Source organism: Anarhichas minor, unplaced genomic scaffold (assembly GCF_050575085.1).
Source record: "Anarhichas minor isolate MPS153535 unplaced genomic scaffold, ASM5057508v1 ptg000011l, whole genome shotgun sequence".
Lineage (NCBI taxonomy): Eukaryota > Metazoa > Chordata > Actinopteri > Perciformes > Anarhichadidae > Anarhichas > Anarhichas minor.
In genome coordinates, this window is record NW_027466457.1 from 1,186,081 (window position 1) to 1,245,663 (window position 59,583).

The following is a 59,583-nucleotide window of genomic DNA, read 5'->3' on the forward strand; positions in this document are numbered from 1 at the left end:
TTGGAGCCAAGAGTGGGACAGTGGGTGCAGCTGCAGCTGGAAGGCAGGTCAGGAAGAAGACTGCAACCAAACACTTCTGCTGGATGAGGATGAGATGAGGGCAGAGCGCTTCATTTAGGGATAATGCTAGCAGTCTGAATACTTCCTTTGTTCTTCTGCTCTGGTCATGTGCAAAGCTCAGAGATCATTTCCCTTTGAGTCCACCAAACTGCTTTCTTCTGTATGTGTTGTTGATACATCTTCTCTGTGCATCCATCCATGCACACTTGACAAAACATCCAACATCTGAGGAGTGGTGTTCAGAGGGTATCAAAGAGAGCACAAAAGATGCAGCCTAACTGTAGGTTCTCTTTTTTTTTCAACCCCATCTTCTGCACAAAAAAAGTGCAGTTTAGTTACATCTAAACTGCACTCTCAATTATGTTTGAACGGGGAAAAGAATTATCCTGAATTGCTGCCGTGGTTTGAAAATTGAAATAAAACAAAAAAAAAGACTACTTCGTTTTATAGGCAACAGAAGTACTTGGTTCGGTTTATTAGAAACATCACTGTTTGGCTTGAAATGACATGAAACAAAAGTTCTTGGTTCACGCAGGCCAACAACAGCAGTTTCCATGGTGACTTCATTCTCCGTCTTTCGACAGGACCAAATGAGTTGACTTGACATTTGTCTTATGAACAGCCTGCTGCTGACCCCCCCTTACTTTCTTTAAATTCACAGTATATCATTTCATGAGTATATTAACGGTTAATTGCTGTACTTGTCTCCAACATTACGTTGGTATTCTGAAGGTATACATTCATTTGACACCGTAGGCATCAATTTTCATTGGAAACTGTAAGCAGAGAGTCCGCTGTGCAGTTCCATTTCCCTGGCCGTGTTTCAGAAAGCACAGAAATGAGTCTGACACAATTGGACTCCTTGTTACAGTGAGGCAATTCTCAACCCCCACACAGCAGCCTCAGTATGAATGGTGTCTTGTTCACAAGTCAGTAAAGCAAAACCCCCAAAATTACAGAGCCAGGAGAGATTTCAGTATGTGGTTTGTCTGCTGTGGAGGACTGAAGGATCAGGACTCACTGCTGCCCGTTCACTCCCTCCGAAAGATCAAAACCACTCATACATTTTATCATCCAAAAAAACGTTACGGACTTTGTGTTGACAGTGACCTTGTCCTCATGAACTTGTTTTCTCACTGTTCCCATGAAGATTGAAACAAAACACAGCTGTAAGTGTTGCTGGACGAGGTGACGGGATAAGAAAGCACCGGTCTTTCAGCACTTGGTGGAAAACTTGGGTTGCTTGGACGGGGTGTCGCCATCCTCCTCCAGAAACTTCAGAGCACTCGGCCATTATCTCCCACAATGCATTACAAGGGTCTCTCAGAGGAGCGCGCATGCTTTCTCTATCTGCAAGACAGAATGCCAGACATTCTGGTTGTCTTGGCCTGATGCTGGGCAGACCGTAAGCAAATTCCTCCGGCCTGGATACGACAACTCTGCTACGTCACCGTGTTGTTTAAGGAAGAGACGGGTCGGTGCCTGCGCTCTAAGCCCAGCACGTTGAGGCTGTGACTGCATGCTTTGACTAAACTCCTGCTAATAATTTGCAAGCCATCACCTGACGCCTAATAGCGAAGTCACTGAGTGTGGCTATTCAGTGCCCAGTCACATTATGCTGTCAGCAGCATGTGCATTCACCCGGGGAAACTTACCTGAGCACACAATCTACCAGCAAGAGAGCTGCAGTGAGCTGGCCAGTAAGGCTGTGACGAGGGGTTGCAAGGGGTCAAAAGAAGTTTGGGAACAACTGCTCTAGACTACTGCTAAAGCAACAAATGGTGCACGCACACACACACACACACACAGGACACAAAAATCCATTTCCATGTCGCACAACTTTAATAGAATATTTTAACTAACTCTGTACAAATTGAAAAGAAATATTGCGCAAGTAACAAATTGTGAATAAGAACCAGTTAAGGCCATTGCTAGCACACGGTCCAATGTGGTAGATTTGAAGATGTCAACCGTGGCTCTGAAAGATCTGTTCAACAAGATCTACAATCGTTCTTTTTAAAAAAAAAGGAGAGAAGGGGTGGGTCGTATTTTCACTGAAACTGCTTTCGCTGACCAGGCAAAGGTGTCCCAATCAAACTGCCAAAATCCAAGTGCAGTATATAAAATACATTGGCAAACCTCTTCCATTTGTTTTCCAGACATTCTACTGACTCATTAGACAATAACGGAAATATTTATATATTCTTAAACAACTTTAAATGCTGAATTAGATTACACTTTGTTAATGACAATTGGCAAACAATTGAATAAGAGAGGACGGTGTGTTTTGTCTTTCATTTTGGCTTCTTGGCAACGGAAATTACATTTGATTCAAACATCCTGCACCCTGTCCCATCACCGACTGTCAGTTACATTTGTTAAGACCTAGATACATCCCAGGAGTGATGACAACCAAAAAAAGGTTGCAGGTCAACCAATGCGTCTGCTTAAATGTGTCATATTTTAAGGAGATATTCACCAGAATGAATGTAATGCATACTTTTCAAAGGTCTTGTTTTCTTAAAATGTTCTTATTATCCTTGATGACACAAACTCAAAAGAGCATTCCAGGGGTGATGGCGCAAACAGGGAAGAGCTATACATGACCGTTTTGAGGTAAACCACATGCTTGTCACATGATGTTAATTAATGTTTCTTGTCTACTCAAGTGCTCGGTTTAAATGCTTGTTAAGCCAAACAACAAAAAATAACTTGGCAGTACTCAAGTTGTTGACCTGCTATGCCCAAATAAAATTTGAGCCAATGAGAATGAGCCTTAAGAGCTCCCGAAATGCACCACTGACACCAGAATAAATAGTCCAATGACAATATGACAAAGAACATTTAAAAAAAGAAAAGTAAATTAAATTCAAACGATACATTGAATGTCTCTTAAAAAAACACCATAACAAAAGAAAAACACCACCCCAGTGAAAGATTAAGTCAGACTCGAACTTCTCTTGTTGGCATTATAAAACCCTGAGTAACCAATTTATTTCCATGAAAACTTGAGTTGGGATCCATTTCTTTCCTATCTTTTTTTTCTCCATATGATTATGTTCTGAGGTTCTTGGCAGTAGGAACCTCCCCCACCGTACCAAAGAAGACTGCCCCTATGTGACGCTGTGGTCGTTCAATTAAATAGGGGGTGAGATGGGCGCAAGACAAAAGAAACAGAAGTCATGCACATAGTAAAAACACAGTTTGGTTTGCATTCTATTGCGTTCATAATGGGGCGAGGCCTGCAAGAGTAGGAGGACTTGCTGATTGGCTAAGAACTGATTTTGATTTGACGGACAGCAGGTGACCACCTCCCCCTGATCATCACGGTGTTACTGCTGTTTGCATTCGGCGGGCTGGGGCTGTTCTTTCTGTTGGGAGCAGACGGAGAGAGAGAGCAGGTTAGAAAACAAGACGGCAGAGAGCTAACGAGGCCACCGGGCATTAACCAGCAGCTAGAAGAGGCTAACGAGAAAGCAGACGCTAGAGAAGACAAGCGCCTGCTCGCTACAGCAAAGGGCACAATGTTAGAAACCTGGGATGGGACGACAGGAGGAAAAACAAAAAGGAGGTACAGAGCAAAGACAGGACAGGGAGAAGAGAAACTAAATCTACCCAAGATGTGAGTTGAGGGTCCTAAACACTTCGGACTACTGGAAGTATCCAGGATGTAGTGAAAGAGAGAGAGAGGCAGCCAGAATAATAGACCAGAGCCAACGGACTAGACAGAGCATAATGTGGGACGCCATCCTGATTTCTCCCTTACCTAGAAATTGCATTGGGTGAGAATGATTGATTATGCCTGTAATGGAGGGGAATCCAGGGGAGGGAGAGACAACAATATGCACAAGTTTAATCGTCACAGCCAGAAATGACATCGTGAAACATTGCTGAATGAGCACATGCTGAGCTGACAGGAGGTACCACGACAGAAAAGCTCTACTCATTCACAGACAAAGCAGCCGTGTTGGTGACTCCTGATGAAACTGCTTACAGGCCACGTTATGCACTTACTTAGTATCAGACTGGATTAGATTATAATGGATTATAGTCATCTCGTTATAATGTTACTCGCATGCAGAGTTGAACTATTCTACACATTCGCAGCTGTGTTGTAATCTTGATTTAACATCAGGCTCTCTTAATCACATTCACTCTCCTTCTAAACTGCTGTGTGGACATTTGTCTCCGACCTAATTTCAGCTAGTTAGCATTAACTAAATCTGGCATCTCTGTCTCGTGTCCATTACGACAAATATATAACGGACAGAAATACCGTCTGTCTGTGTTCTCTCCGTCTCCTCGGCGTTGGCTTTAAAATGGATTTTTCGGGGGCGTGGCTATATTGATTCCTCACAAAACGCTGTATCGTTAGCCTCTCTCTCCGCTACTTTTCAAACGTTTACTCCAGAGACGAAGGACATGGTGTCACTTCCTGTCATTGATCATGTGATCTACCCTAACCCCCACAAGCCTTCTCTGACCACATACTTGCTGCCCAGCAGTGCGGTGTTCTCAGGGGGGGTTTAGGATAAACACTCAGCTCAAGGAGCTACATGATTAGCACCACTATCACTGACACAAAAGTAATAACAAGAGTAACAAAAACACTTGTATTAAAAAAGTAAATTATTCATACTGACCTTGGTGTCAAAGTCTCCCTCATCATCATCATCATCCTCATCATCTTGCTCCTGAGACACAAAGACAAGATTTAAAGGAACCCCTGGTTAACAAAAAATATACCAGGACTGCTGCTATTATTATTATTATTATTATATACTGTGTAAACAGTGATGCCCAGCTGTCTGGTACAGCCGATCAAACTCAGTGTCTTTACTCACCTCTTCGTCTCCCTCCTCCAGCTCCTCCTCTTCAAACTGCATGAAGAACACACACGAGGTTAAACAGTGATGACCGGTTTAGCTTATATGTCCTCAAAACATACCATGTTGTGGCTTTTTCAGTGCTCAAGAGTAACGTCGGCGTGTTAGAGGAAAAACACTCACGCTCTCGTCATCTTCCAGGGCCTCTCCAGTGAAATACAGCACTGCTCTGGGAACTATTCTCTCACGGAAGAAATGCCCAATCTCAAAGTCTGTGGCTAGGGTGAACTCAGAGTCCTCGTCCTATAAAACATGAACACATAAAGGACCCGTTTAACACCGCTACAATTCCCATGGATTTATGGTAACAGAAGAAGACATAAAATGGGGTGGGGATTTTATGAAGGACAAGCTACATTTACTCACCATTTCTCCATCTGGTGAAGCTGTAAGGGAAAGGACATTTCAGTTAAGCAATACGCACCTCAACACACTGCTCTACAATGACTATACAGGGCAATTTAAGGTATATAATTCAACCAACATCTGGAAGCCCATTTAAGGCAACAACCATGCTTATTATCAATGACATCACAACACATCATCCACATAAAGTGACGGTTAGCAAACAGCCGTGCTCCACCACCCTGGCAATAAGGTGACGTCATCCTTCCTCTTCTTTCAACAATACTGTCATGGAGGAAATGGCTTTGCTACTCTTCAAAGAATCAGTGTTTTAAAATGTACTCCAACATTGGGGTTCACTACTTTACAAATATCAACATTAATCTGAACGGCACAAAAAGACTACATTTTAAACCAATCAAATAAAAAAACAATGAATCTTGTTCACACAGCCTTGAAGCATGCACTCTTTGTTCCACATGACCGGTGAGTGACGGCTTCTTCACTAATGGACATCCAAACCCCAGAAGTGCACACCTGAACACACTTGAAGAGCCATTTATATCCACCAGTCATACACCGAGGCCGTGACAGAACCGGTAAGACAAACATCTGCTGAGACAACGAGTGATCAGGTTGACTTCTCTAAGTCAGAAAAGGTCCAGGCATGTCTGACGGGGTAGGTTGACTACACATGGAGGATACTGTAATTAAATAAAGGTGTATTCTGCCTAAATTACTGATCCTTTGAGCGAGAGAATGACTCATTTCAAGATATTTGAAACCTGAAGTCAAACTGAGAAGATAAAGGATTATCTTATCGTCTAGACTGACCTCCCTTGTCTTTTAACCAGTAAGGTTACCTAATGAATCAAATGTTTGCTTTTATCATTTAAATAAACTAAAATCAGGTAAAATTATTCTAAAATGTAACAATACAAAGGCTATTTTTGTAGCCAAACCTTTGTATTCCATCCGCTGCTGTAAATGCGTTTACAAAACTCATTTATTAACATTTATTTATTCGTTTGAAGCTCTTTGAGATGCTAACTCTTGAGCTTGCACTATATATAAACTCAACACGTACAGATGTTCTTAATCGCTCATCAGATATTTTGAGAACATATTTAGGTAGTTAGACTGTTGTCTTATTTGTGCTCTTGCCATTTTGCCTCAAAAGTTTGAGTCAGTCTGACTGTTTAACAACAAAAGCTCCTTAACTCTCCAAGCTAGAGAATATGATGTAAAACGTTCCAGTGAGTGCAACTTCCTGGACACAACCCAACATCTGCCAGCATACTGGCTGCCTACACGCAGCAGAGGAACTGCTGAATCTGACACAGTTTTGGAGTCTGCCGCCACCTGCTGTTGAATTCAGGTTAATTCAGTGACCGTTGGTAAAACCACATGACACGCACGCCAACTTGTTGCCACAGCGTCTGCAGATGAACTCAGCCATGTTGACTGTTAAGCAATTATATTTGTGTGAGTTTCAGTGATTCGGGGTTTGCTCAAGGAGTTTATTTAGAGAGTTACTGCTATAAGAGACGAGTTTAAGTATGACTAAAAGCTTTGATTATTAAATTTAGAGCCCAAAGAAATTCGGTAGATTTTGTGTGCATCTATTTCTGTGTGTGTTCTCACCTTTGACCGGGTTAAAGAAGTTGAAGAAAGAGTCGTTGGGGACCTGTTTGGTAACCGTGCGGACAGTGCCACGGCCTTTATGCTTCTGCTTCTTCTTAATAGTTTTCACTGTCACATCCTTCCCCTTGTGCCAGTCTATCTGACAGCTAAAGAGAGAGAGAGAGAGATGTACAAAACAGTGAGAGGCGGCAGAAAGCAAAGACCCAAAAAAGGTAAAAGTTGGTAGAAGTGCCAAGAGGAGGCTGATATGTGGGATGCCAAGTCAAGAGATGAATATAGAAAGAGTGAAAAGAAATGTCTTACGAAGCACACGATCTCTACTTTATCCTAAACCTCAACATCATTTGTGTAGAAGCCAGTTCAACCATCATCACTGTGTTTCTCTCACCCTTCACAGTCAATGATCTCTGGCCCCTCGAATGAGAACGGCTCCGCGTCATCAGGCTCTGACTTCATCCTGTAGACTTTAGTGAGGACTGCATTGTTGAAGTAGCCATTGGACTCAAAGTGGAACTCTAATGTGAAACTCTGAGGGGGGAGACCAAGATAGAGAGACAAATTTAACTCCATCGAGTTTTTCAACTTGGAATGATATCAAGTCATTATTATAACATTATGAAACTGACCATTGGTTGTCCTGGCTCAGAAAACTTGACTTGAATATCTTTCAGGTGCTTTAGGATGGGCTCGTCGTGTTCCTGGTGGAAGATAAACAGTCAGATCAGAGACGCATGAAACACATTCAGAACAGTGACATGTGTATCAATCATTTAAATGTACCTGCAGCATGTCACTGAGCATGTCCACACTCTTGAAAATGGTGAGCCAGAACTCGGGGATGCCTTTTGGATCTTCCCTTGGTGTGGCTTCCTCTTTCTTTGCATCCTCAATAGCAGCTTTTTCCTTTACCTCCTCCTACAGGAAGTGGGCAGAGCACTTATCAAAATTCAATGTTCACCAAAATCTAAACAACTTAGCTAGTTAAGCTTTCGAGGTTCCTACAGCTTGAGGCAAGTTAGATTTAAGACTTTTTAAAGCCACTTGGAATGAAACTGAAGACCAACTCTCCAGCCCAAATTGAAGGGAAAAAAACACAGCAATTACTTTGTGTGTTGTTTGACTCGACATTTTTGTGTTTCTTAGGATTAGTGTCCATTACATTACATTACAGTCATTTAGCAGACTCTTTTATCCAAAGCGACTTACAATTCAGATTCTATCACATTTCTACACCGTAGGCACAGCTACGGGAGCAATTTTGGGGTTAAGTGTCTTGCATGCGACTAGCAGAGCCGGAGCCGGGGATCGAACCGCCGACCCTCTGATTGAAGGACGGCCCTGCTATCCACTTAGCCACAGTCCATATACCATTTTGCACTGGGGACACCAACGCTCAGGAAAAACAAACCTACGTACACTCGGCCTCACTGTGGGATTCCCCTGCATTCATTCTCATCTTGCGGAGTTTGAAACACGTACTGCAGAAAATACAACGTGCCTCTTATTCATTGACTGGTACCAGTTGCAGCCATGCTGTGTGACTGTGGTTGAATGGCCGATTGTCATTGAATTTGAACTTCTCCATGTCGTCGCGAGCTTGCAGACCGTGTGTCTGCTCTGAGCATCCCGGCCCCTAACAAAATACGAGTGTTGTTGTTTCCGCTATCCTGATCTGTGTGACTCTAATGAAAGAGACATTCGTCAATTATCTAAAAGAATTGTCGCAATTATTTTGAAATTTTCAATTGCAATGTGAGAAGAATCTCCAACTTCCTATGTCTGAGCATTTTAAAGATTGTTTTCACCGATTAAGGCCTTTTTTTAGATGAATGAATTCAATACCTTTTAGGACTTTTTAAGGATCAGCAGACACCCTGATAGACGTCTCATTGAGACCAAAGTCTTTTACAATTCAGCTATCACAGTTTGTTAGCCCTAGTGATTCTCATTAAAACCACATTTCCCACAATCCTGTTGTTTCCTGTTGGACAATTTCAGCAGACTTTTGGTAACATTGATGAGATGAAGTGACCTGTCTGATTGTAAGAAAACTATTTTCCTTTAGTGGGAAACTGTGTGGAGAACCTGAAGAATTAGGATTTGGCAAAGTGATCAGGCTTTTAAGAGAAACAAAATCAAATCTGTACTTACAGCTAGCTCCTCCTCTTCCTCTCTGTCACTGTGCCACACACACTCTTCATCTGTGGGTTCCACTGTTCCTGTGACAAAATCTCTTCTCTGTGACACACATTCATTACAGCAAAGTTAATCATTTTAGAGAGGCATTTGGGAATATTAGCATGAAATGTATGTATGTATATATATATATATATATATATATATATATATATACACACACACACAAGCATTCATTCGATAAGGCTGAATTATTTCAGCAAGTAGCTATCTATCTATATATCTATATATAGATATATATACAGATATAGATAGACACACACGCGTGCGCGCACAGACAGGTGCAGCAGCATTACAGCTGACAGTCTTCAGTGCGACTAGGAATGGCTGAGTTCTTGTCACTAGCTCTGGAAATAGCCTTGACTGACAAAAGTACAGACGACTACTCGTTATAGCAGTTTTCAATTTAGCACCAAGGATGCATCCTCACTGACATCATATCAGACCAGAGAGGCACACTTAACCACCCATTAGTGCAGGGAACAATTCAAGTGATTATTAGATATTTGGTCTCTAAACAAATAACAGACATTGTAAGTTGTCTTTTTTCCACTAGCTTTTGCTCTGTTTTCATGAACATAAAATTAGCAAAGGAAATGTGAGACATCTGGTGTTACAGTCAAATGAAGTAAAGAAAAAAGCGAGTGTACCTTGTCAAACAGTGGCTGATAGAGGGCAGCGTACTTTCGCTCTAACTCGTGGACCTCCTCGTAGAATTTGGCCTCTATGTTGGCACACTGCACCTGTAGCCTTTTCAAGGCATGCACTCGCCTCTTCACTACTTTGGGAAGCATGCTACGAGAGAACAGAAACATGAGAATGATTTTAGAAATTATTCTATTATCAATTATTTAAATTGACAATCATTAATCCGGTAGTGGCGAGTCCTCCACCTAGGTGGTTGGGAACCACCAGATGATCTCAAGATGTTTTATGAGATTGAAAGATGATTTTGTTGGTGTTTGGTATAAGGGTTACAGCGATACTGTATCTTTTAGCAATAATATTTCTATAGTCTCAGTCAACAACTTTATAAGAAAGTAATAGTTAATAATCTAACAAACATTTGTTTTACAAGTGTGAAAAGTTTTGTTTAATGACAGAAGAATAGTTTAATGTATTGAACCTCGATTGGATAATTGTGTGTGCGGTTTGGCATCCATTTGATTTTCAGGTATTAAATTTAGCATTTAGTATCTGATGACATCAAGGTCACAAACCTGAACTATAACATTCACCATCAGATCCCAAGTGAACCTCACTACAATACCACATTGGGTAATACAACATGTTTAAGTCACGAGGAAGTTACTGTTACTGGCATCTTTTGACTGGTGTGTGCCAATCACATCAACATGCAACTGGCAATTGTGACCAAAACTTTTGCTTTAAAAAAAAAAAAAGCTGCACAGGGAGTAAATAATGTCAAAGAGTCCAAGGAACATACAAACATGAATGTTTTATGTTAATAATCGCTGTTTAGATCAGTTTTATATAGGGTACATTTTGGGTTACTAAATACAGTTACACTGTTTGCTGAATTGTATCAGAAGCAGTTACCATTTTGCACTATTGCTGTCCTAATTAGGGCAACTGCTGTGCTGTGGCAATAGCATGTTACGTTATGAGAACCTTTCAATTTTTTCCTTTTAGCTCACATCACATAAATCTAGCATAAAACATCTGCACTGACCTTTCCATGAAGTGGCTGCCGACAGGTTTTTCAATCTGCCCACCTGTATTTTGCATCCCTTGATCCCCTTTACCTGCCAAGACGAACAATGAACATTGTTGCAGGTTAATCATCACACAAATTGCTTTTTTTATTGACAATAATTTATTAATAATGTTTGACTGTGGTTTTACAGTATTACACACTTCAATTCATTGGTACTCAAAGAAATACTTTGTGGAAATTGTTACGTTGTGTTTTTGTCTAGACTTTTAGATGTTGATTCAACTTTTTTTGGGGGTAAAAACAATAATTTCAAGTTTCACTTGGTTTGTCTTTGTTGCATGCAAATACGCACAAATATCAGCTTATGTTAAACCCTGAGTCAAAACAAAATTAACTAACGTTCCCTACACCGAATATCTACTTTAGTGTGGTAAGTTAACTTAAAATGCGTTTGTCTTTACCTTTATTGGCTTCCATTACCAAGTGGCAGCTCCTTCCTCTAATAAAGACGGATCAATTGTGTTAGAGAAATACTCATCATGAGTCACAGACAGACTAACTACAGAGTCAGAAACAGTGTGAAGGGAGGGTCAGTTTTTCACTCGCGAGCACATTCTTTTAAGTGCGAGACGTATTTCACTATAACATAACCACAATATTACGACAAGTCTCCGATTATTTTACGAGTGACAGAAGCTGAGACGAGCTCCAGCTGGTTAGACCAGCTGAGCTAACCGATCAACAGTAACACGGGTGTTGAGCAAGCGCCGGCCGATGACGCATTGACATGCTAATGGCAGCTGGGCTAGGATATGACAACCAAAGTTAGCATCTCTCCTTTTACGATGAACAAAATGCTTATCGTGGACTCTGACAGTTACAGAAGAACAATGATAAAGCAATATCAAATGAGTCTACGCACTTACATGGGAAGACTAACAACCACATACTAATAACTACCTAGTATGGGCGGTGAAAAAAATCTGACAGCAGCTAACCGGGCTACCTAGCTAGCAAGAAGCTACTAGCCAACGTGCTGTGAACAATGCTTTAGCTAACACAACAAGTGCGAAGGTTACCACGTTTAGGTTCCAATGACCTTTTATCCGCTATTCGCACACAACAATCAGGATAGTGTGTGCTAATGACTTGCTGTGGCAACAATGCTATGGCTTCCCTTTATGTAGAGAAAACTGCCCGTCAATACCAGTTAGTTACGGCTACTAGTATACTGCTAGCTGCATTGACAAGCTAATATCAGCTAACGTTAGCTCGCGGGTTAATAAAAGCACAAGTGTCAGAGCAAAGTGTCTTTTGGACAGTTCACCGGCGGCCTGTCACACTAGTAAGATAACTCGATACGTTACTGATTAATATCCTAACGTAGTCGCAAATGCTTGTATTAAGGAAACGTCTGTGTTTACTATCTGTTTTAGCAATCTTACCTCTAGCTGAGCAGAATTCTAGCTGGTCGCCTCGCTCACGCGTCTTCGCTTCAACCCCCACGCACGAGGAACACACACGTGCCCCAGCATCCTGGATTCTCATTGGACAGCTGGTGAAGGAGGGCATGGTGCTGCATTCAAGTGCTTCTTTGCGAAAATCTCAATCCTGTATGCCATAAAAGTATTACTCAATCATCAGTGTTCTCTCAAATAAACAGACAAATAAAGGTTAAACAATAAGTGTTTACAAAAATATAATTCTCATCTCAAACCCTTTCCAGCAATCATATAAAATAACAGACAGACAAATTACATTGAATACATCTCAATAATATGACTCTTTTACAATTTCTTTATGTCTCTGTTTTCAACAATAACATGTTTTATGGTTTCTGTTCTGTTCATTTTGCTCTGATTGTCAAAGTTCCCTTCATAAGAGATCACACAGAAAACACAAAGTGCTTTGATTAAATATGTGAACTACAAAAGTACAAATGAGGTGCGTCTGTATGCAAATCAGAGATGAATGTAATGCTCATTAGTGTGAGTATGTGTATGTGAAATTAAAGTGCAGTAAAAAAGCAAACGGTGTAAATTGGCATGCAGGCCAGGGGGAAAGGGTGAGATGATTGATGTAGTCTACACTCCTGAGCCATGCCTGTAGCCTATCACTGACAAGCTCCCCGCTTTACCCTCTGACTTTATTTCAAAGCTGCAGATCAACAAACTCTATGAATTCAGAGGAAGTAAAATGATAAGGATAACAATTCCATCTTACATCATCTTTAAAGCTTTGTGAGATGTAAGATGACTCTTCAAATAACACACAGACATGCAGCATTTTATATGAGATTCAAACTGCAAACATCTTAACCTTCTGTGAGTGTTTATCCAGATTAATTACACTTACATTTATACATTTGGCATGTACGCTTTTATCCAAAGCCTTGAGAATCACATGTTTAGACCACAAGAGGGCTTTGTATTACCATGCTTCATAGGAGATGTCTCTCTGTGTCAAACATAGAAATGTATGTGAGTGTGGTGAGTGTGTGTACTTTTGTGTCTTTTGTGAATTGTATTCCCACCAGCACCTGTGCTTGTTTTCACTCTGACAGACACATTTGACAAACCCTGAGATTTTTTGTTTTTTTCAAAGTCTGCAAGATTTTGCACACAAAAACATACTATTGAACAGGAGACAAATAAAATGTATACATTTAGGTGAGCTGTGTATTGACTCGGTTGTAAGACATGGTCAGAGGGGCTGGTTGATGATTGGAATGAGTGAAATTAAAATCTTGGAACAATGGAAATGCATGTTTTCCTTTCTTTTCTCGTCATTAGAAATTACATCTCAAATTAGAAAATCCATCTATTTGGAAATATGGTGTTTATTTGAAAATGGTGAAACATGTGCTCATCTGTCCGTATTCCAGCATATTCTTTTGGAAATATGCTTTTTTTTGCTGAAAAGCCTACTGGGTTACAGACATAAACCACTAAAATCCAGCCTTCTTTCTGTTTGCTATCAACTACTGGGTAGTCTACACACTTGAGAAGAAGTGACAGCACCAAGGCCCCTCAGGGTATGATTGTGGTGACCAGGCTTTGAGCCTGTCACACTGTGACATTTACCAGCAGGGTCTGTACTCACAGAAAAAACTCAAATGTGATTGAGTAGCATTTGGGCCGAGCCTGGGATCTAGAAACAAGTGTACAGTAATCGCTATTTTTGGAAATGTGGGGTGATTGTAGTGTTTTTTTTAAATGGAAAGTGGTTAAATGTACAGGGGAGCTCAGTGTGCCTCACTGTAAGGTGGATATTTGAGTTGCCGCTAATAAATCAAAGAACAAGAATTACTTTAAAAGTAATTTGAAAGCCTTTGATAGTTTTGCTACCCTCTGCAGATGTTAAAATGACTGTGATATTAAGACAATAGTGACACCTGCAGCTCTCGCACAAAACTGTAATTAATCCTGACTTTACAGCTTCAGCCCATCAGTAAATCCCCAACTCTCAGATTACACCCCCTCTCAGTCTTTTGTACTTTTCCCGACAGAGTGGGCAGAAGCACACACCTGGCTGTTTAGATCATATGTATGCCGATGCATCTTCTCATCTCAGCTTTGCATAGCTGTGTGTACACACTTTTCATTGTGTAATAGTGCAAGTGTTTGCACTGCACATATAGAGGATGCTCAATAAACTCTCATCACTTGTGTGCATTCTGTCAGATTGTCTATATCAAGCACTGTATATATAATTGATTTTATGTCAGTAGAGAGAAAAACTACAGAATGGATGTTAAAACGTGAAATGCACATATCCATGCTCTCATCATACACCACTCTTTGTCTTGAATAGCCGAGTCTATGAGGCTGGATCGCAGAAAACATCAAGGCAGAAGTTGCAACTTACAAGATCCACTTACTTGATGATGTAATACTAAGCGTAGCCCAAAGGTAAATGTGACTTCTCCCTCCCCTGTGTGGGTCAAATGCATGTTATCTGTCAATAAGTGTAGCATAGACTCTCTTAGTCTTTCTTTCTTGTTGTCTCTTACCCATTCAATGCTAAAACAACATGTGTAAAAGTTGTCTCTACTAGCTTAGATTTTGCTGCTCTTTAATATTTTCTCAATGTTATATGTTTTGTATGTCTGTCTCATCTGTACATGTGCCACCTGCACATCCTGGAAAAGTCCTTGATGTTTCTCACTGTTTTTCCTTTGACAGGGTTTCTTGTGAAGTTTGATAGATTTTGTTGAATTGGTAATAATCATCTGGGACGAATTTGTAATTTTGGGCTATACAGACCGAACTGACTTGACTTGAATAGGTGGCCTGTGTTATCCTGCAGGTTTTGAATCCTTTCTTGATTTGTTCTTGGTAATCCGTTTAAACTCTGACTTCTTTCTCTCAGTCTCCATTGCAGGCTGTATCCAAAAACAACCATACACATAGTACATTTGATCAATGTTTAGCCCGTACAGTCTTGAATCCTGATTATTTCTGAGTTTGCCTGTTCTTCCCATCATTTATTTGGTTGCTCTGGTTTGTTTCCAAAACATGTATTGACTGAACAGATTCTCAAAATGATCAACAGGTGTAAATGTGTTTGTCAGTGTTCATATAACCAACCAACATGATGACATAATCTCCTTGACCTCTGCCACATGCATGCTTAGATTGGCTCCAGGTCTTGTGACCATGAATAGAAATGAGTGAGTACAAACAGCAAATTAATGATTGATCCTTTCTATGTAATTGTCTTCACATTTTCAGACATTGATTAGGCAATTTCTCAGCATTGATCGGCTGAATGTGGAAATGTATGGCGCAGACAGACCTAGAGAATGATCTGTTCATCATTTAGAAGCTTTCTAAACAATATTTTTACATTTGAAAAGAAGGTACACATTTTGTTGCCTATATTGGCCATTGTCTGGAATAAGAGTGGTCTGGATGTGAAGGTGGTCCAGTCAATGCACCCATTGTAATCTATTGTTCTCTGTCTTTCTTTTGTGTCCTTGTTTCTCACTTGTCTTGCTTGCCCACACAAAAAAGAGAAGAACAGAATGGACATCTTCCTGTAAGTGGATGTCATGATAGCCCTCGTCTTTTCCCTTTGATTGAACACGTAGCAACAGCGTCTATGTCCATCTCATCCCACTGGGGTATTGGTTTTGTGAATGAAGTGGACAAACTCCCAGATGGCAGTATTGATATGGCCGGGAGGACAGGGCAGCATTTACGAGCCATCCTGCCCCTGCATCCTCTGTCGTCCATTAAGCCCCTCTCCTTCTAACGCATGGGTAATGGCCTATCTGTGCACCATAATCAGACAGACACACACATACACACTGACTGTAAAAAAACATCAAAATAAGACACACACAAACAAGCGCACACACAGCGGTCAGCCACATTGACACAGCTGCAGTCATTATTCACAGGAGGTGTTCTTTGGGTGAGGGGGGTAAGGGATGAAAAATGGCAAGCGGAACTACTACATCTCCTCTGAGGTGGCTGCGTCAGAAGGCCCTGCATGTGTTACAAATTCATCGGAGCCATCGATCCAACTTATGGCAGGCTGAGTTCTCTGCTCACGCTTTACGCGATTTGAGTGCAATTTACTTTCATCTGCACCGATAAGCAATTTCAATCATGACATCTTGTTGTTTGTTTTTTTCTGTTCGTTGTCCTCTGCGCTCTCCATCTTTCTGATTCTGCAACGACAACTAAACCTTTTAGCCACTGAAAATACAACAACCCATAACACCTATCACACGAGCAGACACACACAGAGACAGTTTGTGTGTTGATAAAATGTAATTGACTAGTTTTTTCCCCTATTATTTCAGCATCAACCTTTTGGACAACAAAACAGGGTTTATTCAAATTCTGACAGTTAAGGATTTTCTGTCAAGGGCACACATGCTTTCATTGCTTTCATTATTGATTAAATTAGTCTACAATTGTCTTTTTTTATAGAATTAGTTTAATTGGGTTTTGTGTACAAACTTCAAGCCGAATTAGTGGGATTTAAATTTTTTTTAAATAGAATTGTGTAGATTCATACAAAAGTAGTTCCTCTAAATTTTCACTTATGACCTGAAAATGTGTGGCAGTGTCTGTATCTGCAGAGATTCTGCCGTCTAGCCTGTATTCTCTTATTTTGCTGTATTCGAGTAGTTTAGGGGCGTCAACCTCTATAAAAAAAACGCAGAGACCAGGTGCCAGATCATCTCCTGCTCATTTTTAAATATCTTGTTCTCAAAAGATTAAAAACATACAATTCAGCATTATGGGGACTTCATACTCTTGTAATGAATAACATGAAATGCTAAAATATTTTATCAAATGCCAGATAAAATGACATTAGATTACATTACATTGTACAGGTAATTTTTTATGTAGTATATATTTCTACTGACTTAGTATATATTTCTACTCAGTATATTGTATTCATGCGTAAGTAATTTTGCTCTGAACTTTGCTGAACTTCACCGTGTCTCTGTTGTGCAGAAGAAGAATTCTCCCTCGCCTGTTCACAAAGATAACTAACTGTGTTGTATGAGAATGCTCCACCACCAATGCCTTTGGGCCACTTGTTTCGGTTGCTGACCGTTTGTTTTTGAATGTTGTTCCTATCAGTCTCAGACCAAAAGTCTGAGACTGAAATGTTTGTAACCTTGGCCATCGGCCCCCACCGTTGCTCATTCTGTATAAAGAAAGCTTGTTCACTTTTTTCTTGGTTCTTCCTCACTGAGACTGTACGCATTCTGTTGTGATGATTGAACCTTCTCTGCGCAGAGAATAAATACTTAAAAGACAACCTGGTTTTTGGTATTTTGTATTTCAGCATGAAAAGACTCACGCAAAGCGGGTATAGGAATTTTTTCCATTACAACATTTAATAGGCCTCATTTACCATTGTATAGCCTATGTTAACTAACTGTTCTGCATCATGACTGACACATGCTTTCAGGTTACGTCCATATGGACAGTACCAAACATTTTGTCCAGTGGGCAGGTCGAGATCTGCTTCATTCTTCTGTGGCATTGTTGTCTGTGACAGAAAACAATGCAATCAATGAAAACAATTGCTACCCCCTTATACGGTCTCTAATTTAGTGACAGCATGAAGACAATCTTTTGCAACGCTAGGACATATGATGCACTTTGACTGTTTGGTATGTTGTGTCCTGTGCAGCTCACATGATGCAAAGAAGACATCCAAGCTGTGAGCTACTTATTCGGTATTGTGGTGAAATTGGGTCTGTTGGAGCAGGTAAAATACATATCTACAAATTATTAGCAGCCAACCCTACACATCTAGCTCTGTATAATCATGTCAACATCATTATTAGGATCAATTGTCAGTTTTTGCACACATGTAAGTGCTTTTAATAAAGCACAATACAGTTATATGGCAGAACAAGCAGCAGCAACACTACAGGTGGGGTTTATCTGTGACTCCAGCTGCTTGATTTTCATCATGAGCTGCAGTAGCTTGGCCCTCCAGGCTGCTGGATGACAGGGGCCCATTAAGGAAAGGTTAACCTAATTACCAGTCTCTTCAGCGACAGAGCTCTGTGCCACTGCTTGAGGGGGAATGGCCGATGTTACAACGTCATAATGCTGCTTCTGTGACCCCGGCACTGGGCAAATGGTTGAATAGACTACCTAAATACAAGCAGGTTTATGTTTCTGGACACTCAGGCAGGTCAGATATGAGAAGTGCTGAGTCGTAAGAGTGGGCCGTGTAACAAATCGTGTGTGCATACATGTATATGTATGTGTATGGTGATGGACAATGTTCTCAAAGAAAACATACAAATAATTTCCGAATCTGAAATTAAATCAGATTCTTCTCCATCATTCCTTCCAGCCTGTAAGGCAGAAATAAACGTATTTGTGCTATTTGTGACCAGTAACTTCTCAGACCACTTATGGTGATTGATGGAAATTGTTGAATGACTTATAACTCCTGAAGTGAATTTCTATCCTGCAGGGCATATCCGACATGACACACACAGTAGATATGTGGATGCATCCGGACCACAATCAGACTTATCAGATATGACATTTAGAAAAGCACAGGCTGCTCGAGAAACAAAGAGCAAGAGGGACGCGCAACACATGTAGCCTTAAGCACTTGATACGGTAGGGAAGCATCAAATCGCATAAAAAGTTAAAGCTGCTTCCCTTTAAATGCGCTTGTAACAAACTGCTGTTTCTAAATAGGCCAAAGTGCAGCAATTGACTGGAATAATTTATATTTCTCAAGAGGAAAAAAATAATCAGTTTTGTCATAGCCATCAATTTAGAAATCTTCAATCAACCTGAATTCTGAAGTCATAATGTGAAATTGCGTTTGCACACGGTGTGACTGTTTTATACCTCTGTGTGTGAGGCTATACTCACATCCAAGCCCAGATGATTGAAAACCAGGTTGATTTAAAGTATGAATTGAAAGACTCTATTTTGGGTCCTAGCATTGACAGTCTGAACAGTGATGGGGTCACAGCAGCCTGCTGGTAATGTTGGTAATGTGTTGCTTGCTGTCGAGTTACGGCCACAGCTGTTGTTACCGGCCACCGTGCACCAGCGTGATGACGGCAGTCAACACGGACCATTGAGCATCAGTTCCTCAACCACTCGCCCACCCCAGGAGCACTTTACACGAAAGCTGTCAAATTGCACATAGAGCCAGAGGCATTGGAGGAGCACTCTGTGTGATTAGTCATTCCACTTGGCAGCTGTATTTTGACACATGCAAAAACAATCACTGTCGCCAGTTGCAGATGCTCAGATGCTCTGTCAAAAAGAGAGAGAGAGAGGGCGGGAGGAAGATTTATATGGAATAAAAATACCTGAAACAATCTTACTGTGTTTGAGCACTTTAAGATTCAAATCATCACAGAATAATATTGCTTTGGCCAGGACTTCTTATACTTTCCCATCCTCAAAATGACATCCCATTTAATTATGCTCTCCCATTCATAAGTACAGCACCGACCAGCTACAGATGGGTGATAAAATCAAATGAAAACAACATTAATGGTCTTAATAAGGTGTGGGTTCATCCGCTTCAGTGCTTATTGTTCGCCAAGTTTTAAAACTACTGGAGGGATGAACACCATTCTTCCAAAGGATATTCTCTCTTTTGTGAGTGCATGTGCTGATGATGCTGTTGGAGAACATTGTCTGACTTGTCAGTCCGAAATCCCCCAATGATGTTGACCTGGGTTGGGTTCTGTTGACGTAGAGCATGTTTATTGTTATGCTCCAAAATACCTAGACAAATTCCTTGTATATGAAAACCTACTTGGAAAAAAACCCTGTTTCTGATTCTGATTGATGTTCAGTGACCCTTATTGATGGAGGCATGTGCATCAATTCTGTCACCCGTTTATATTGCACGTAGCATATACAGCATTTAACTTTCTGGTGACGAGCGGCCCCCATTTGGGGGCTCTCGGGCTCAGAACCCCTCAAACTCACATGCGGAAAATAGCATGATTGTTAGCCAGTAGTGTGGACACGGCCACTTTTTTTTTTCGATGAACCAGCAACGTCTGGACAACAACATCATATAAGTCACTTATTATAAACTCCAAACACAACTATAGGCTACTCATATAAGTATAACAATATCGTGGCATAAAAGCACCAAATCCGGGCCAGAAATCGGCGCTATGAGTACAGTAAATCAATGTTTGTACCCTCATGCTAACAGCTACCCAGTCATACAAAGCATTTATTAGCATTAGCACACGTGGCGGAACACGTAACTAACTTCTGTTTTACGATCCGTAGAAGCACTAAACCGTTGTGGATGATCAAACGTACCTTCATGCTGAACTTCGCCGACAAAAATCGTGGTTATGCGCCCAAGTTTTCTCAAAATATGGATAATAACGTCGCGGAATTTCCGTTCCAAAGCTGTAGTCATTGCTGCCAACTGCATACTGTTGACTTCCGACTTGTTTCCAGAATAAGAGCGGTCAAGGGGGCTTGGGCGAGTGGTCAGACTGCCTGCGACCGGAAATTTCCGCCGGGGTACACGCCTCACTTCTGGCAACTTTATTCTATGAAATCTTTTGACGATCACCACCAAATTTGGCATGAGTCTTCCTAAGACGATGACGCGTCTAAAGAGGGGTTGTTTTTGGAAATCGACCGAGGATAGGCTGAGATCCAGCCACACACACACACATGAAATGAGAAAATCCTACAGATGACAGCCAAAACTGGCTCTGATGATGTTATGAATATGAATATGATTCCTATTATCTGTATTTGGATGTATTGAATCATATGAGTGATAAAGAAAGTGAAATATATAGTTATATAGTGTATAAAAAGTACAATGTAAGAGCAGCAACACTGGTTCGAAAATGATGACCTCGCCTGACTAAAACCTCTTATTATTCACTTTATTCCACTTTAACCTTTTTTTAATAACTACTGATCAGTTATGCTATGACTTGGTAAAGTTTTTAGGGAGCTAGCTGCATTATTTCAATAACCTTTTATCAATGAAAGTGCATTTTTCCAGGCGAAGCTGAATATTTTCAATTTCAGCTGTGGAATGTCTTATTTTCCTATATTAACCAGCAACATATACACAATATTACCTATCTAAACTATCTCACAGGTGTTGTGATCTGATTATATCAACAAAAATTATTAAAATCGACCTTGTAGTTACAGAACTATGGTCAGTTTTGTAGGGCTATGCATTTTCGCTCAGAGACCTCAAAAACGGCTCAGGGCTTAAATTAAAGGTAGCATTGAAAAGTTGGAGTGGTTGAAAGCACTATGGAACAAATCTTTGGATCCCCAGTCTGTTCATCCCGTCCACATAGAGTACATCCTTGTACATGTGCAGGCTACACAATACAAACCTGCCAATGGTTTAAACACCCCTCCACTGATCAACAAGCTGCTGAAATGCACTAAGAAATGCAGCAACGCGTCAGCAAAGGTAGGGAAGAAGAAGGCTGCTGGCATGTAAACATGGATGTAAACAATGCAGGTGTCATAATGTTAAAAATGTGTACATGTTTTATGAGAATGGAAATTAATTCAACAGATTAGAAAGGCCTCGCATTAAGTGTTTTGGCTTAGTGTCTTTGTTTTAATATTATTAAGCTGTAATCATAGATATTATTTTCAAACTGGGCAAATAAACCTGCAATCATATTTCTGACTTGCAAAGCAAACAAGAAATGTCTCAGTCTCACTCTACATGTGTGTAGATCCACATCTAAGAGCGCAGTACGGTTTGATCTTAATCACAAGTGACAATCAATCACAATTAATCAGACATCTTATGGATAGGTCAAGCATCACCAAAGTTCACTTTTCTTTAATATTTAAAATGTACAATTGTAACGGACATATACCCTACACACACACACACACACACACACACACACACACACACACACACACACACACACACACACACACACACAAGTTCATAAGGGTATACTAGTCATGTACAAATCACTACAAGCTGATATGCTCATTTTGAGGCTGTTTATCCAACATCATTGTGATTAATAGGACATTTATTTTCTGTTTCCTCTTCTCTTCATCAACTGGATGAGTCTAATGCCCCTCACAAAGGTGACCAGCATTGTTTAGCAGCGGGAGAGAGAAAAGAAATGTGGAGGATGATGAATAATAGCCCAGCTGGGCGCGTTAGCTACAATTAGCCCTTCTGAAGTCCCACAATTATCCAGGGAAATGCTGACACTCACAATGCCACAATGCTACCGCTGAATCAATACATAATTGTAATAATTATCATCCTGGTGTCATTTGTGGACACGTCCGACACGTGCAGAAAAGAAGATTGAATTGGAAAAACACAGAGGGATGAATGGCAGAGAGATATTGCCTCTTCAACTGCTTCATTGCTAACAAAAGGTAGCCTCGATACCTCGTATAAGCAATGATGGGGGTCAACTCAGTGACGATGAGTCAGCCTGACTATGTGGCCAGAAAATACTTCAAAACCCCTCTACAGCCCAGCTACTGAACACACCAAGAGTCGAGTAGAAGAGGGTGCATGTCACATTCTGCTAAACCTTGAAGTCAAAGCATTTATGAAGGTAAAAACTTTCAAGTCTCACTAAGAAGTAGGGTCTCCTGATTTTATGTATGTACATGGCCAATAGGATTTTCTATATGCCCTATATGTTGTATACAAAAATCATTAAACAGGACATTTATTCTTGCAAGAAGGAGACAGGATTGAAACGCAAACAGGTTATGCTTCAAGTTGCTGCTCAAGGGTTTGTCTCTGAGTCTCTGATATATATGCTGAGGATAACACACAAGTGCGTTGGAACAGAATGATTTGCATAAAGTCTGGACATCGTTTGGACCCGTTTCTTTGATAATTCATTCTGTCAAGGGTCATTTTATCCTACTCTCGGAAGACGTAACGTTTGCAAATCAGCCTACATATATACTGACGTGAACACAATAGATTTACTATCTTCCCTTGACGTCCGGTCACAAGTAAACAAACAGATGAGATAGCCATTAAGAAAGACAACTAAGACCCTGTCCACACTACTCCGTTTCTCCTTGGATGCAGATTTGTCAAATAGAAACGATCTCCGTCCACACGGGAGTTTCAGCATCATTCTCGAGTTGATCTGCGTCCACACGGCAGCCGTCGAAGGCGGACAGCACGTGACCATTAACTACACTGGGCATGCGCGTGACGGTGTAAACAGGAAGTGAATTGCTTGCTTAGTTAAAAAAAAAAAAATACTCGCTCTGTCTCTCTCTCTCCAAATTTACTTTAACATCAACACTTACACATAAACGTTTACTAGATTATGGGTCCATCAATGTGGTCTCTCACTCGTTTCCTCCGTGTTGTTGATGTCTGTTCTCACTAGTAGCTCTGAACGTCATGTCCGCCTAGCTAGCTTCTAAGCTAATTTTAACATTACCGCCAATGGAGAAATGCTAACCGCGATTAGCATTACAGCGGTGCGGGTCTATCTCTCTCACATCAAATTTACTTTAAAATCAACACTTACACGTAAACGTTTACTAGAATATGGGTCCATACATGTGGTCAACACACGTCTCTCACTCTATTCTGCTCTTCCTTTGTGCAGGAAAGCTTAGCAGATCGCTAACAGTAGATCCGTGAAATAAAGACCATGGAATCCATAGAAGAGTTTCAAGACTTCAGTTTGAATCTTTATTTGTAAAACTGTGGAAGCACAATATGAAATATGGCTTTACGAACTGTCCCTATACACATTACACGAATACAAAACAACAATCCATGATATAGCCAGCATGTAACATGTCCGCCTAGCTAGCTTCTAAGCTAATTTTAACATTACCGCCAATGGAGAAATGCTAACCGCGATTAGCATTTAATACAACACAAATGTTATACTAAACACGCGAATAGAATATATCTACGTACATATTTTCATGCTCCATAAATACATACTTACAGACTAAGGTCTCTCAAGGCTACCAAACGGAAGAAGTAAAACGTTAGAGCAGCATGTCTTCTCATTAGAATCTAAAAACAATGAGCTGCTCATTGTTCTGTCTCATTGAGCTGCTCAATGAGCCGGCGTGACCCGGTCACGCCGCTCGCTAATCACTCCAATAACAGCTGCTTCCTCCACAGAAATGCAGACTTTTACTGCATAGCTGCTGCAGCAAGCTTGCAATTAGTTATCCATGTTGAAATGAATCGCTGGTAGCCCAGTTTGTTTTCTTCCGGGTACGGGTCATGTGATCGTGAGTGTGACGAATCAGGGACGGAGACGTCATGGTTGCCAAGAACCAATCCAGTAGCGAACACGGGTGTGGGCGTAATTTTTTCTAAGCACATCCGTATCCGACCGTCCACACGCAAACGCAACCCCGGAGTTCTCAAACACCTCCAACCTCGCCGGAGTTTTCAGATCCCTCCGTTTAGGGTGCTCCAAAACTCCGGCGTAGTGTGGCCGCTCAGTGTAAACGTAGCAAATACGGAGTAAAAACGGAGTAGTGTGGACAAGACACAACACAGCTGAGAAAGCTTGTGTGACGATTGCTTCACACAAGGACACAGACTTTATGGAATCAACTGCCTAGATTACAGTGGCTAAACAAAAACATTATTTAAGTTCTTCCAACAATAATTCGCAAAAATATAACATTTCAATTTCAAATGTAGGGTAATAGTAGAAATTGCTCGTAGCAAGGCTGAGGCAGCTAAAAAGTTTCCTCATCAGTCCTTACTTCTGTACTTGGACAGTATCTTAAACATTGTCCTATTCAAAGCTCATGTCATCTGAGCTAGTTTTTGTCATTCTCATGTTCATCTCATTTGTCATCAAAACCCCAAATATCAAAGGAAGTTAATGGTAGCAACATTAACTGATAATCAAAAAACAAACCCACTCAAGTCAATTGTTGTGCATAAAGTTCAGGAATTGTTACACCGCTACTAATGAATCTTACTGTGGAGAGTAAGCTAATTCAAACAAACTTTTACATCATTGTGTTTTTATTTATTCAACAGTGAGACAGAGATCTTTAGCGATAACCTTGTAGAGGAAAACATTAGAAAACAATGATTTTTAGAATTTTGGACACCAGATCTTAGTTAGAAAGAAATAGTTTGAAGAGTAGCAGGGAGTTGAGAGTTTAATTGAATGAAATGAAATAATTAGAAAGTGAAATATCAAGTAGAATTTGGTTTGACTTTTAAGCATGGCTTATAGCTTTTACAATTTAAAGGTCCTTATTCCTTATGGAATAGTTATGATTCACCAGCATAATGTGGGACACAAGTCTGCTGATTACAGCCAGCTGGGTCGTCTGGGTGACGGTGTCTGATGTTAAGTACTGAAACACCTGATGACCCCCAATCCATCACTGACAATGAGTCCAGGTTGAACCACAAGATGTACCAAAGAACTAATATTTTGAATTGTCACCTGGACATGCACTGACTCACGACACTAGACTGCCCCTCTCCAGAAGATCAGGAAAGCTTTCTTTCTGAGCGATTTCCACTTACCAGTAATAAACTGGGCTGAAAGCAGACATTTGGAGGAAGGAGAATGAGTGGTATAAGTTTATCTTGATCGTGATTCAACGTGTAGTTGTGCATGTCCTCCCTCCGACAGACAAAAATCTGGTTGAAGTTGAATCAACCTGTGTTGTGTACAATCTTTAAGTCTCTTGTGTGATGTATTCTTTTTTCCTGGACTCACTTAGTAGATATTCAATTTTGTAACAAAGACGTTGTTTGTTTGTTTTAGTTACGAATGCATTTGAAATGGATAGTGTTTTCTGGCTGTTTTAACATGTCTTATTTCAATCATTTTTAAATTATTATGGCAGCAAATTCAACAACTTCATCAACCAGAGGAGTCATTTGTAAAAATATGAATTGCTTTAAAAAGATATTAAACCACTTGAAAGACATAGATGGAACAAACCATAAAATTGATAATTATTCCTCGAAATAAATGTAAATCTTCTGCCTGATGTTCTTTTATGTCACACCACTTTCATAAAAAGGGTAAGATAAAAAAAAAAACACAACCATGCTTCATTTCTAAAGGGTAAATATACCCATTTACTCTGTTTCCATGCAGAAAACAGGCTTAAACAAGGTGGAAAGGTGGTTTCTATCTCATTGCCTGTTTGGATTATCATTCTTTCTTCATACTCACTCTGTCGTCCCACAATGAAGAACGGAGCCATCCTTGTCTGTGCCTGGGGCTACGTCAGTGCTCTTTAGCATTTTCAGCCTCTGTGTTCCTGCTGGGGGAAGAGTCTGGGGCCCATTTGCCTTCTCTGAACCCATCAAGATTGGTGCTGTGGCAGCATGATCTCAATGTGGCAGCATGGGACCAGAAATCAACAGATAATTATTTTATCTCTGCTCGCCGGTGGGCACTGTAGATCAAGTCCTCAGACAAACAACAAATTCACTTGATGTGGTTGTTGCTGAAGAAGGACACAGAGTGGCCCAAACAACAAAACAATGTCGAGCTCTCTTGTCCCTTTCAAATCTAATTTGTGAAGTGCTGTGGAGATTGGATTGAGCTGATAAAGTGACTTAATTTTCCACAGCTGACTTTTCTCTGGTCTAACCTTTATGTAAAGCCCTGAGGTCAAAGCTGTAATTATTGTCTGAAGATGACGAGTGTATCCAACTTCACTTTATGTAAATGTTAATCATATACACATACAATATCAGAACATGAATTAAGAAAAATAACGTATTGTTATTTAATCTATACTAAACTGTATCAAGAACTTACGCAGGTTAACTTATTAATTTTATTTAAAAAATAATAAAATATATAAAAATCATAATGTAGCCTACTTGAGGTTGTTAATTACAAATATTGTAAATTCAACACCACTAACTGTGACTAACAAGAGGAAAATGCTTCAACTTAAATCCTGTGTGTGTGTGTGTGTGTGAAGGCTTTCCATAAGGTTTACTGTATATAGATGGCTCCAGGTTGAGATGTGTCTGATTGATTAGGCTACAGCGGGATTTGCGTGTTTGACGTCAGAAACTGCAAACAAATGACCCCATAAAAAGAGGGACCCTGCCTGAAAAAAAACGGAAAAGCTCTGAGCGCACAGCTGAGCCTGACAGGTCTAGGGATCGCCACAACTACACTGCCACTTCAGTCAGTCGCACTTCGACACCCGCACAAAGACGATATAGAAGACTTCTGCGCCTGAAGATGCCCCTTTCAAGCAGCTCCACATCCTCCACAAAGAGCATCCGCAGAGCAGCATCCGAGTTGGAGAGGTCTGACTCCATCACGGTAAGAAATAAAACTAAACTTGAAATGACAGGTATAAATCCGACGTATTTTTAGATTAAGTTATAATGAACAATCTGCAATTGTGTTTCGGGTGATATGTCTAAATTATATCCAGAGAACCACCAACAACTGTCATATTGCTGAGGTGACCATTACCATTGCTGAGGTGACCATTACGCAGCGGTGATGCCTGATGCACAAAATTCAAAAAGAAAAAAAACCATGTTACAATTAACAGCTTAAATCAGCTAAAATGTGTGATATGGCAGCTACTCAGTCTTAGCTGTGTCGTAGGTTTACCTTGACTGCATTGCTGTTCTAATGCGCATTTGGAGATGTAAGGCACTCCCATCAAATATCCAAAGAGATATCCAAAAGGTAAGAACATCTAAAAGCAGTTTTCCCGCTTTGCTGTTGTGTCTGCGTGCTCTGACAGTTAAATTAAAACACAAGCAGTACACGCAAGACTTTGGTTTCTCTTTTGGAACAGTCTCCAAGATTCCTCGGTCGACGGCAAAGCTTGATTGAGGACGCGCGCAAAGAGAGGGAAGCCGCCGCTGCAGCGGCAGATGCTGCAGAGGCCAGTGAGCAGATAGTGTTTGAGGAGGACAACGGAAAAGCGCTGCTCAACCTTTTCTTCACTTTGAGAAACTCCAAGACACCTGCACTGTCGCGGACACTCAAGGTTTTTGAGGTATTGTACTTGTTAGGTTACAATAATGTATTTGTTTATTCGAAAGCAACACTTTTGGCAAAAAGGGGTGTAGAGGGTATAACTCAAGCACGCTCTATTAAGAATTGATACGGTCTAACTCATAATTGAATAAATGGTTAAAAATAATTTACTAATAATTTACTAATGCTCTAAATGTCAGTTAATGAGATCATCCATTAGTCCTATTTTTTGAGTTGCTGTGAAACTAATCTAAATGGGTGGTGATTCTTGTCTTCTTGGAGAAAATGCAGTTTTCAAATTCACAAGTTAATCTGCATATGGGTTTCTTACTCTCTGAAAAGCCATCAAGTCTGTAATAAATGTTAATAAATCAAGATGTTCAGATGTTCTGTAGCCCTTTTTCCATGAGGTAAGTACTCAATTCGATTTAAGGCTAATGGTATTGTAGTCTGTTTATACAGAATATAAAAAAGTAACATAACCTCTTTTGGGGGCGGTGACTATTAGGAAGCATAACCAAATTGAAAAATGTTATTTTCAAATCCTCTCAATTTTATGTTAGATATTTCAGTACTAGTATTGTATGTGTTAAAACAATATTTTTTGATTTTGTTTAGCTTACCATTCTAGAAAATTGTGCGTATTTTTACTTTGTCACGCAGCTAATAACCATGTCAGAGGTGCCTCCATGCACATTTCCCAAAGACTGTTCAACATTTAATATGGACATGCTTGTCTGAAATACTGTGCCGCATAATTCTCATCCGGCACCGCAGCAGGAGTTACATTTAAGTGTGTTAACTGTCTTTCAGACATTTGAAGCTAAGATTCAACATTTGGAGACGCGACCATGTCTTAAGCTCAAGGACAGCCTGGAGTACTTTGTTCGCTGTGAGGTGCACCTCTCAGATGTTAGTACGCTCATCAGCTCCATCAAGAGGAATGCAGAGGATGTTAAAACCACCAGAGAAGTCAAATGTAACCGCCTTTTGCTGCTTTTAGAAAACAACATTTCAAACATATTCAATATTTTTTAGAAGCAATCAAGAAAAAAGAAACGGCACTGAACTGAACTTGGCCATCTGTTTCCTTTTCCCTGTAGTTCATTGGTTCCCAAAGAAAATAGCAGATTTGGACAAATGTCATCATCTGGTCACGAAATTTGATCCAGACTTGGACCAAGACCATCCTGTAAGTCATTACTTTTCCAGTAGCGTGTTTAAGGGGAATTGTCAATATTAGGCTGGTTATGTTGTTGGACCAATATTTAATGACACAGAAAATGTGATCAGTGTTTGATATATTTGATTTGAAAAGGGCTTCACAGACCCTGCTTACAGGCAGAGGAGGAAAATGATTGGAGACATCGCCTTCAGATACAGACAGTGAGATACAGTCTTTTACCCTAATGGAGCACAGGCCATCCATAATAAAAAAGAATAAACACTAACAGTTGATTATTCCTGATACATGTGTACATGTTTGTCCACAGTGGGCAGTTGATTCCCAGAGTGGAATACACAGAGGAGGAGATCGGCACATGGTAAGGGCATGCTCATTTAAAACTGTAGTTAGAATGTGAAACTTAGACCACCAAGCACAACATCTAATTTTACACTGGAAACAAATCGTCGATTGTTTTTTCAAACGAGCAGTTTACCTCCCTGCTGTTTCAATATCAGAGCATCGTTGTGTCCATTCACCCCCACTGAGTCAGTATCATCTTGTTTCTCAGACAGCTGCATATGATTTGTCTTTCATGGGTATTTTGGGTGAATAAGTTACAGATGGAGGGCGCTATCGAAGCAGTCTAGACACACAATGTATCAGGGAGCTGAGAACATGTGATTTGACACATCCAAAGATTTATGACTCCATAAAAAAACATCATCCATAAATAATAACACATTTATGATAAATATACAGTACATGTTCAACAAAAAGTCAAACCAAAGTGCTTTACGTAACTTAAAAAAGCATTACAAAATAATACAAATAAATATAAAATAAAAGAATGGCTACATTTAAATATCCAATTAAAGAGGACAATACAATTACTGTACTTTAAGATAGTTAAACTAGATTATTTTTAGGGTATTCCATACTGTTTTATGTTTGAGAAGCTTTTGCTTGAAGAAAATAAATCTGAATTATGTTATTATATCCCTAATTAGGAGGGAAGTCTACTCAACTCTGAGAGACCTGTATATCACCCATGCCTGCAGTGAATACCTCGAGTCCCTCCGTCTGCTGGAAAGGTATTGTGGGTATAGTCCAGACAACATTCCCCAGCTGGAAGACGTGTCATGCTTCATCAAAGGTAAAAATGGGATACCAAACGATGAAGAAATGTTTAGTCAATACACCCTCCCTTGATTCTCTCTTTGTGTCTCTTTATCTCCCACCTCCTGAACACACACACACACACACACACACACACACACACACACACACACACTCACACACACACACTCACACACACAGAGCGTACAGGGTTCCTGCTGCGTCCAGTGGCAGGTCTGCTCTCAGCCAGAGATTTTCTGGCCAGTTTGGCATTCCGGGTGTTCCAGTGCACCCAGTACATCCGTCACGCTTCCTCCCCCATGCACTCCCCAGAACCGTGAGTATGACTGCGGCTCCTCTCCTCCTGCTCATCGCATCACATCCCATCCCACATTTTGGCATTTTGCCATATATGTGCTATCAATGGACCTCCATAAGCCTCCTGCCCTTCGATCACTGTTGTTTCTTGGCTTTTTCCTCACTCTGTCTCTTAATTCAGCTGAATGGAACTATATTGGAATGGCATTTTGATCAAAAGCATGTTGCCAAAGTATGCGCACAAACAAACTGACAGCACAACATATACAAACAACTTGTGAATAAAAAAGCAAAACAACAAAGAGCATAGAATGAAACAAACAGAAATGTAGATCAAGTTAGAACTAACCTTTGATTTAGAAAAAGAATGACAGCAAAAATCAATTCATTTTAATATATATGAATTCAAATTAAAAAGCTATCCTATGTAGAAGTAGGTATATTTATCTTCTGGTTATCTGTTTTCAGTTTAAGCTCACATTTTGAGGGAAAAAAGTAAAGTCTGGATGTTTGATGCTATTCAGTTTCTGTTCAGTCCGAAGAAAACTCAATTCTGTCTTCCCTTTTCTTGTTTGCACATAATTGTGTTTCACTCTGTAACCATTGTTGTGTAATCTAACCAGATTCAATCGCCAGTCTGGGATCTCAAAGTATATATTTAATTAAATTTATCAGGGTAGAGTTTTTTTTTCCAATGTGGAACAAATATGGTCCCAGTTGAATCTGTCTTTCTCTTTCTCTTAGTGACTGTGTGCATGAACTGCTGGGCCACGTCCCCATGCTGGCCGACCGCACCTTTGCCCAGTTTTCACAGGTAAATGGGAGGAGGGCCTAGCAGACTTATTTCCCATGCTGTGTGTGTATGTTTTGGTAACAATGTATTGATTATTTGCTGCAGAACCTTGGTCTGGCATCACTTGGGGCTTCGGATGAAGATATTGAGAAACTATCCACAGTAAGACACTCGTCCTCCAACACTGACAGAACTTAGGAACTGTATTAAAATGGTTGAGGGGGAGAGAGAGAAAACAAAAAACACTTTTGTACAGTCCCTTATCCCTTATCTAAATAACATCCAAATATTATAAATAATGAATTGATTGTCCACCCTAATATCCTTCTTTTTCTCTGTCACTCTCTTTCTGTTTTTCCCATCAGTTGTACTGGTTCACTGTCGAGTATGGCTTATGTAAACAGAATGGGGAGGTGAGGGCTTACGGAGCTGGACTGCTCTCCTCTTATGGAGAGCTTGTGGTGCGTTCCTCCATGTTTTCTCTGCTTGAAAATTAAATCTTTCCCTGATTGAAAAACAAAAAAATGCAACAATCACAGCCAACTGAGCTGTCAGCTAAGTCTCCATCTTTTTCCTATAACTTTTAATCCAGCACTCACTGTCTGATGAACCAGAGACAAGGCAGTTCGAACCAGAGGCTGCAGCAGTGCAGCCTTATCAAGACCAGACGTACCAGCCCGTCTACTTTGTTTCTGAGAGTTTTTCAGATGCCAAGGAGAAATTCAGGTACTGAACCACACCATGTTTTCTTGTTTGGACCCGCATGTAAACACACAAGAACACACAGCGACAAAGAGAAGAAGAAAAACAGCAAAAAGAGAGAGGGGGTTATGTAAGGACAAGGTCAGAGAACAGCCAGTCAACCCTTGAGGGCACCGAGTGTTGTAGGTCAGCCATAGCAGCCAGGAGACAGCTGTTACTAATGTAGTGTTTCTTACCGAGGAAAAACGCTGGAGTTTTAGTTGGCAAACAGATCAAATGTTGCCTTGCAAAACAAGTAGTGTAAGTGAGTGTTTTGACAGCATTTGGTCTCTAGTAGAGTACAGCACATGACATCCCTGCCACGCTAGATGAGAAAATATCAACATGGGAATGATTATAAAAGCGTGGTAAATATGAAACAGAGCATATTATAAATCTGTGGGTAGTGAACGTCTTATGTTGTGCTGATACAAGCAGGATATGCTAGGATTACGCGTATACATAAACAACAGGACACACTACAACTGGGTGAATGTTTTCTGGTCAATAAAAAGGTTGGTTTCCACTAGACGAGTGATATATTTGGGTTTTAAATTCTCAGGCGGGCCAGCTGTAATGTATTCGCTCATGAAGAGCTTAAAGATGACTTTGACTTGTTTAGGTCTCACTTTGCTGTTTTTAAATCTTTGACAAGGGGGTACGTGGCCGGTATCAAGCGTCCCTTCTCTGTGAAGTTTGACCCGTACACCAGCAGCGTTGAGGTGCTGGACAACCCGCTGAAGATCCAAGGAGGCCTGGAGGGTGTGAAGGATGACCTTAAGATACTGACGGATGCCCTCAGTGTTTTGTCATGATGACGCCTCTGTCTGCGACCGCCCTGCTGTTGTCTGCTTCCTCTCCGCTGAGACGTCTGACGTGTGATCAAGACCAATGTGTTCATATTTCTGTGCTGTACCTCCAGTATGATGCTGTTTCTGATGAGTTGTTGTTTTGCCGTCGCTGGCTAGTTGCAACCATTAAAACCTCAATACGCAGTGCAGGCAAAGTTTCCAAAGATGTTAAACGTCTCGCTGGGTGAAATTATTGGGTTTTACAGGCTGGGCCATTCATGCTTTTAAAGCAACATGTGATATAATGAATGTATTTAAAGAAAACTAAATGAAAAAAAGAAAGAAACACAATAGTAAAATATAGATTCAAATGTATATTTAGATTATATTTATTTTATTTAGAAAGATCTGTTGTGTTAAAGGCTTTATTTTCCATATATGCGATATCAGTATTTGAGTATTGGTCTACTTCTAAATGTGTTGATTTGTCTGGTTTTATGCTGTTTTGTCTTGCACGTTATATGCATACTAAAATAAATATCAAAACATACTTTCCATTTAATGTACTGTTGATTACTGCTCGAGTAAAAATATTCTATCAAACAAATTAACATTTTGCTGTCATATTTACATATTTTATAAAGGTTATAGTCCTTCAACGTTGTATATACATAGTTTACACATATTCCTTGATAATCTGTTCATCTCTCATGCTTCAGACTAACATTTAATAGTGCTGGGCTACATCATAGTTGACGTTTGACTGCCACAAGAGGGGGCAGTCCAGCAGGGTGTACCTGCCTGCAGAGATGCCCTCCCAACTGCTGGAAGCTACAAGACAAACAAACAGATGTTCACTACGCGGACCACTAGGTGTCAGTCTAAGGCTGAAGACATGTCCAGCTCCTTACCTTCTGCAGAAGCCACACTTATATAAGGGAACCCTCAAACTGTTTTAAAAAGAAGGAAACTTTCTCATATGTAAAATTACAATTATGTAGCTCGATGAGGGCTATGCAGCCACTCTGTCTTGGAGCATCTGTGCAACATCTGGATGGACCTTTTTCTGCTGGACATTTAACATGCGAGTGACGCATTGATTGACATTTGTTTTGTTAATACCATGTTTTTGTTTGTGAAGCATCATATGTTTCCTTCAGAATTCACAGTGACCAAAGACTTTGACACTACTGCACCAGTCAGTGACACAGCTGCTGCATCCTCCTCCTGCCTTCAGCTAGGATAAACTGACTAATCAACCTTCACTCAAACACATTCGACCCCGGTGAATGAAGTCTACATTTACACCTGAGTCAGAGGAAAGCCGCAGACCCTGGCCACAAGGCTTCAACTCTGAATGTTAATCTTAATTACAGCAGGGTGGAGGCATTGACATTTTCCTTGGAGTCTGAGGAATTACGTCTATTCTTGTTCAGTCTGCGTCCTGTGTGTAAACATTGTGATTGTAGGTTACAGTGCGTAAACGTGGAAAATGCCTATGGAATTGTTCCATATTTTGTAACTCTCACTCTCTCCCTCTCTTTCTGCTTTTGATTTTTCTCCCTTTAAGCACTTTTCCATAAAACGTCTCTGGACCATTTTTTTTTTTTTTACCAGTGGTGAAGAGGAGGAGCAAGGGGTGGGGTGGGTGTAAGGGGCGTGTTTTGGTATATAATACTTCTCCCTGAGAAGTTTTGCCTGTCGCCTGGTCTTTGGGACAGCCTCTCACACATCATCTCTATTGCCGCAGCAAATGGGAAACTAACTCACCTGCAATCTCATCAACCAAATAACCCACAACATTTTGACTACTGCCAACTGACATGGAGACCCAGAAAAGACACGGACACCACTCACTTTGCCACACCTGCCGGAGAACGGAGATCAGCCGAATGAAGGTAACCATAGGGAACAACTAGTTTTATACTCTCCGGTTGTTCTGCCCGGGTATTGAAAAACATCAGCCAAGGTTATAACCGTGTTTTGTTGGCTTAATTAAGAAAAGCGCCTCGGGTTGACCAGATGCATTGATCACATCATTTTTGTGTGCAATATGAGCAACCGGACATCTCTTAATTTGCATGCAACAAAGAAAGTTCAAAAATGCAAGAATGACATGGAGTGCGCCTAAAGCTTTGAAGCATTTGTGCAACAGGTTGCCTGCCAGGATAGAAGAAAAAATGAGTTGAGAGATATTTTATTCTTCTCTCGTCTGGATGGTACGCCGTTTGCTGGACTCGGAGCAAACAGCTGGTATATTTGTCGGTAGATAGGGGGCGGTAGTTCTGAGGGTCAGTGAGCTCACCAAAGGGTGAGCAAGGGGAAAATATATGCTGAGTCTGGCTTTTCAGATAGTTAACTATTGAGCAGCCGGTCTTGCAACTTCTGGGGACTTGTGTAAGAGTGTGAACGAGAGAGATACTGTCTACTTTTTCCTCCAGAATAAGCAATTCTCTCAGGTGCAACACAGTAACATTGGCTGGTAATAGTTCCAGGGGGAGGGCGATACACATTTTTCATAATTTGTCGCACGCAATGGGCTTTTTCTGAGTTAGTAGGTCAATCAATACATAGGGGGGGGAAGCATTCAACACTGGAAGTCTTACATCTTTTACACGCATCCAAATGTGAACGTGTGAAGAGTGGATCCTCTTAAATCACGCTGAAAGGCAACATCTGGCTGTCAGCTGAGATTTTTTTGGTATGTCATCACTTCTTAAATGTGTGGTCGCATTTGTTGGTCCAGTGATTTATTCTTCAATGCGTCTGTGTGTGTGTTTTTTCTGCAGGTCAAGAAGATGTCTTCGTCCAGTCGCGCGCTGCTGTTTGCACTGGCCCTCGCGCTCTACGTTGTGGAAATAGCCTCGGCAGAGACGCTGTGTGGGGGAGAGCTGGTGGACGCGCTGCAGTTTGTCTGTGAAGACAGAGGCTTCTATTTCAGTAGGTTTCAAACCGGCACAAGTTTGCACAACGGGCTGCACAGACGCAGTTTCGCTTTTTTATGTCCCTCTGTTGAGTCTCCCTGTTGTTCGTTCGCACACATCTGTTTGGATAGCTGAGGCTATCGCTCTGTCTGTGGCTATGTGGTGCATGTTTGGTATTTTTCCTTCTCATGCACTCGGCACACGCACACACACACTCACTGACTGAGAGCCAGAAGAGAGAGAGAGAGAGAGAGAGAGAGAGAGAAACAGTGTGTGTGTGTGTGTGTGTGTGTGTGTGTGTGTGTGTGTGTGTGTGTGTGTGTGTGTGTGTGTGTGTGTGTGTGTGTGTGTGTGTGTGTGTGTGTGTGTGTGTGTGTGTGTGTGTGTGTGTGTGTGTTTATGGCCAGCTGAGTGTCTCAAGACCTCGTCCGGGCTGCTCTGCTGAGTGTGTGCATTCTGCCGACAGCGCTTACCTCTCATTGCATATAAAAGGAACGGCACGGCGAGCTGTGAAGGCACACACGACGCAGCGCGACACAATGGGCCGCTTGTTTACCAGTAAAGTAATAGCACCCCAAGAGGCATACCAGTCACCTCAGCACCAGTGTTCCCAGGCCAGGCAAACACACTGATGATTGGGGTGGGTGGGGGGGTGTTTTCGATGTCAGGTTAAGATTATTGCTTCCACTGTAGTGATGGTGAGGATAGATGAAGGTTAAGAGGACAGATCATTAACGTAAATTCTGATTATTGCTTCCATTGTAGTGATGGTGGGGATAGATGAAAAGCCTTTTGCGAATGCATTGTGGTGGTTGTTAATCCTCAAATGGATAAGCTTCTGACTGCACAGTGTTTGTGACATACATGAGTTCACCTTCCTCTGGTATGTCTCCAGCAGAGAACCCCCCCATCCACCCCCCATGATGATATTGTCCCACCCCCTGCTTTTCACCTTTGACAGACAGGCAGCTTCTTTGTGTGCTGTCTGCCACAGAAGCTTCTCCCCAATCAGAAAGATCATTATCCAGTTTAGGCCAACATAGATGTGCTCCCTCCTCCTCCTCTTCTCCTTCTCCTCCCCCTGGATCACCCTCTCTTTCTCTCTTGTGTTCCTCTTCCTGCAATCAACTCTAGCCTTCCCTCTCATGAGATTTGGGCACAGGGCTTCAAACAAGGCCTTTATTGGTCGCGGATAGTGTTCCCCTGTGCAACATGCTAACCCTCCACCCCCTCACCTTATTCTTCCATACCTTTTTCTCCCACGTCTTCACTCTCTCCCTCTTTTGTTTTCCATTCTTTCCCTCTGTTTTGACCCTCACACACCCTCTCACTCTCTGCACTGATCTCCTTTCTCCTATTTTCTCCCCTCCTCTGCCCCTCCTCTCTCCCTTCTCATCCTCTTTATCTACGCTGACTTGACAAAGGACAAGGTCACACAAGAGTTTCCATTTTATGTATTTGCTCACCCAAAGGTCTGTCTGAGAGCTTAGTTGTCTGTCTCCATCACTCTCTTTTGGTGTCTACTTGTGTATTCACTCATTAAAGGACTTCCAGATAGCCCTAATCAGATTATCCTACAAACAACAAGATTTGTTGCAGTTGGTCATAGATTACCTTTTATCCTCTTTGCTTAATGGACCGCTATGATTGTCCAAGTAATCTTGCGAAAACAACCCACATTCATTACTGATGCCAGGCCTGAACCCCACCCTCCTCACGGCCTTTCCTCATCCCTTGTTGTGTCTTTCCTCAGGTAGGCCAACCAGCAGGGGTAACAACCGGCGCAACCAGAACCGTGGGATCGTAGAGGAGTGTTGTTTCCGTAGCTGTGACCTCAACCTGCTGGAGCAGTACTGTGCCAAACCCGCCAAGTCCGAAAGGGACGTGTCGGCCACCTCTCTGCAGGTCATACCCATGATGCCCGCACTAAAACAGGTACGTTTCGAAAGCAACAACAACAGGCCAGTATGGGAAACAATTCCAATCCTGGTCTCTGTCTTTTCTCCATTCACCTCTGAGCCTCACCCCTATGCCCCTGACAGACAGAAACCCACACAGAGACAGGTTTATCTTGTTAAAATGGTCATTGGTAAGCAGTTAACCTCCATGCAAAGTGCTGCGCTTTGCGGAAAACGTCAAGACAGTCACAGCACATCATATTACGAAAAAAGGCAGTCATACTCACAGACTTGTGTGTTTGAGAAAGAAAGTGCGTGTTTGTGTTAGAGAGAGAGAGAGAGTCGATGAGACGTTAGAGACATCTGTCCTGTAACAAAACAGTGTGTGGTTATTAGTCACGGAACAGCAAGCTTTCCGAACCTGGCATGCATTTTGATCTAGTCAAAAACACCTGACCTGGCCGGCAGAGCCTCTCTGAAATATGTCACAGACATGCAGGGAATCATCAAAGAGTTTCAGGTCTTTTCACTGCGATCACAAGACTGAGCGATGGCTGCTTTCCAGGTCTCTTCAAATCCCTTCTGACGAGGCTGGAAAGATTTTTATAATGTTTCTGCTTTGACTTGTTAGAAAATCAGTATCAGTATCAGTAACATGGGATTGCTAGTGACGTAAACAAACAAAAAATAATAAATACTGCAAATATCCAGAGGAAAGAAATGTACCCTTCTGAATTGCAAAAAAAAGAGGCTGCAAGGGAATTGGTTAGGACATGTCCCTTGTTTGTGTGGGCAGGGAGAGTTGATGGGTACAGCCTGCTCTGAGGGCCAGCTGTTCTTTGGCTATTGAACAGGCCTGGAGTGAATGAAGGGGGATAAACACTCCTCAAGTGGCAGGACCAAAACAAGCCATTCATATGGAGCACTGGCTACTCACGCATAAATTCTAGCCTCCCTGCTACCACTCCCACTTTGTCTCAATCTGTGGTGCTCAGCACAACACTTAACTCTATTTAAAAGAGTTTGCTGTGTAAGAATAGAGGTTTTGATATGACAATGTGTTTATGTGGCGTTTCATTCGGTCTGTGGAGGTTAGACAGTTCAGCGGGTCTTTGGGTGAACGACGTGCTCCTCATATGTATATGAGGCGGGTGGCCGCCCTTCCCTTTGACAGTATGTTAAAGAGGCTGAACTTGGAGCTTGGTGACTGCTTCTTTCAGTCTAGGAAGCCAAAACAAGGGCAAAAAGTTGAAGGCAATGCAAGTCTGTTATGACGCTCTGCGCTATAAGAATGACATTTGATTTCCATTTGACTAGCCCAACAATGACAGATTGTTTTTACAAAAATAAACAAGGCTTTCCTCCATTGTAATGAGCACTTTCACTGTATGTTATCACAACTAATGAACTGACTCCCTGTTTTCCCATTTTCCTCTATTTTTTGCCTGCACGCCACAATAGGAAGTCCCAAGGAAGCAGCATGTGACCGTGAAGTATTCCAAATACGAGGTGTGGCAGAGGAAGGCGGCCCAGCGGCTCCGGAGGGGTGTTCCCGCCATCCTGAGGGCCAAAAAGGTTCGGAGGCAGGCGGAGAAGATCAAAGCCCAGGAGCAGGCAGTCTTCCACAGGCCCCTCATCAGCCTGCCCAGCAAACTGCCTCCTGTCTTGCTCGCCACGGACAACTATGTCAACCACAAATGAGCCCGCTGCCAGCCCTTTGCACAGACAAGAGTTTGGAGGGAGAAAAAAAAGACTAGGGGATTATAGCTTTGTCTCTGACGTCATTTCTGTGGCAGCCCTCTTTGACCTCCCCTGCCCTGTCCGAGCCCACCAATCCCTCCCCCTGCTCTCATCCACTACTTCTTGACCCCGTGGCCCTTCTCTAATGCCCCCCTTAACCCAACCTACCCACCCTCCTCAGGCACACAAACATGCCTTCACATTCTTCCTGTCTGAACTCTTTCGCTCCCTCTCTCTTTCAGTCACTGACACAAAAGGCACAAACACAAACGATGAACAAAAAGTTAACAATTCGGCTGAATGCAATTCAGGTGGATCCTTAAGCAACAGAGAAAAGGGAAGGGAGAAAAGAAGATGAAAGAGATCTGTGGTTTGCAAGTGTCAAGAGGACACCCAGCGGAATGTTTTTTTGTCCTTGTTGAAGACAACTGAAAGTGAAGAGCAGCTTGCATGAAAGAATCCATTCCACATCATTTTTTCTGAGGCAAAAAGAAAATCTCTGTTAGTTCTTTTTCTTATTAGTTTGCACCTCTACCTATAAAGGGACTTCCACACTGTAAGGAATTATTTTGTAAAATTAGATTCCTGTTCCAGCACCTTTTGATCACAAACAAAAAGCAGAAAAGAGTCTGCAAAATTGCACATTGCCACGGATTACGTCAAAGTAAAGAAAAAAAAATGGCACTATTTTTTTATGAACAATGAACGTGTAGCTTAAAAAAATGTCATGGTGCTAGCTTTGGGAATGGACTCAAAGAAGAGGTTGAAAAGCACGTTTTTTTTTCTTTGAATGAATATTAAAACTTTCCGTTTTAAGGAAAGTGTGACTTTTGAAAAAAGGAAGATAAAGGATATGGGTGCGCTCCTGGCAGTGGCAATGTCAAGGGGGAAGTGTCACTGAGAGAAGACATGGGCTGTGTCGGCTTCTAGGCTCACAGCGAGTGCTATCGGCTGCTCGTCAATAGCTTGCCAGCATATAGTGGCAAGGGGGACCGGAGACCCAGTCCCTGTTCCTCCTGTCCCTGCCAGACACAGGGAGCAGTGTGAGGACACATATGGACCGTGGACAGTGGACCGCCTGGATTGAGACAGTACTACAGTTCTGGGACAGTACTTCCTGTTTGCCATGGCTTTGCAGACTGCTCTGACAGGAAGTAACATGGCATGGACAAAGAGCAAGTGGGATAATGATTATATTTTATTTTGTCTGTTTTCTTTTCATATCAATGTTTTAATGAAAAAAAGGAAAACCCCGTCAGTTTCTGGTACCGTGACATTCCTGTTTTTCCAAGTTAGGCTTTTATTTTTCTTTCCATGGTTATTGTTATGATGTTATTTTACAGTTCTAAAGAAAGGCACAAAATTTAAATTCAAAGGGAAAAAAACAGCAATAATGTCAACTAACATTTTATTTTTATTGTATATCAGTAGTATTCACATGCTTTTGCCTGAAAACAAATACTTGAATATATATATACATCCATATATATATGTATATATATATATATGTGTATATATATATATATAAATATAGATATATAATTAGTTTCCAGGGACGTTGTGTTATTTTCCTTTAGTCTGAGCTGTATCTTGCGTAATGAGCCGCCAAGCTTTTTTGTTTGTTTGTTGAAATACAAATAAGGGCACTGTATAAAGGCATTATTTATTTTGTTATAAAATATATTTGAAAAATTGGTCCAAATAATATACGTAGCACTGATGCTCAAATGACGGATTTATTTTTTATGATCTCTGTTTTCCAATTGGAGTTGTAAGGCTTTTTTGTAGATGCTTTGTACCAAAAATAATGTCTTTTTTTTCCTTTTTTGTTTGCCATAGTTACTTTAAATTAATATTTTAACAGCAGCATAGCCTGGATTGCTTAGGCGTGTTATATCACAGAAATAGGCACATACTCTGAATACGCTGGTCTGCATGGATTTCCAGAAGCCTGTCAGGGGTTTCTGTGAAAAGGATAGCATCAATGAGTGACTTTATTATTGGAAAAATAACTGTTCAACATTGATTGTACTCAAACCCACTATGTTTTGAAGCCACTTTAGTATTGATGGCAGGGGAATGATCAGTCCTTCATTAAATCATGTCTTTGTAATTGTGCATGGTGTCCTATATGATCTTCTAAGGAGCATCTTGCCTATGTGCCAGTGCCACTGATGTTGCGTGTTAGTTTGGGTCATGAGGCCATAAATGTGCGGTCAGTTGTAGATTCAAGAGTTTAGCTTACACGTGACTTACATGAGTCATCGTGTTGAGGCCTTAATCGGAGGTAATGATGTTGCTATGATGCTAGTAACCATCAACGGTCACCTAAAGGTCATTGTCTATTAAGGAGAGAGCCAATCATCGCTCCACACCTCACTGTCTGTCCATCTATCTGTCCTGTCTTCTCTGTAGACAATACCTTCTGATCATGTGCATCAACAATATGTATCTGTATTCGCATGGGGGGGAGGGGGGTTGTTTGTTGGCCATTCAGCCCTCAACAATCTTCCAGTCATCTATCCATTATGCATTCGATGAAGGGCTATCACGCTGAACCATTTCTGAAGCACTCAGGAAAACAAACAGTCTATGCTCTCCGAGGGAGAAGTGCAGTAGTTGCTGAGTGTCAGTGATAATCTTGTTGTGGGAGGGCGGCTGAGGTTGATACCCATACCTGGCCACAATGATACAGCTCTCTGTGACAAACCACTGAAGCCCATGTCAGAAACAAGGTCATTCTGTGCCACATTATAGTTTCCTCCTCTATTGTGTCATGCATCACTCATGAAATGGAGACTTAATGGATACTCGCCGTACTGTGGTGAAGAGTCAAGCCAATCTTCTTTCTTTCAGAGAGATCTCAATTATCACGGCTGCGTCCTGTCTCTAATTATATTCTACTTCAGTTGTGCAACAAAGCAGGAAGTGCAATTGTTATTATTATTATTATTAGTAGTATTATTGATAATATTATTATTATATTTTCTATTTTATTCTATATTTTCCTGCTAGGACTGCATTCATTCACTATTGTAATGTTCAAACAGGCTACTCTAGTGTTCTTATGAATGGCGTGAAAGACAACCACTTCTTTTCGCTGAATATGAAAAGATACCTTGCCGAGCAATGGCAACTATTTCTGTGTCAGTAGCTCACTCAGCCTGTGTGTATTTTATTGATTTAACCTCTGCACGCTAGAACGTCCGAAATGCACAATTCATGTACTTTCATTTTTAATATCAATAAAAAACATTTTATCAAACATACAATGTCTAAAATATGTACTGCTTTTTTCAGTGAACTTGCCTGTCTCAGGCGTGTGTTTACACTTTTCAGTGTGTTGGGCTTGAGAGCCATTTTTAATCAATTAAACCGTATGTACCTTGTAAATGATTTATTACATCTCAAAGCCTTGCAGAGAATATCCAGCTGCTTTTAGCACCCTCTCTCTTCCTCTCACCCACCCTCCCCCTTTCCCCTCTCTTTTCTCTCCCTCTCCATTTCGGAGTCCATGTCGGTCCGTCCCTGTCTGTCAGTCTGTGTCCTGGATAGGGCAAAGTGTGCCAGAGTGGAATTCAGCACTCACAGAGGGCCAAACAGGCTGGCCACAACTCCTCAGTCCTTCCTCTGCTGCATGCCACACTAAACCTGACCTGTGTTCACTGCCTCTGACACACCCATCTGTACATCCATCCCTCCATTCTCTAGCGGCTTGCTAACTACTGGAGCAAGCTGCACTTCAGTGGCTAAGTATAGTAACCGACATGTCTCAAATTATCACATGCATATTCTCAAAATGGCACGACCTTTCATTGTTGACATGCATGCACATACCCGCCCATGGGATGTCTGTTACTGGGCAGATTTACTGTACAGTATCTTTGCTCCCAGAATGGAACAGTTTCGGGAACTTGGGGGAATCTTGGTGCAGCAGAGTTGCTACTGTAGCTCTCTGTTCTGCTTTAGGTTGGCATCAAAGAGTTTGAACGTTACAACCAGGACAGGCAGAAATCTCTTACAGTTCTGCATTACAGTGGTGAGATGCACATGTGTTACTTCTGGGAAAGTGGAGAAGCTGGTTGGCTATCATAGAAAAGGAGCTTGCGTCCTGTGTTTTATGGTTATAAATCGTTCAATAAAATCCCCTTTGCCAGTCTCATGAAACCTTATTGCCCTACAAAGAAGTCCATACCCCTGCACAATGAGGGAAAAACACTCAGCTGGAAGTGCATGCAATCAAAAAATAGTTCATTTCTGAAGGATGGCCGGAGGCTGCACAAGTTCACACACACTCATGTACATACCGAAATTGCATACCAACACACCTCTTTCCGCAAGTGAATTCCGCAACATTAGTCCGTCCCTTTATTGATAAATGCATTATTAGTACAGTGTTTTTAAAATGTCATTCCCAGTAAAACACTTTACTATCACTGACTTTTATAACCTACTGGCAGGTGTGTGTGTGTTCTCCAGCAGCCGCGTTGGGACTTAGCCTGTTCCCTGCCGGTGTTTATACAAAGTATGACTCTCTAGAGCTTGGTAATGAGATCAGGGACTCTCTGGTCCTCAGGGCTTGTCACGTCACCTCTATGCCTGACGGGGCAAAGTCTGGCACAACATAAGTCAACCAAAACAAGCCAAACCGGACCACAGTGCACAAAGACATATACCTGTTTTCCCGATTGTTGAGTTTGAAGTTTAGAGCTGTCAAGATCATTAAAGCCACAGTGGTTGGACATAGTCTTAAAAAAACATTAATGTAGTTAGACATTCTCATTTGTTGTCTGGATTACAGCGTATTAATGACTTAGGTATGCAAAAACCCTGACAGGACTGAACAATGTGGAAAATTGAAAAGTTTTTGTTTTTTTATGTCCATGGTATGTATGTAGTTTGGATAGGTGTATTTTTAACTTGTTGTCAAATTTAAATTTAAATCGGCATCTAAATCCGGAACCTAGGCATAAAATCACTATAACATTATCCTAAATAAGTAAACAATAGAAGAAGCACAGAAATGCCACCTCAACCTAAACTGGTGGAGTCAAATAAACCATAAACCCAAACCCACGCATCCATCCCCATAAGAGAGGCCTCCTGAACTGTGGAGCGGAGTGTAGATGTGGGTGGCACAACTCTCCCAGGCCTGACATTGGAAACTGCCAAAGAGCACACTAGAGTTAGTTGTGGTTGGCCGGATGCACGGGATGCATGTAAGGCCAGGCCAACTATTGAGGCACAGGGTTTGGCAAGCCCAGACCATCACAGCCCAGCGTGGCCACACAGGCCAATTAAGACAGGCCTTCTCCTCTCCTTTCTTCTCCTCCCCTCCTCTGTGTCTCTCTCATCTCTCCCTCTCTCTTTATCTCTCACTTTCTCTCTTGTACTCCCTCTCTCTTTCTCCCAATCCTCACAAAGCGTGCTCACACATTCCTCTTTTCCCAGTTTGCCTCTCTAATTGCTGTGGACTGAAAAGAGGGATGAGAGAGGGGAATGAGATTGAGAGAAAGAGACAGAGAGAGGGAGAATCTGAGGGAAAGGGGGTCATACCACAGAACCTCTATGGCCAGGACAAACTGTACTGGGCCCCTGGAATAGTCAAAACTCCTGTGTGTGTATGGGCTCGACCATCTCTCTCTCTCGCTCTCTCTCTCTCTCTCTCTCTCTCTCATTAATTACAACGAAACTTAACCGTTTGGCTAATTTACTCCAAAGAGCTTAATTTCATAATATAAACTATAATTTAATCTACATCCTTGCATTGGCTCTGAGGTGGTTACAGCAAAGCCAGGGTATAAAGAGGGGATTGTGCTTCTTCAGCGCCCCACAGAACTATCTAATTGTTGATTCCTAATCAACCAGGAGCTGTGAGGAGGCTTTCCTATTATGTAACCGTAGGTTCTGACACATTAACAATGAAAGGGTAGTTTTAGTGGATTTTGCTCAGATGAAAACTGTGTGACGTGAAGAGATCAAATCTATGTTTATTTATGCTGTTGTTACATCGTTTAACTATTTGTTTCACTGTTTAGAATGTGTAAAATATAAGACCTGACTTCAAGAGCATGAGGATGAGACAAAAACAAACTATTTGGACACAGAAAAACCACTGCAGAATGTCGGTGTTTGTCTTTGGTCTATGTCTGACCGACTTCTGAAAAGCACGAAAAGGATCCATATCACCCACTCACATGCTAAACGCTGTGGATGCCATATTTGTAAAGTTTTGCAATTTTGAGGCTTATGGTGTCTTTGTCACACACCACAAAAGGTCAGTGCAACACATTCAGAGCAATGTGGATGTAACAAAATGTGTGGGGTAGACTGTATTCTGGAAGGCCAGAACATGGGAAATGAAGTGGTTAAGCCATAGAAATCATAACAAAAGGGGAAGTGGTTTCCAGTGTGGTCACTGGGTCATTGCATGACAATTTCCTCTTACTGGAAAACAAGGGGGTCACAGCTTTACACTGAAATATACTCAATGTGTGGTGCAGAGACCGCCTGGGCTATACTTATTCACAGGGGTCAAATGCTACACTATGTGGCAACTCATTTTCAAGATTTAAAACTGTTCATGTTTTCGTCCAAAAGACGATTTTAAATATCAGCCCACAGTAGATGCATTTTCCAACAATGGTACTTTTATCACTTTTTCCTTTGTGAAATATTCATGCATTTGTTAAAGGCTAAATTTAATTGAAGGTGTTGCAGGAAGAGTGAAGTGGGTGGCAGTAAATGTTTTAAAGCAGAACGCTGCACTTAATTAAACAAGGAGGTCAGCATCTTGTAACGTTTAAGGTTTCTGAGTTTTTCACTTTAACATTATCCAGGTGTGTCCTTATACTTCACTTTATCAGGGCATTCATCATTGTTGCACGTCAGTGTCACTATGCGGAGGTCACCGGGGCACTACCTGGGACAACACACACACAAACACACACACACACACACACACACACACACACACACACACACACACACACACACACATGCACTGCCTACCTGTCATGATCCATTCGGGACATTAGAGGCAAGACAGTGAAGGCGGTGCAGATAAGCGAATCTGCTGGATATGCACATGTTGTAAATGAAAAACTAAAATAGAATTGAAACTTTAAAACCAAAGGCAGACAATCAGCGATCCTGGTAAAGCAGGCTGCACAATAACCAGGGACACGCCCCTCTATTTTTGAACAACATATAATTACAGATCAGGATAGGAGAGCCCATTCTGAGGGGAAAATAGCAATCTCTCTTAATTACAAGGCAGGCCATGATCCATACCTATCCGTCACCTCAAATAACTCTGTTGGATGACTCTCTGTTGGAGTGGCTGGCAATATTATTTCTGTTCAGGTAGAGATAAACAACACAAGCAGTGCCATCAGCTAAACTCAAATCTGTAGACCAACAACCGTCAACATTAAATTCAGCAGGAAAAATTGTATTCACAAACAGATGTGTATTTTTTTTAAAGTTGCTTAATCGTCAACTATGAAAAAATTGTAATTCTTGATTGTTCTAAAAGAAAAGAAAACAATATGGGAGAAACCACAAACTCAACTTTTTATAAACCATACACGGATCGCTGTGGATGTTATTACGTGCTTTTGAATGACAAGTGTTGAGTTGAACTTTTGTGCAACAGTTGAGCAAGGGCCAGCGTGTGTGTCCAGCTGTCATACTTACACACACACACACACACACACACACACACACACACACACACACACACACACACACACACACACACACACACACACACACACACACACACACACACACACACACACAAACAGGCTCCAGTCTCCAGTGAGCAGTGTCGGCATACAGCTATGGTGGAGGTTCCTCTCTCTCCGGCCAGATGAGCATTCTAGTTATCTTCCCCACATAAACAAGATAAGCTCCATTTCTTTGGCCCTCGCCAGGGTCTAGGGGTTACTGAGTTCTTTCCTTCTACGCTCTCGTTCTCGTTCTCTTCCTCTCCTTGACCTTTTTCCTTCTTCTTTTTCTGGAACTTCTGTTTTCTGTGTAAGGATTTCTGCAGGATGGGAGAGTGCGCAAAATCTCCTGGCTCACAATAAAACTATCATCCGGAATTTCATTTACACAACTCCCATGACACTTTAGAGGGAAAAATAGTCATAATTACGTTTCATTTGAATCATGAAAACATCTACCTTTTCTAAGAATGATAGATATTTCAGATATTGTCGTAAGCCCACGCACCCACACACACACACTGAGAAAAAAACAAGGCAGAAGAGTTCAAATATTTGTGAGGAAATTGCTCGAGAAGGACATTGCAAATGTGCCATTTGGCTGCCACAAACCATTGTCCGTTGAGACTTGCCATGGAAGCTGGCAGCAGTTGTCTGTGTCTGCTGTGCCATCCTCCAGCCCAAGACTGTCAATTTCATTCTCATGCTTCAGTAATGCGGATGGGAACTTAATCAGAAATGCCACAACTGAAAGACTATGTGTGTGTGTGTGTGTGCACTTAAATATAATGGCAGTACCACCAGTCTGGCACACAAGTGATGACAAAGGTTTCTCTGTGAAAACCCACACGTATACTCACACGTACACAAACATAAACAAAGAGTCATGTATACACAAATATACATGAAAGCATACATTAACATGTACATGTACATGTACACACATTCAAATACAAACATGCACCCACATACGCACTCATACACACACACACACACACACACACACACACACACACACACACTTGTGTTCACGGAGCCCTGCTAATGATGGGTGGCAGTATGATGTTTGTGTGTGTTCCAAAAGAATTGGCATTACTACTTGGGCCAAACCAGCAGCCAACAGCACCGGGCTATTAACAAAACTGTTTCTTTGTTTGCTTTTTTTCAGGCTTTTTTTTTTCTTGAGAGGCGCCAAGCAATTAATGGTCTGCCTATGGGAGACCAGTAAACTGTGCCACAGTGGCGAACATATGCACAATGATGCAAGACATGATGGAAAAGAATAGATGATATTATGACCGGCCAACACTCATCATTCTGATCTTTACTGCAGGATGGCTCAAAGAGGCCAGCTGATATTCAGAAGGGCTAGTCACACTTTTGACCACCCTGGCCAGTGTGCAGGTTCAAAGCCTCCAAGCGCGTATACAAGGATGAGAAATTGTGTGTGTGTGTGTGTGTGTGTGTGGTGGGAGGTAGGACTACCATGCTGAATTAATCTCCTTCAGCACATTCAAAAATGAGACAAATTGGATCAGTTTGTATCTCTTTCTCAAGAAAATAATTATTAATTATCTTAGTGGGTTTTCATGAAGGTGAAATTTAATAGGTAAAAATGACAGAGGGAGCAAAACATGGTTCGTCCACAAGCGTGAGGTCGTAAAACCTCAGCATTACATTGTAAACTGCTGTTAAGCTGCTGTTACCAAGCAGATAAGCAATATGGATACAAACACCAGGAAGAAAAGAACATTTTTATTATGGACATTTGCATACGGTTCTGTACCCATCCTATTAACCACTAGTGAATTTTGAACTTGATAGTGAAAGGATTTTAACATTTTATTGCTATTCTCAACTTGAACAAATCTTTCCCATGGCAAGGACATTAACTTAATGTAAATTATTTTATTATTTGGGGGAGCTGCATTAAATCTCAGTTACTCTGAAGACAAGTCCAAGTTGACTAGTGTTGTATTTTATTTAAAACAAGCAAGTTAAGCTTTGGTCTTAAAAAGGACAGAGAGATTACATAGTTTCTAAATAATCTATATTTTTTTATTACTTTATTTTGAACATTAGAAAATAAAATCACAAATATTGATTGAAAGAACCAACCTGAGATCACGGTTTTGTTTTGTGTTTTTTAAATAGCGTTGGTGTAGTTTTTTTGGTTTCTCATGTGCATGTGTGCAGTGCGGCTGTCACGGTGCTCAGGAACAGCAAAGACTCAGGCGCAGACAGACACATGGAACGAGGTGGAAGGCAAGGTTCTTTACTTGGCACCAAGCAGTCATATACAGGAACTCAAAACGACTCCAACAGGGAGCGAGCAAAAAAATCCAAAAACGGGAAAAAAGCTAAGTGACAAACCGTAGAGACAAACACAAGGGAAAACTCTGGAGACACAATGCAGGAACGAGGGATTGGCACTGGAAACACGATGAGCACACAGGGAGGAACAAAAGATCATCTGACAACCAGAACAGGGAAAGCAGGGGAGTATATACAGGTGCTGGTCATATAATTAGAATATCATCAAAAAGTTGATTTATTTCACTAATTCCATTCAAAATGTGAAACTTGTCTATTATATTCATTCATTACACACAGACTGATATATTTCAAATGTTTATTTCTTTTAATTTTGATGATTATAACTGACAACTAAGGAAAATCCCAAATTCAGTATCTCAGAAAATTAGAATATTGTGAAAAGGTTCAATATTGAAGACACCTGGTGCCACACTCTAATCAGCTAATTAACTCAAAACACCTGCAAAGGCCTTTAAATGGTCTCTCAGTCCAGTTCTGTAGGCTACACAATCATGGGGAAGACTGCTGACTTGACAGTTGTCCAAAAGACGACCATTGACACCTTGCACAAGGAGGGCAAGACACAAAAGGTCATTGCAAAAGAGGCTGGCTGTTCACAGAGCTCTGTGTCCAAGCACATTAATAGAGAGGCGAAGGGAAGGAAAAGATGTGGTAGAAAAAAGTGTACAAGCAATAGGGATAACCGCACCCTGGAGAGGATTGTGAAACAAAACCGATTCAAAAATGTGGGGGAGATTCAGAAAGAGTGGACTGCAGCTGGAGTCAGTGCTTCAAGAACCACTACGCACAGACGTATGCAAGACATGGGTTTCAGCTGTCGCATTCCTTGTGTCAAGCCACTCTTGAACAACAGACAGCATCAGAAGCGTCTCGCCTGGGCTAAAGACAAAAAGGACTGGACTGCTGCTGAGTGGTCCAAAGTTATGTTCTCTGATGAAAGTAAATTTTGCATTTCCTTTGGAAATCAGGGTCCCAGAGTCTGGAGGAAGAGAGGAGAGACACACAATCCACGTTGCTTGAGGTCCAGTGTAAAGTTTCCACAGTCAGTGATGGTTTGGGGTGCCATGTCATCTGCTGGTGTTGGTCCACTGTGTTTTCTGAGGTCCAAGGTCAACGCAGCCATATACCAGGAAGTTTTAGAGCACTTCATGCTTCCTGCTGCTGACCAACTTTATGGAGATGCAGATTTCATTTTCCAACAGGACTTGGCACCTGCACACAGTGCCAAAGCAACCAGTACCTGGTTTAAGGACCATGGTATCCCTGTTCTTAATTGGCCAGCAAACTCGCCTGACCTTAACCCCATAGAAAATCTATGGGGTATTGTGAAGAGGATGATGCGAAATGCCAGACCCAACAATGCAGAAGAGCTGAAGGCCACTATCAGAGCAACCTGGGCTCTCATAACACCTGAGCAGTGCCACAGACTGATCGACTCCATGCCACTCCGCATTGCTGCAGTAATTCAGGCAAAAGGAGCCCCAACTAAGTATTGAGTGCTGTACATGCTCATACTTTTCATGTTCATACTTTTCAGTTGGCCAAGATTTCTAAAAATCCTTTCTTTGTATTGGTCTTAAGTAATATTCTAATTTTCTGAGATACTGAATTTGGGATTTTCCTTAGTTGTCAGTTATAATCATCAAAATTAAAAGAAATAAACATTTGAAATATATCAGTCTGTGTGTAAGGAATGAATATAACAAGTTTCACTTTTTGAATGGAATTAGTGAAATAAATCAACTTTTTGATGATATTCTAATTATATGACCAGCACCTGTATGTGTGGGGTGATGAGTAGATTGCAGGCAGGTGAGTAGAATGAGTGCAGTGTGGGGTTGGCAGAGGGAAAGCAGGGGCAGGTGATTGGGAACAGGTGAAGTGAATGAGACCAATCAGAAAACACACTCGGGCACAGAGACACGGGAGGGAGCCGGGAGGAGACCAGGGCCGGAGACACACAGAGACACAGGAACACATGGGGCAAAGCCTAAACGTGACAGCGGCTCATGCTTCTGTGTGCAGCCTGCCCTCTCTGGATCTGCCCACATTGCGTTAGTAAGCGACTGAGCGCTGAGGGTTAACGGCATGTGGCCAGCCACCCCAATAGTACAAATATCACTTTCACTGGCTGTCGTTTGGAGAAAAGCAAAGAGATGGTCTGAGATAAATGGGACAAGTCTGCAATGAGGATAGGCCTGATTAATGTTCAGCCAGATAAAGCTAAATTAGCGGATATGACTTAGCCATAAAAGTGACAAAGAGTGAGATAATGATGTGGATTTACAGCTCTTTGGTTGCACAAGCTCACGTGATTACTAGATATGTTTTAGTGTTTTGACACCGACACTTCAGAGTTATCTGTGTGGAGTGCACGCACGTGCAGAATGTTTCCATAAAGAATTAAAGAAATATCAAATCAAGCCACATACTATTAGTGTCCTGTGAAAACCACAATATCTACAAAAAGTCAACTTTTCATCAACTAAGAAAAACTGTTTTAAACTTGATAACAGTGTGTTCTAGATTATTTAACTGTCTTTTCAAGGGTTTCAGTGGAATTAAAAAAAAATTAAACTTCAACATAGGTTCTTAACTAAAGAGTGATAAACCTGATATTCAGTTACTTCTGAAAGCAACAATCAACTACTAGCCCACTGAGCTCTGGATGTGGGAGAGCCAGGGCTTTACTGGTCACAGTCAGTGCCCTCTATTAAATATTACAAGGGAGTAACAATGCTAAAAACACAAATGCTACAGAAACACCCCAAATTGCCTTATTTTTATTGTCAATTAGCATAGAACATCAACAGTAATTTCCTGTTACTCACTCAAAGCAGATACCCTCTGGGGTTTTCAGTGACCGCTTGAGATGAGGTAGCAGCAGTGGTTCCACCTTAACTAGACATTTCTGGGCAGGAAAATTTGCTGAAAATCCACGTTTGGCTCCCTGTACGTGTCGGGATAATTTCTATGTACATGTTCCTGAACGCATGTGTGTTCATAACCAATTTTTTCCCCCTGGTTTGTGCATGTTAAGTGTGTTTGTGAGAAGTGCCTGTGACAGGTAACCAGGAATTATCCAGTGGCTTGCTCCCCAGACAGACTGAGTGCGTACGCCGTGTGACAGGCTAGTAATTGAGGGCTCGGAGGGAGAGAGGTTATACCATGTTAGCCTTATTATTATCATTAAAGCGAGAGTTAGCAAACCGTCTGAGGCCAGGTCAAGCAGAGAGCTGTTCCTCCAGACAAACTGATGCTTACAAGCCTTCTGTTTGTCCCACGTGTGCTCAGTGAATCAACTGCTGCCTAGTAGCAATTACTGCCCGGCCATCACTGCAAATAACAATTTGTCTTTATTTGAGCTCCATGCTGAAACTAAATTTTTTTAAATTAGAAAATAAAAGGTTGTGCCGATAGTGTCAGACATCTCTCTCCTGCAGCACTGTGCTGTGTGTTTTTAATAATGCCTGCAGACTCTCAGTCTGATAAACAATGAGAGTTGCTCAGCTCCCAGCTCTGAGAGCCATCTGTGACTTTCTGTGTGTGACAAACTGTTCCTGTGCATCAGCTGTGGACTCTTTTGACAGCTATCAGTGCTCTGAAAGTTGCTCAGCTGTACGATGACTGCACCGAGAGCCTGAGGGAGGGAGAATAAGGAGCTGGTGGGTTATTCCAAGATACAGTTCTTTAATATATTTTCTTACTTTACCTTTTTAAAAACTTGGAACGTCCCAATGAGACCTGAAAACCTCTTTTGCAAAGGAGAACTGGCCAAGATGGCAGCGTAAAATGTAGCAGATGAAACGATACAAAAGCAGATACACAAACAATACTAAAACTAATGATAGTAAAATAATGCAAGTAGACTACGAAAATACACAATTTAATTTAATTCTGCCAGATATATCAGATGCATCTATTTGAATTAATTTTGTAGGTCATTTCAGGAAGCAGAAAACATTAAGGCTTTATTTCCCATTTCTTTCCCGTATATTCTATGTCATGACAAATATAAAATTAAAGAAAAGGGGAAATGAGGATCCTCCAAATATATCCAAAATCATAATTTCAAAACTGAAACTGGGAACATCCTGTGGTATTTGATTTTTTGCTTTTTTTCTCAGTTCCAATAATTGCTTCTTTAAAAACAAACGCTCTTTTCTTCAAAAACAAAGATATCATTCTTAATCTTATGAATCTTTCACAAGTCAAGAGGGAGACAGAGTTCTCGCCGCAGACTGGCAAACCAAACAAAACAGCAAGCAAAACAGCCCCGGACAACAGACAAAGTTTTATCAATAAAGATGTTCTTTCTATGAAAATAATCACTGCGGCCAAACAAAACACGACGCAGGATCCAGAGTTGTTGTCGGAGGTTTGCCAGCAGACGCTTATGAAGGAAACTGTGCAGCAGAGGGGGACAAGGATGACGCCACAGGGCCCTTTTCCCCCTCAATGTCCCCCTGCACCTGTCCCAGTCCACATTCTTGCAGTATGACCTGCTCATCTGTGTCCCCTACAGGGAGAGTCCAGAGGGTCTGTCTGATAATAAGGGATGATGTGTCTGCCAGCTCAGCTCCCATGTGTCATCAGTGCCGGGTTTTGTCGAGTGGGGGAGGGGTGAGGGGGACAACAGCAGAAAAACAGGGAGATTAAAGCGCACAATAACACTTTTTTTTATAATTTACTATGTCCATTCTATGTGTGAAAATGAGCCAAGCAAGACCCCCACGAAAACAACTTTGGAGGAAAATAACACCCTTTGTTCCCTTGTTGTCCTTTAAACAAGAAGTTCACATGAGAAATGTCAAGAAACATGTTCCCTTTCAGCATGGCATCTTCATTATTTGTGAGTATTTAGAGTGAATTGGCAGTGTTTTCCCAAAGTTTTAGGTACTTTATAGTGACGTTAGGAGCTAATAAGTGGCAACAATTCTAATATTGGAAAAATGTGGTGAAACATAACTTGAGGAATGGTCATAAACATGAACTTATGTCCAAAAACTGACAGTGGTCTTTAAGACAGGAATGGAAAGAATTTTGATTTCTTAAATTTATTAATAGCACATGGCAAAGAAGTAGTGTGTGGGACTGTGTGTGAGAGCAATGTGTGTGTGAGTGCATTTTGAGCACACAACAAGTGCCAAGCATAACAGAGAAGACGAGAAAAACATGGTGGGGTTAGCTCACAGCCGGGCTTCCCGCTAACACGGTGTCACAAACAAAAAATGGGATGGTGCGTAAGTTGAGCGAGCCTGTGCGATTTTGTGACTACGTGTGATGTTACGCACTGTGCATCTGATAGTGTGTCTGAGAGGATGCACGTGTGTGTATGTGTGTGTGTGTGTGTATGCGTGTGTGTGTGTGTGCATGTGTGTGAGTGTTGGAGTGTCTGCAGCTGTACGTGTGCAATGAGCAAAAACAGTACGGGGAAATGAATGAGGTATGTGTAATGGCTTGCTGCTCTGCTATGTTCATTAGGCTACAACGCATGTGAGCGTGTGTCTGTGTGCCGGAGCGTGTTTGCTTTGCTTTAACACAAATTCCTGGGAAACAGTAGGAGGTATGGAAAGTGTTCCCTGCACAGCTTTTGAGGTTCGGTTGTCAACATTGTCAGTATAACATCAATGAGAGTAACACATGAGACCGATGCTGACACTGTCGCGGATTACCCATTTGTTTGGCTCGATGGACCGATAGATCATGTATCTCATTTCCCTGCAGCCTCTGTGGAGTGTGACATACATTTTGGGCCTTGCATGTTTTGTGGTGAAAATATGTTATTCAGAGGAGGAGTGAGAGCCAGCACGTCCTTTCAAAATGTTCTCACTGTGGTGCAGTGGCGTGCTAGAACATCATATACTGTAAATACTGTGTGTGGGCCATTTTTTTTCAAGTATCCAGGCAATATGCAGTGTGTTAGCTGCTGCCTATGTCTATCCAAGTAACTTTAGAAGGTACGCTACAGCTGTTTTGGTCCAGAAAGCTTTGCATGAACTTATTTTGTATCTCCTCGTATATCACTTCACTCCCATCCTATTACCTGTTCTTTCACACATAAGCATAAAGCGATTGTATTTCCCTGGGTCACTGAGGTAATTGAGATATATTGTCCATATGTAACATATTGTTCAGGAGAGCAGGGAAACATTGAGGCGGAATAATACATAAAATATAATCCAAAACAGAGTGCGATTGCTCCCCAAAGGTTTTGTGGATATACAGTAAATAAGATCATAATGTGCTGTGACACATTTGGCAAGTCCTGTTACATATACAAGACATACTTATACGCTGAGACACACTCTTTATCATGCGCCAGATCTTATAATAAACACCATCTTTATAGCCACAAAGCCAGGTCATCCCAACACCATTAAATACATGGTTCTTGCTAGAGAAGCAATTATGTCGACATTGTCAAAGTTGTTTTCCATATGAGGCTGTATGTTTCCTTACGTACCCCTGGCTGTCCTCATGTGGCTGGGCTGACCCCCGGCACAGTTTGCTGAGAGTTTCACTTCCAATGCGGTTCCCAAAAAGCTTTCCGACACAGACAGCGGTACAGCTGGACGCACTATAGCTGACATTTATAACTGCCTCTCATCTGACAGTGATTCACAGCACACGTATTAAAGATATATATTGCACCAGATGCAGCAGTTGAACAACAACCAAGACATCAATGATGAAATATGTCATATTGAGCAGGTGAACAGGTCAAACAGCTTGAGGGTCGGTACGGGAATGTTTAATTTTGTTGCTGTGCTTTACATTTAGGCTAACAGTGTACTCAAAACAAAATCTAATTTTGAATACTTTGACACCTCAGACTGATATATATATATATATATATATATATATTATACATCTATATGCAGCTTTTCTTTCATCATGTGCAAACAAATTTACTGCTTTTAGATTTAACTGCCAACCTCAATCTGAAGTTTGCAACAGACATCACCGAGGCTTTTCAGCCTGTAGGCAATGCAATTAATGGAATCTGAAAAATACACATTTTTCACATTTTTTTGTGCGAAATGACCCTTGGCACCATCATTTGCATGAGAGAACTTGCGCTGCTTTATCTGATGGTACTGCACCAGTGTGTATGATTGGTGGAGAAGTTGTTGTTGGCAGCACATTCTTTTTAACCAGCCTTTGCATATGAGCAAATACCTGAGCTACAGAAGATATTTCCCTCCTCTGGCCGGCAGAAGATCAGTGATGTGTGTGTTTGGGCGAATAATGTAAGGTGGGACTACAAATAAAAGTGCTGACCCCGGGCTGTGGAATTCCAGGGTCGGCATTCAAGGAGCATGCCCAGCCCTAAGAGAAGACGAGCCCAAATCCCCCTCTGGGCAACTTCAACCTTACACAACATGTCTGGAACACACACACACAATAGACACACATACACACACACACACACACACACACACACACACACACACAATAGACACACATACACACACACACACACACACACACACACACACACACACACAATAAGCAGACAGTCCCCTACCCCCTTCCCTTTGTTGTTGTTGTTTTCTCTTCTACCCCTCTCACAATGGAAAGGCATCTCCACTCTCTAAGGGGCCACAGTGAGAGATCTGCTCAGTAGCGAAACAATAAACAGAATCTATACTGGCAACACTCTGCGTCTACCTTGGACTTTAGTCGGCAAGGACTAGATGAGGCACAGACATGCAAGCTAAAGCAGGAGTAGTAAAAACACACACAAACTCTCCATTTCTGTCAAATACAGTTGTTGATAAAGCCACTCGTAGGCTGCCTTGAAACAGCATAAACCTCTCGAGACAGGGGCCGTTTGTCGCTGAGGCCCCAGCGGCATCGAGGCGCTTGGTGAGTAGCTAATACAAAGCTCCTTTGAGCTTGAGCATTGTCTCCTACCCGGCTTGTTCGCTATGATTAGTCAGCAATCTGCTATCATACAAGGCCCTGGCCTACTTCTGCAGGAATTCGACCTATGACATCAGTTGGCAGCAAAGAGGCCAAAGTCTGTCCGGCATGGGCCTTATAGAGTTCAGGTGGAACGATTTGAACGGTTTGGCTGTTTTTGACCTTCTCTATTGGTGATAGGCCCCCTTTCTTTGTCTCACTCACTAACATACACTAAAAAACACAAAAATGAAAAGCCTTTCCTGAAAAGTTATCAAATGATCACAAAGGCGAGAGAAGTATCAAAAGATGACATAACAGAGGCGTGACTAGAAACAGACACAAGTTGGATGCAAAAATGTTGTTGTGGTAAATTATACTTATTTAACCATGACCAAAGGCTTTCAAACCCAAACCACAACCATAAATAAACCAGTATCTTAACGTTAACCAAACCTTTGACTGCCTACACCTCACATTAAACTCAATTAGGTAACCATAAATATGATGAACACAAGATGTTATATTCTAATTTGTGTTTGAGAAATACACCGTCTGCAACACGTAATCTAGATTATAGATTTTGTGCTCATTTTCCGAAATTTTCTGAGTTCTCGATGGTGCACACACACACACACACACACACACACACACACACACGCACACACACATGCAGGGAGGAAAAAGACACTGAAGAGGAGGGGTTAGAGGGAAGGAAAACAAAAAACGTGAGAACAGAAACGGGGAAGAAAGACTGATTAATCCTCCCTTTGGTGGTGTTCTCAAAACGTTTGATTCAACCGCGCACCCCCCCCCCCCCCTCCCCCAACCTGTCTAGTGCTCTGTGAGGTAGTTTGATGTTTCATTCTTTCTTATCAATAGCACCTTTGCATCAATTACCAAACAAAAACATCCTTCAGAGGGAAGAGGATGGGGGAGTGCTGGGGGGTTCTCCGAGGGAGTGTGGGAGACAACCTCCTTGTAGCGCATTCCAGGCTTTTGTCATCCCTGGGAATTTGTTTCCTGTCAACGTCTTAAGCCAATAGATAATATGTTATCAGATGGATGAGAGCAGCGTCCACCCCACCTCACGATGAGAGAAGAAAATATATCTGAGGAAATACCTTTTAAGTGAGACGTCTCCTTTAGTGATAAATGGTTGCTGGTTTATGTGTGCGGCAGTAATCATTAAATCAGAATGAGGATACTCAATTGGTGGTGTCATGATCTAAAGCAAGGATCTTAAATAGCCCCTCTCCCTCACCTACAACAATTATCAAGCAAACTGATAAAGTGAAGAGGATGCCATGTTCTCACTAGAAGTGACATAAAAGATGTTTACAGATTTCTCTTTAATATGGATGTTTTGGGGTATTATTTCACAGCTATTTGGCCTAATTTATAAGGTGCTCCACACATGAGCTCGTTTGGTTTTATGACCCTGTGTTTTCCCAGTGTCTGCACAGAGATGTGTGTGCCCTCTAGACGGCCAGCCTGGGGCCAGTAAACCTCGCTCTGTACTGGCAACCGCAACCATTCTCTTTAAATTACATCACCTTTCCAGATCCCAGCAGTGAAATTGACGCTCAGCTGCTGCTGAGTTCATCTCGTTTTTTTTTCCTTTTTTGTACTTCTCTCTCCATCTCCTTTTTCTTTATAGATGTCTTTGGTTCATTGTATACAATTGCATTGTTTTTTTGGACTTATGACCCTGGTGACACCCAAAGCAATTTCTTAAATTATAGCAATAACTAGAAACTTGATACATTTCCTCCTTTGTTATATTCTTGAGATTCACAGTTTTCTCCAGCGCAATCTGTGTCCAACACCATCTCCT

At 41.4% G+C, this 59,583-nt stretch overlaps 3 protein-coding genes across 5 annotated transcripts; 2 read left to right on the forward strand and 1 right to left on the reverse strand.

The window, feature by feature from the left end:
* Nucleotides 1–1,879: 1,879 nt before the first annotated feature.
* nap1l4a (nucleosome assembly protein 1-like 4a) lies at nucleotides 1,880–12,356 on the reverse strand. Of its 2 annotated transcripts, XM_076088820.1 has the most exons (15): nucleotides 12,255–12,356; nucleotides 11,271–11,308; nucleotides 10,825–10,897; nucleotides 9,782–9,926; nucleotides 9,087–9,173; nucleotides 7,716–7,850; nucleotides 7,562–7,633; nucleotides 7,324–7,463; nucleotides 6,936–7,081; nucleotides 5,313–5,332; nucleotides 5,070–5,189; nucleotides 4,905–4,940; nucleotides 4,704–4,754; nucleotides 3,827–3,862; nucleotides 1,880–3,431 (listed from the first exon to the last, which is right to left on the reverse strand). In XM_076088820.1, exons 2-14 carry the CDS (start codon nucleotides 11,284–11,286, stop codon nucleotides 3,857–3,859), a joined length of 1,047 nt encoding a protein of 348 aa, XP_075944935.1. In that variant the 5' UTR covers nucleotides 11,287–11,308; nucleotides 12,255–12,356; the 3' UTR covers nucleotides 1,880–3,431; nucleotides 3,827–3,856. The 2 variants fall into 2 exon arrangements, with proteins under 2 accessions (XP_075944935.1, XP_075944934.1); XM_076088819.1 differs by lacking the exon at nucleotides 3,827–3,862.
* Nucleotides 12,357–27,523: 15,167 nt separating this feature from the next.
* Nucleotides 27,524–33,233, forward strand: th (tyrosine hydroxylase). Of its 2 annotated transcripts, XM_076089831.1 has the most exons (14): nucleotides 27,524–27,607; nucleotides 27,902–27,985; nucleotides 28,098–28,301; nucleotides 29,096–29,261; nucleotides 29,386–29,474; nucleotides 29,601–29,668; nucleotides 29,776–29,826; nucleotides 30,458–30,603; nucleotides 30,768–30,903; nucleotides 31,629–31,698; nucleotides 31,783–31,839; nucleotides 32,043–32,138; nucleotides 32,270–32,403; nucleotides 33,074–33,233. In XM_076089831.1, the coding sequence occupies exons 1-14, from the start codon at nucleotides 27,524–27,526 to the stop codon at nucleotides 33,231–33,233; spliced, it is 1,545 nt and encodes a 514-aa protein (XP_075945946.1). The 2 variants fall into 2 exon arrangements, with proteins under 2 accessions (XP_075945946.1, XP_075945947.1); XM_076089832.1 differs by lacking the exon at nucleotides 27,902–27,985.
* Nucleotides 33,234–34,614: 1,381 nt separating this feature from the next.
* Nucleotides 34,615–39,732, forward strand: igf2b (insulin-like growth factor 2b). Its single transcript, XM_076089833.1, has 4 exons — nucleotides 34,615–35,107; nucleotides 35,999–36,149; nucleotides 37,887–38,068; nucleotides 39,493–39,732. The coding sequence occupies exons 1-4, from the start codon at nucleotides 35,033–35,035 to the stop codon at nucleotides 39,730–39,732; spliced, it is 648 nt and encodes a 215-aa protein (XP_075945948.1). The 5' UTR covers nucleotides 34,615–35,032.
* Nucleotides 39,733–59,583: the final 19,851 nt, after the last annotated feature.

What these genes read in the sequence shown, in the direction of transcription:
- nap1l4a (XM_076088819.1), bottom strand. An exon ending in TGCTCAGTGACATGCTGCAG is followed by an intron (nt 7,634 to 7,715) that starts GTACATTTAAAT and finishes ATCTTCCACCAG; the next exon opens with GAACACGACGAGCCCATCCT. An exon ending in CTGAGCCAGGACAACCAATG is followed by an intron (nt 7,464 to 7,561) that starts GTCAGTTTCATA and finishes CTCCCCCCTCAG; the next exon opens with AGTTTCACATTAGAGTTCCA.
- th (XM_076089831.1), top strand. Translation starts at nt 27,524, where the DNA reads ATGCCCCTTTCAAGCAGCTCCACATCCTCCACAAAGAGCATCCGCAGA. An exon ending in CCTTTGCCCAGTTTTCACAG is followed by an intron (nt 31,699 to 31,782) that starts GTAAATGGGAGG and finishes TATTTGCTGCAG; the next exon opens with AACCTTGGTCTGGCATCACT. An exon ending in GATGCCAAGGAGAAATTCAG is followed by an intron (nt 32,404 to 33,073) that starts GTACTGAACCAC and finishes ATCTTTGACAAG; the next exon opens with GGGGTACGTGGCCGGTATCA.
- igf2b (XM_076089833.1), top strand. Translation starts at nt 35,033, where the DNA reads ATGGAGACCCAGAAAAGACACGGACACCACTCACTTTGCCACACCTGC. An exon ending in AGACAGAGGCTTCTATTTCA is followed by an intron (nt 36,150 to 37,886) that starts GTAGGTTTCAAA and finishes GTCTTTCCTCAG; the next exon opens with GTAGGCCAACCAGCAGGGGT. An exon ending in TGATGCCCGCACTAAAACAG is followed by an intron (nt 38,069 to 39,492) that starts GTACGTTTCGAA and finishes ACGCCACAATAG; the next exon opens with GAAGTCCCAAGGAAGCAGCA.